Here is a 72,089-nt window from a genome sequence, read left to right on the forward strand (position 1 = left end):
TTTTCTTTTTTACAAAAATGTATATATATACATATATATCAATAATGTAAATCACAAACATTATTGTATATATAGATATATAGATACATATATACATTTGTAGTATATATTAATATATGAGTATTAAATCCAGTCATCAATTACAAATACTTCAGTGACAATACATATAAGCTAATTTAACATAACTTGCAAGGATAAAGCAACTATCAAATGCTTAAGGCCAATTGACCACTTAAGCATTTGATTTCAACGATCAAAATTATCTTACCGAAGCTACACAACATTAACCCTCATACCCTTCAAACTGTGAAGTTTGCTCATGTAGGTCAAATCATGAGGTTTACTCTTGCATGTTGAGCTTGTGAAGTTCAAGAAGTTGAGATTTGCTTGTGTAGGCTTGAAGATGAAGATTGCTCTAGAAGGTGTACTTGCAACTTGTTTCAATCACCTTGCTTATTCATGAAATTCGCTCTAATCTTCTAGGTCATGAAGTTTATCCTTGTAGAAAATTCGGTCCTGTTGTGACCTAATCACACATCACCCCATCCCAGATAGGGACCCCCTAACTTTTAGGCCCTTTTGGTCTTTTGGTTTTGGTTTTTTTGTGTGTTTTGGAGGTAGTCTCGTCAGTCTCTCCGCTTTGCAGATGTTCAGGGGTCATTTGAAGTTGGTCTTCTTTTCGTTTGAGCAAGTTTAGTGAAGTTTAGGGCCTGTTCTGTCTTTTCTAGGGTTTCTGCCTTTTATCCTAGATTTTAGGGGTTTCCGTTAGGGTTTTGGAAAAATTGAACATACAACTAGAATCAGGTACCTTCAAGGAACCTCCCAGTAAAATTTGAGCCAAAATGGAGCAACTTTTTATTTTTAGAAAGTTCCTATTTTTAGGGATTTTTCTGAGTCTCAGAATGTCGCCATTTTGCCAAAAGTCAAACTTACTATTTTTAGTAATTTCTATTTTTAGTAAGTTTGTATTTATAGTAAGTCATTCCTATACCCTGTCTAGGGGTCTAACGCTGACACTTTGAAGGTTTCTATTTTTGGAAAGTCAGCACTGACAGGACCATTCGAGCAAGGTGACAAAGATCAGACATTTGCAGCTGTTTCTAATTTCGGAAAGTCAGAAAGCAGATAGAGAAAGCCAGAAAATGGTTAAGTGTTGGAACCCCATGCCTGAAATAGAAAGCTCAGAAATTCACTCAAGTCAAGGAAGGCACTTCAAAATCACAAGGAGATGAAAATGTTTTAAGTCTGGAAGATGGAATGATGAATACCATCAATCCATGCCGGGGTGAAAATTCCGCCCAGGTATGCAGTTGGGCGCTAAATCCAACTGTCTAGGGATAGCATGGAAATTCCAAGAATCCATGACCAAGGCAAAATCACGCCCAAGGAAGTAATTGGGCACCAAAATGGCATGCTCAAGGAGAAAAGGACAAAACAAGAAATTCCTTCCTCAAGTGAAAAATGTGCCCTAGTGCTAGGGAGGGCGCTAAACTCAACATCCCATGGAGAGCAAGGAGTAACGAGGAAATCCATCACTTATGCAGAATTCCGCCCCAACCTTGTGGAGGGGGCCAAAATGGAGTATGCATGGAAAAATACACAAATTGCCAGAATCCATGTCTAGATGGAAACTCCGCCCTACTCCTTAGGAGGGCGCTAAACAAGAGAAGACATGGAGAGAATGAAAAAGTGGGAATTCCACACCTGGTGAAGAATAGCGCCCAAAGGAGAAGCTGGGTGCCAAAGTTGAGTTGCCAAGGATAACAAGAAAAGACATGAATTCCTTGCCTTGTTGGAAATAGCGCCCAAGGATGAGCTAGGGTGCCAAATGGAGGTAATGGAGGAACGTCCAAACATGATGAAATTCCTCCCTCTTAAAGAAATAACGCCAAAGGTAATGAGAAGCGCCAGAATGCAATGTGCACAAACGGATAAGAAGTCATGAATTCCATCACTTGGTCAAAATTCCGCCCTACTCTCCAGCTGGGTGCCAAAATCAAACATCCATGGAAGATTCATGAATTTGAGAAGGCATGGAAGCCAAGGGGTCAAGGAGGAATCAAATTTCCCTTGGACAAATTTTTGAATTCGCTATTTTTTAGATACCGAATCTCGTCGGAATATGGAAAATTTAATAGATTCGGAATCATGGTGAAATTCTCTACCCAATGAACTTGGCTCCTAAATTTTAGTGGGATCCCTAAAAAATAGGGATGTTGAAAAGAAACGTGAAATTCCTTCAAAAGCGAAAGACAACAAGTTAGAATGGAATCAAGCAAATCCTAAGAAAATCCTTCAATTTCCCTCCAAAATTGGAAAGAGTGGAAATCAATGAGTTGGTGAAGAGAATCTTCCAAGTATGATGCATGACTTAGTGCATTTAAGGAAACTTCTAAATTCAAACTCACTCGCATGGGAAGTTCCTTTTGCATGCCGCAGTAATTGGGGAAAGTATGATGCATCATGAATGCAATTGCTAATTTAAATGCCTCCTAACTTAGGAAGACATTTTGAAGAATTCTATATAAGTTTGGAAAGGTATTTCATTTCTCATGTGTAGGATTCAAGAAAGAAGAGTTGGAGAAGTGAAGGGCGGTCATACTTAGTCTCTATTTTCATCATGGAGCTGCGTTCTTGCAATTTCCTAAATTCACCGCAAGGGTGTCGCTGCAAGTGAACACCTTGGTCCAGAAGTATGGAGCTGCGTTCTTGGAATTTCCTAAATTCACCTACATTAGGACGCAAGGATTTTCATTCCAGTCATACAAGTTGTCAAGATATCCATCAGACAAGCTTGTATTGTTGGAGCTCATGAGACAATTAACCGCCTATGATCAGTTGCAGAAGAAGAAGAAAAAGCAATCAATTGAATTTCCAGTTGTCTTGGGTGACTTCATGGAAATATGCCCAGGCTTGGAAGCTGCTGAAAGTGCAGCAGGGGAATTGGCATTCTATCGTTTGCCATTTTATACATCCAGGGCCCAATATGATCCTTACTGCCAAATCAAAAAGGTCACTGGATACACAAGTTTCACTTAGAAGATTATTGGGCAAGTGCCGAGGACGACCTTGAGGTCCGGAAGATAATGTATTCCAGATTGCCCCTCGACACCATCAGGATAAGTGAAATTTATCAAGTGCCAAATTATGTGAAGGAATATGCAGATTTGTTACAACTTGAATTCGAGAAAGTAAAGGATCAGCCTATTCAGTTGCCAGATTGGTCAGAGCCCGAGATGGATGATTTGAGTATCTGAGCTAGACCGGTGCTGAAATTCGCCAAGCACTGGATTGACAGGCAGATAAGGAAGTTGGTGGAAGGGAATGTTCATCTAACATATCAGCTAATGGGAAGTCTAGATTCCCACAGTGAGGCAATTGAAGGTTCTTCGCAGATTCAGGCAGGAAGGGAAGTTCAGATGGATAAAGAAAAAAATGCCCAAAAGAGACCAAGGACAGTGAAGAAGGATATCCAATAGGAAATCCCACATGAGGTTCAATAGGAAGGACCTCCACAAAAGAAAGCAAGGACGGAAAGAGAGCATTCACCAACAAGTTCCTCGAGTGTGCAGGAGGTAGAGATGTTTCCACATACCACAGGTCCACTTCTAGAGAGCATTCCGGTGCCAGATATACTCAGCATTAACGCTTCACAGGGACGCCATCGACCAAGAGGTCAAAGGCAAGAAATTCCCCCACATCAGGAAGAGGCTCGCCAGGATAGCTTTGTGGAAGCTATCCTTGGTGAAATGGAGGAAGAGTCATAGGAACAGGAGCAATAGAGGATCATAGTCACTCCATCCCCATTCTAGATTGGTTGGTGGGAAGGCTGACAAGGGAATCAGAAAGGGAAACCGATCCTACTCAGGAGTTAGAAGAATTATTGAAAAGGATGGATCAGCCAGCAGAAAGGAAGGCTCCCCAAAAATTTTCCAAGGTTGTTAGGGAATAATCTGGATCCCGAACCTTGCAAATTGCTGAGCCTACAATGGATAAAGATAGAAACAAAATCAAGCAGGAGGATTATGTTATCAGACAGATTGATCTTGGCCATGCTTCCACAGGTCAAGTAATGGGAGACTTTGAAGAATCTTCCTTGGCCATGAAGGAGAAGATACTGAAATCAAAGGTGAAATGTAAGCGGCTGAGGGAAGAAAATAGAGCCCTATGCAAGTATGTCAGGAGTTTCAAAAGACCCTTTAGGGAGGTAGGTCCTTCATTCACTCCTCCCTCCCTTCCTAAGGAAGTGGTGTATGATGCAGAGGTTATTAGAGCGATGGTGCAAAATTCTAGGGAATGGATAGAGGATGTTTATACCGAAGCAGGAAAATTCATTGAAGACCTAGCTCAGCTTCATTCAAAGTTCATGGCCCTCCTGAGCAGATTAGAGACAACAAAAGGATTATGGGAGGATGTGCACATTTACCAGGACTTAACCATTCCGCGACTCAGGGCTCTGTGAAGGTTCCAGGGCAAATTTTGGTTGATGGGAAAGTGATCTAGGAAAATGAAGCTTATGACTTTCCCCGATTGTTCCATGCCATCTGCTCAGGAAAGAACACCTTCGATAAATTCAGTGTAGACTCCTTTACTTTGAAAGAGTGCATCAGAGGGGTGCAGGAGGAAATCATTAGTGCAATTGAGACATTGTTCATGAGGAAACTCAATGACAGTGGAATAACAGTGAACTCCTTGAAATCTCAGTTCCACAATTTCTTCTTCGTAGGTTCATTCCCCAAGGAGCATTTTGCAAATGTTTCTTCATTCTCTGATATAGTGAAGAAGACACAGGAAGTCAAGATGGAGTGGGAGAGCTTCTTTTCCAAGAGCGAGGAAGAAATTGCCTTGATGGAATTTGACATTGAGAATGTGCCAAGTGTCTCCATCGGAGAGCTGGAAGCCATTGTCAGCAAATTCATTGCATATGCCATAAATGAGCGGGATAATGGTCGTCCATTCTTGGACAAGAATCTTTTGGTTGAATAGTAGTGGCGTATTTACTGCTGGGGGTATTTTGACTGAGTGTGGGTCCAGTCAATGCATGTCGCCGTCGGATGGGGAATCTTCTTGCATGCAACCTCCTCATTTATGGTTTTATGACAAATTCTCTGTGCATGTCACCATCATGTGGAGAATGATGGACATTTATTCCTTGCATAAAGGTTTTCCTTATATTTTGGGCATTATCAACATCATGGGGCGTATTTAATGCACTAGTGGGCGCTATTTTAGGCTTTTGAATTAATTGTACATGGGCATGATGGGTTATTTATTGTCGATTCCCACCTTGTTGCATCTTGAGTGGAGAATCTTGTGGGTGAAGCCCTAATTAGGGTTTGTATGGCCTGAGGCCTATATAAAGGGGTGACCCCCCTCATTTGTAACGGAGGAGAGATTATCTGAGATTTTTGCATTAGGATTGTGAAGTAGCCAACTTAATGCATTGTTCGATTTTGATGGTGTATTCTTGTTCTACTTTGGCAATCTGCATGGTCTTGCTCTCTTCAATTAGATTAGATTTGCTTATATGTTGTTAGAAGAACTAGATTTGAGAGGAGTGCTTGTTGCAGAATCCGAGCTCATACATTTGGTGTGCAGTTGATTGTTGTACATCGTGCAAAGTTAGCCTCAGCCCTTTTGATGTCTATGTGCTTAACTTCGATCATCAGTAGGGATTGTTCGATGCAATGGTCCATATTGATGATCTGAAAAACCTCTATGCTCCCTTTGAAGATTGCACCGCCTTCGTGTAGTTGTTCTCTGCTCGCGAAACAAAGTGTGGTTTGATTTTGCATGAGTGATCCCATCTCCTATTTTTAGGGTTAAATTAGCTTTAGCATAGTTTTCTCTACTCTACTCTCATTTACTTTCCGCATATTTCAAAAAATCCAAAAGATCCAAATCTAGAGCTTTCATTGCAGATCATATCTGGTAAAAGTCCTTGAGCTTGCATAGGTTTTCTTCAATTGAACACACGTAAGGCCCCTTGGGTTATCAGCAAACCCATCAAACATCTGAGTCACCTCCACGCACTAAAGGAAAGGAACCTTGGGATTAGCCGTTTTGAAATTTAAGCAATCCTAGCATACGGACTAATCTTGATCAAGACAAGATAAGGTGACCGTTGGTGACTTTATTCTATGTTAGATGCGATCATAAAAACATGTCAATAGGTCCAAACCTTGAACTTATGAAGTTCGCTCCCATCCTACAACTCATGAAGTATAATTTCGCTCTCCTTGCTCAATTAGTGAAGTTAAAACCTCGCTCACTCCCTTCAATTCATGAAGTAAGCACTTCGCTCTTCTCCTTCAATGCACGGAGTTGATATACTTCACTCTCAAGATCACTTCATTTTGCTAGGTCATGAATTTTGCTCCAAAGTGCTTGAACATGAAGTTGTCAATTTTTCTTTAAAATGTAAACTTGTTAAGAAAGTAACTTCACTCCATAGTGGTGAAACATGAAGTTCGCTCATCTCTCCTTCAACATGAAGTTTGCTCACCTCTCCTTCAACATGAAGTTTGTTCACCTCTCCTTCAACATGAAGTTCGCTCACCTCTACTTCGACATGCAGTTCGCTCAGCTCTCCTTCAATGCAAAGGCTAAGACACTAAAACGACCAACAACAAAACTAAAAGAGCTAACCCTAGAAAGCAAAAAGTGGGGGTCCACATTTGCAATGGGGTGATGTGTGAATATCTCACAATAGTACCCTCACACATCAAGGCAAGCTTTTCTAAGTAAGGTGTAGGCACCATAGAAGATAATCAAATATAGTAATAAATGACTTCAAGGGAATAGATTCATCATCAAACATCATCAAGAAGTCAACTAGCAATAAGGCAAGTTGATCAAGTCAGGATAGGCAAGAAAGGGTAAAGGATTGAAGATGATGCCTTCATCATCATCATACCAATCTTGGAGATGTTGAGTATCAAGAGATATTGCTCAACTATTTACACATGATGAGTTATCAAGCCCACAAAGTATATTAAGGTGGCATCCTTGTCATTGCCAACCAACCAAGGACTCCAAGTCAACATGTCCAGATTCAATGTACCTGACTCACCCATGGAGGCACAAATTTTGAGATAACTAACCTCTTGTTCGATTGGTTCACATTCAATGTGTGACATGTGTCAAATCAAATGTAATTTTCTCATTGGCCAAAGGGAGTTGTTGTAGCAAACCCTAATTAGGATTTTCATCTTTTCATCTCGGCCATTGATTGTGAATCGATTTGAGCCATTTATTATAAAGAGCTATCTATATAAGGGTCAGTTTTCTCATTTGTAAGGGTTAACAATAGAGTAATAGAGAATAGATAGCAATTAGATCATTAGGAGTAGAGTAGAGTAGGAGAAAAGGAGATTGTTGCAAGGCTTTGTTGCAAGAAGCATGTTAATTTCATTGAAGATATGGTGAACTTTATGTGTTGGTTCAACATTTGCATGGTCTCCGCTTCTCATTTATTTTCATTTTGTTTAGATGAATGGAAGCACTTTGTGCATGATCAATTGTGAAATTTGTATATCCATACTACTAGCATTTTGTTGATTGTAAAGTGTCATTCGTAGTCAACTAAACCTCTTTTATTCGTGTTTAACTTCAATTGCTATCTCCTCATTGATATGCATCGTCTTGATGGTGTTTATGTTGGTGATGGTGATTTGAACATCTTATGCTTACCTTAGAAGATCACACTAAACTTTGTGGAGTTGTTGCTTTGCATGGCAAAGGAAAGTCTAGTTGAGTTTCACCAAAGATTGGCCATTGCTCTTGCATTCCTAGGATTAGACCAGCTTCCTAAACCCTTTATCCTTTTGCTCTTTTTTTTTCTTTTTTCTTATTTGAAAGTCAAGTGAATTTCACGCTTCCAGAGACATTCAAGCATTCAAGATTCAACATAAGTCCACCTTGTGATTCCAGCAAAATCACATCAACCATTGAGCTATCTACATGTCAAGACTTGATGGTAGAAACCTTGGAATTGTCTCGGTTGATCACATAATTTAGCATCCCAAGAGATTTTGATCAAGAGAGGATAGATTGTCTTTGGTGTTTTATTTTGTGTTGCATAGTGCATAAATACACATCAACAACCTGCAACTAAGTTTGATAATAATGTAGACATAATACATGTAATACATCCATTTCTAGGGTGAAAGGAGAAATACACTTATAGTGCATGGATCTAAATGATCACATGGGCTCAACCATAACGAGGACGGAGATAGGAGAGACATGATGAGGTGCCCAAACTGTCTTTGTCCCTAGGCTCAAGAGTAGAAACATTGCCCCCCTTGGCCACATGTGATCCTTAACAATGCTCATGAGGTGGCATACGTAGCGGATCCTATACACCATTCCCCTCCATCACTTTGTCCTTCTCTCCTCTTATGATTGAGGATTCCTTCAACGATTGATCAATATGGAGATAGTAGGGGAGCACTACAATAGGGTGCCTTTGACACTCAATCCTAGGCCCAAGGCCAGAATCTTATCCTCCTCGACCTCATGTGGTCCTTAACCATCATCATGAGGTGGCCTTGTGGTCTTTTTGTCACTAAGAATTGCACCTAGATGCTAATCTCTAGAGCTCAGCAATGCGGTGCAACATGGGGACATCTTCAGGCTGTGGGTGACCTGAAATGAGGATGAACCTCCAAATTATGGGCTGGTTACCTTAAAATATCTCTTAAAAGTTAAAACTATTGAACGTGATTGGAAAAATGATAAAGGGACTGCTTTTGAATTGAAAACTACTAGCCCTAGGAGGTGATGCACTAAAATTTAAAGATTTACTTGCTGTCCTAAAATCACAGTCAGCTTCAATGGAGATCAAATTTCATTCGCAACTCAAATTAGAAACATGTAGTACATAATTCATTCATAGGAAGGTTATGAATTTAACAATTTCTTGAAGGAAAATGATTGTATTAACAACTTCAACTTGTCAAAAACACTGAAACACAGCCTACAACCTGTACTAACATGAAACTTCTTGCCTTGAGAATTGCATGGATGAGACAAAATTGAAGGGTCATAAACAAATAACAGGAAAAGACAAAACAGTTAATAAGGAACAACTGCTCTTATATTTTAATTGAAAGGATTTTGCTGTTACAAATTGAAAAAAATGCTTCTGAAACTGAAAATAATTGCTGAGTTACAATGCTTTTTCTCTTCTGTATGTTGAGAGTAAAAAGAAAGAACTGAGAAGAAAGAGAAGTACAGAAGAAGTTTTATTGAAGAGTGAAGCTCTTCTCAACTGAAAGATGATACCAATGTCAAACTGCACCTCAGATCCGCATGCTGATGTTAAACTCTTCTTGAATTGATGGTCCTTATGTTTGAAATCTCCTCCAATTTGTACGATTCATTCTTCTTTCGTCGTACCAGACTAAAATTCATGCGAAAGAGGTCTTCAAACTGCCTCAAACTGACTGAAAGTGGGGCCAAATTCCTTCTTGATTGATGTGCCACCCATGTGGGGTCTTGAACTGAACCTAAACTCATGCATTTGCTTCTTAAACTCCTTTTTATGTCTCAACTGACCTTTGCTTGGACTGCTGGTATGATGACTCCAACTGGTCACATGACACTTTTAGGGGTTGCATGATATGAAGGACTTGTGATTACACTTGAGTGACTTAGCCTTTTAGGTGTGAGAGAGCTCTAATCATTTTCTTTCATACTGTCTGTCACTATGATAGTAACTTTGTTTTTACTGGTCTAAAAAAATGATTCTTATGCTATCCCTGCATAAACCGTAGTGTTTGATGTCTCTAAAACCTTCTAATCATTTGACAATGTGCCTTCTTGAAGTAGCCTTGCATTTGAAAAGGACTGTTGCTTCATCTTACCCTGCACACATTGAGGTTATCTGTCATCTCATGCTGCTCTCAGACCTCCCTTTCCCTTTTTTGATTTCGTATTCATTGATATGACATATTTCCCACACGCTCTTATTACTGCGACTTATGATATTGTCAATGATGTTCATCTTCTTAGTTTGCTCCTCTAATTGTTCTATACCTTTTTCAGTGCATTCCCTTTTTATCATACCTTACTGTCTTTGTAATTTGGGCTGTCATAAATGGTTGTCTTCTCCTTCCTAGATTAAGGACTTTGAGGGTCTTACATCACTGTTTATAAACACTGTCCTAATTTTGATCTGGTCTTGAAACTCATACTTGTCTCTATGATCTAAAAGGAAATGCTACCATCTCTGGGAATAGGTATGCATAGTTTTTGTTGCTCTATAATGAACACTGTCAAGGCCTGGCCTATGAACTGTCATACAGTCTGTTCTCTCTTGCTGAATCCTACAAAGATATAACTGTCTTCTTGCATTTATATCACCTTGATAAGGGTTTGTCACAACACTTCTTATTGTTTGGAGAAACAAAAGAACAAAACCATCCTATTCTCTCTGTCACTTATCAAAGCTCTGACTGTAAATTCAAGATACTGTTGACTTTCTTATTGTCAAATGAAAACCTTATCAAATTCAATTCACAATCTGATACACCCCTTATTGTTTCTTCATGTTTGTAGCTACAAGCTTTCATTTTCAAAGACTTTTTTCACATTCTTGGTAACTGTTGATGTGTTTTTTATGCACATGCGAACAGAGAATAAAATACCAAGGTATCTTATCCTCTCTTGAACAAAGTTATCCGAATGCTGAAGATTTGCCTAAGGATCAATCGAAATAACTCCAAGGTTCTGGTATGTAGGGTTTCTACGTGTGGATAAGCTCTGTTGGTGTGATGTGATTTTGTTGGATTTGCAAGGGGACTTACGTTTGTATGCCTGAACATTTAATATGCTGGAACTTGAATCCTATCTACTGGCTGGAAGATAAAGAAATGGCAAAAGCATAGGGTTTAGAGAATCTATTCTAGGTCCTAGAATGCAAGGATATAGATGAACGACTAGGTGGATTCCTACTGGGTTGGGTCTCACCATCAGGTTGAACAATCCGACACCAACTCAGTGCGATCTTCTAAGGGATGCTTCGAATATATTCAAATCGTACACCTTTAGACACTGATCACCATTCAAGTTAATGCATGAACAATACACGCGTAACAACTCGAGATTAAACTCATTTTATGCCAGTTGACCATGTAGGGTGCACTTACAATCAGCAAGAGGCTAGTGGTTTGGACTAGGCGGATTCCATGCGAGTGCATTCAATAACTTCCTTCATTCAATCTAATTATTTACCATCTAAAATGAAGATTCAACAAGAAACCATGCATATTGCAAAAAAACAACACACTTCACCATAACTTCAATGAAAATGGAGTTCATTTACAATCAAGGCAACGATTCCTTGCCTTCTCTTCCTAATCTACTCTAATTGCTATTCTATTCACTATTCTAGCTACTAACTCTTAGCTATTAACTATTTTCTATTAGATAACTATTAACCTTTACAAATGAAGAGCCAAAGCCTTAAATAGGGAGCTCTTTACAATTCAATGGCTCTGATTGATTTACAATCAATGGCTAGGATTACAAAATGAAAACCCTAATTAGGGTTTGTTACAACAAACTCCCTTAGCCAATGAGAAAATTACATTCAAAATTTGAGAACCAATAGGAAGCAAGGGTAGGTGCCTCAAAGTTTGTGCCATCACTGGCGAGTCAGATACATTGAATCTGGACATGCTAATGTGGAACTATCTGATTGGAGGAAAAGTGATTGGGATGCAACCTTGTCTCTCACTTGCCTAGTCAATGAACGTTGAGCAATATTTCATGATACTCAATGTGGTGATGATGAGAAACTAACTTTGATTAAATCTTCTGAAACTATCTGCTTCTTCAACGTACCCTTGCACTGACTTTGATTGATCCTCCTCTGTCCTTGATGTACTTGATGGATGACGTACCTCTCCTTGACTCTCTTGCTCTTGATGAGGGTTCTTCATAGTCAAGTCACTCCTCTTTTGGTAGCTCACCTCGCCTTGAAGTGTTTATAAGATCTTTCTTCTCTGTTATCCTGTGATTTCTTCGTGTGGTAGAATGAAGTCCTTGAGGATGGTTAGCTTTGCTGTTTGCAACTCCTAGAACACTTGAAGTCCTTCAACTTAGAAGCACTTTGAATCCCCTCTCACGCATTTGAAGTGTCCTTGATGGTGATGAAACTTGAAGAGGTCACCCTTGTCCTGGCCTGATCTTCCTCCAACTTGATCTGATGGACCTGCAAAACAAACAAAAATGGTGTCAAGCACTTATGACATATTCATCCTAACACGGTCTTTCTCATTTCAAACCATCAACAAGAAGACATTAAGATCAATTTCGCTTTAGACCCTCTGGAAGGACAGGCCGTATAATGAAATTTGCTTTGGATCCTCTCCAAGGACAGGACCTATAATGAGATTTTCGCTCAGGACCCCTTGAAAGGGTCAGGAGCAAAATTTGTCTTTTGACACCATTCATCTTCCATTCATCATCATTATGCCTTGAACTTAACTTATCAAACCTCCTCCTATCATGATCAAGTCAATTTGCCATCAATTTAGCTTAAAACAAGGTTCTTTTAGTGCATTAGGCAAAATAGAGAGTCTTTCTAGGAATTTCGCTCTGGACCCTTTGGAAGGGTCAGGAGCGAAATTTGCATTTTTAGGCTCAATTCTCATTCAACTTGCCTAGGAATTGTCCATTCCCCCTTATCTTATCATACTCAAGCCAAATTGCTCTCAAAGTGGTGTACAAGAAATTAGGCTATCCTAAGGATTTCGCTCTGGACCCTTTGGAAGGGTCGGGAGCGAAATTTGGTAAATAGGCTTGTCCTTGATAAATTTTTCTCTTAGCTTGCTTGTTTAGCTTCAAACCATAGGAAAATACCTTGAGGGCAATTTGCTTTAAAATAGTGAGGAAAATACATGCTTTTGAGAAATTCGCTCTAGACCCTTTGGAAGGGTCAGGAGCGAATTTGTTCCTCTAGACCCAATTCTTCACCCAATTCTTCCTTCTTTTCACTCATCTTGCTTTAGACTTGTCTTTTTGAATCATTTCCTTGCCATGTATGTCCACCATTTGATGTCCCCAGTGAAGAAATAAGTCTTTTGGGGGATTTCGCTCTGGACCCTTTGGAATGGTCAGGAGCTTAGAAAAATTTCGCTCTGGACCCTTTGGAATGGTCAGGAGCTTAGAAAAATTTCGCTCTGGACCCTTTGGAAGGGTTAGAAGCAAAATTTGCAATTATGCTCAAATCCTTCACTTTCCATCACTTCAGTTTGTTTCACACATCAATACTCTCTCAATCACGCCACAGGGATAAGGTTTATGAGGCAAATTAGGACCAAAAAGGGAGATATAAGGAAATTCGCTCTGGACCCTTTGGAAGGGTCAGGAGCGAATTTGAGGAATTAGTCTTAGACACCATCCAAACACTCAAACTTCACCCTCAATCACATTGTTCTCACCTTAGGACATGCCAACAAATCACCTTAAGGAAGTGCCTAGTCAAAATGTTGAATGAAAAGTGCATCTTAACAATTTCGCTTCGGTACCTTTGGAAGGACAGGACCTATCTAGGAATTTCGCTTTGGAACCTTTGGAAGGGTCAGGAGCGAAATTTGGGTCAGGAGCGAAATTTCTCTTTTTGCACAAATTCCTCACTTTTCCTCATTTCACTTGGTTGCAACTCATTTCCAAAGGCATAGATAGATCATTTTTCATTCACTCATGGCGTGGAATCAAGGATTTTAACCTATGCTAGAAGTAGGAGAGGTTTTTAGAGAAATTCACTCTGGACCCTTTGGAAGGGCCAGGAGCGAAATTCATGTTTTAGGCTCAAATTCCAAATTTTCCCCTCAACTTTGCTCTTAGACTTGGCTTTTGGGTCCTTCCTCCATCTCAATCAAGTCTATTTGCCCTCAAATCTACTTGAAATAGGATTCATTCAACTGTTTGAGTGAGATAAGAGGACCCTTGAAGGATTTCACTCTGGACCCTTTGGAAGGAGCGAAATTCATGTTTTAGGCTCAATTCTTGACCTTTTCTCCAAATCTCCATGTCTAAGTTTGTCCAAGGCGTCTCCAAGGGTGAAATCAAGCTTATTTCCCCCCAATCCATGCCTTAGGATGAAGGTTTTGTCCAAAATAGGAATCAAAAGGGAGCTAAGGAAGATTTCTCTCTAGACCCTTTGAGAGAGTCAGGAGCGAAATTTTCTTTTTGGCTCAAATTCCTCATAGAACTTTATCCCACTCGATTGCAACTCACTCACAAGGCCTTAGCATTCTCACTCAAACCATGGGAAGAAGGTTCATGATCCAAACTGGAGAGCAAAAGAGGATTCTAAAAAATTCGCTCCTATCCCTTTGGAAGGGTCAGGATCGAATTTGGCATTTGTGCTCAAATTCTTCATCACTTCCTTGACTAAATGCCCTAGGTTTTAAAGGTGAGGCCACCTTTGGATTTTCACTTAGACTCATGACAAGGTACAAAGATCCTTCTATTCCCAATCAAGACTTAACAAGCTCTCAGGCCTAACCAAGAGGAAACTTTCAATAGAGATCCTGACCCGGACCACCTACTTACCAATTTGAACCTAAGCAGACCACCCTATCCTAATGAGCCCTCTGGCAACCCCTCAATGCAAAGACTAATAGCCAAGAACCTAAAAGACCAAGAAAACTAACCCTAGAAAGCAAAAAAACAGGGGTCCCCATTTGCAATGGGGTGATGTGTGAATACGTCACAACAGTAACTTCATAAACCTTGCCTACTCATGCAACCTCTTATTTCTTTGTTGTCTCTGAACTGAAACTCTTCACATTTTATCCTTTTCAGACCTTGCTCATGACTGCTAATGGTTGTCTTCTCCAAATCTTGACAGTGACAGATCGAAGACTGCTCAGTTATGATTGATCTTTTCTTGTAGCCTTCTCAAGACAGTCATATCTTCAGTGCCTTCATAGGACTGTTATCCTTTCCATTCTTTTCCTTTAACTGCACTTTCTTCTTATATGACCTCTGTGATTGCACTTTTTCTCTTCTGCTGCAACTTATTACCTTCTGTCCTTTTGCTCCTCAAGACAATCATATGGTCCTTTATCACTAGGATTATCCTATATCTCTGCATCCTCATGTCTTTTGGACTGTCATAATATATGTTTAGGGACTGTCTTGTTGTTCTATAATTATCACAAAAACCCTTTTCTTTGATTTTTCTCATGCTCTCCAAATGACCATAAACAAGGCATTTTCCACTTTGAACATTGTCATTTCTTGTATCCTATCATAGATGGTGCTCTGATCACACTCGCAACAGTATCATTGATTTTGACATCTTCAAACACTTTTGATTTGCAACCTATCTAACCTTTGCATGTTACAATCGAAAAGCTCAAGGACTGCTGCTCAAATTGTCTGTATTTGTTATCATATCCTCTTCCTTTTGGTTTACAAACCCTTGTTCTCTGTCTTTGTGGCAGTATCATCCTTGTTCACCGTATATTTTTTGATGAATGGGCCGACATTTAGTGAGATATCAATGCATTAATGGATTTTGACTGAGGGTTTCCTTGCACTGTCATAGCCCTTTGTGCTTTTGAACAGTGGCTAAATCAACATGTTCTTGTTGATGGTGAAGATTGACATTTTGTCAACATGTTATGTCTGTATATTAGTCTTTCTGATCACTGCTCGGAATAGTTGCTCATGATCTGTATATTAGCCTTTTTACATGTCTGCAACCAAAATTTCATGTGCTTGAATATTCTTGACGTCTTCATGCCTTTAAGTCGGTCATTCCTTTTATGGTGCCTGGCTTCTCATTACAGAGCAAAGGCTCTTTGTTGCAGCATTCAAAGAAATCTGATAGTGGAAAAAGTCTTCATGACAAGGTAGTACATGACAAAGGCAAATTTAGACCCATGACTTCACATGCAACATGGGGAAACTTTATTATTTTAAATTTTAATTCCCTCCAACACCGTGCATGAGTATTTTGACTTAACCAATATGTGGAGTATGTTTTTGACCTTTTTGGAGCTTTTAATGAAAAACAAGGACATTATTCATTTTTTACTCATTTGGCAAAACAAATCAAAGGAACTAGAAGTGGCTTTTCCTCTTTTAGCATTATTACTCTTTTAAAACCTCTATATGAGACCTAAGACCCAATGGCAGGCTATTTTTGACCTGAAAGCGGAAAAATAGGTAATAGGTCCTTAACCATCTTTATGAGGCACCATACCTAGTGAGGAATCTTTCACCGGTCCTCCTCCTTGCACTTCGTCTACTTCCCCAATAGTATCGAATATTGCAGGTATAATATGTTATTAAGTGTATAGATTTAATTGTATATATTCACTCTCAATTAATCTTTTAAACACATAGAGATATTGATAAATGAATTCTGCATAGTCAGGTATAAACATATATGCGTTTGCACCTCTATGAATAATCTATCTTTGCCTTTATACCACAATGGTATAGATGCTATTGCACAATCATGAACATCATATTACTAAACATTAATCATTGGTTAGCAGAAGTGAATAATATTTATTATGCCAAGTATAGGGAGTGTGATCAAATTGTTTGTGCATTCAACTTATTATCCATCTGATCTCCTCTGCATTTTGTCATCTTCTGATGATCAATGGTTCTTCCTTTGATGTGGATGAAGCCCTATGATATCTTTTCACTGGTTTGTGGAGTGGTGCCTTTCCTTTAGGGACGTGTCCCATGGGAGAGATCTTATCCTATCTATTGCTCATCTCACCCTTTCAGCATTTAATCATCTTCTCTAGCTCATGTTTGTTAATCCTTTAATCCTTGCATTGGTTAATGCTGGGTTATCTATTGATTAGCATTTGATCATTCAGATTGCTGTTCACAAACAAGAGAGAAGGTGATCCTTAAGGCAGCTTCCTTGCTATGGTTATGATTGTTCATGGTGGTGATTGGGGTCTGCTGTAGTCAGTCCAGCAATTAGGAAATTGTTAAGTCTCATCACCGTGAGATTAGACAATTTCCTATCAGATCTTGCTAAATCGGGTTGGGGCCATGACACTTTGTATTATAGATCTGTGGAGAAAAGACTTCAGATTTGGACAGCCATTTTTCTCTTAATCTTTCAGTTTTCACGTGTTTCAATTTTCTTAGGATGAATGTTTGGGTTTGTCTTCACTGATGTTTATTTTAGTGTTCTTGCTGCAAAATGTTTGGAAGATAAATTTAGGCTTGTTTTCTTTTTTCTTTTTAATCCTTTTGACTTGAGTAAAGGACTTGATCAAGTGAGAATCTAATGCAGGCATGAGACATAGGACCCAGCAAGAATTCATATAACCGATGCAGAGAAGAAGAGATGAGATGTTCCTTATGACCTGCTTCCTAGATCACAAGTAGCTGCTCTAGAAGCAAGGCATATTTCCAAAACAGCTAACGGACTGTTTGAATTCTGTGTTCTCAGGCAATGAGTTGATCTTCTCCTGCACAGCTAATCTATTTTGATTTTGCCATGGAGAGGTAATCAGTACAATTCTTCCCACATCAGCTTGTCTTTTACTTCTGATGAATTGATTAATAATGGGAACGGTGATTATTGTTGGGTGAGCAGATAAGAAATTGAGGGAATGGCTGTGCTATCTGCACCTTTTATACATTTTGTCTTTTTGTCTTCCTATTTTGGGATCAAATACTTCTTATAAATGATGGTTTTTTTAATATCGATAAAATATTTGTAGGTTAAAAACATAAATCACAAAATACCGTTCCAAAAATTGTTACTTAAAATTATTGTGTGATTAAAAAACATTAATTTGATATTATGGATTTAGAAAGCCTAAATGTTTATTATCATATATATTTTAACTAAATGTTTATTATCGAGTTCTATAGATGAACAACTATGGGATGGATGTTTTTATACACTGGCAGTAAGCTGACATACAAGGTTATTGGGGGTTTACTGGACTTCTACTTCTTTGCAGGTTCGTCTCCTTTAGATGCAGTTCAACAGTTCATTGACTCCGTAGGCCACAGCTGCAATGTCCTATTGAGCTTCTGGTATGTCTGTAGATGCCCTGCTCTGCAGTTTGTTGCTGTAGCATTGTATTGTTCACTGTATTTATACTTCTTTGCAGATTTGTCTCCATTAAATGCTGTTCAACAGTTCACTGACCTCGTAGGACACACAGCTGCAACGCCCTATTGGGCTTCTGGTATGTCAGTAATGCGCTGCTCTATAGTTTGTTACTGTAGCATGGTATTGTTTATTGTCTTCCAAACATTTTACAGCACATGCAAATCATCTACAATAGTAAGCTAAGTATGAGCTAATTGAGCTTTGTTGGTTATGTATTTTACTGACTATTGGAATTTAGTAATTTTGGTTCACGGTTTAATATTTTTTTTGGATTCCTTGTTTTGGTTCGCTGTATTTGTTTTATTTAATATTTCAAATGAGATACAAGGATACCAATTTCCTTGGCTTCGGAATAGAGAATGAAATCCATATTTTTTTGTTTTGAGATTTTGAAAATTTTATTTGGTGGGTGCTATTGTTTTACTCAGGAAAAAAACAGCCAGGATTATTGAAGTTGAAGTTGAAGTGCTTGGTGTGGTTGACATGAATGATTAAAAACAGGATCCCGTATGTGCTTAATATAACGTTTTAGATTGTTTTCATCATCATTTTGTGTGACTAACTGCTTTTGTTTTTTGTGTTTCTTGTGTACACTATTTTTTTTTCTATGATGATATTTTAAGAGTTATTTTTATAGATTTGGGGTCTTTAGCGTCGGTATGCATTTCATTCCATTTTTGCTTTGAATATAAATGAAATTTTGCTTGAGTCATTTGTGTGATTATATTCTCTCTCTTGTCTCTAAATGATGTTTTCCAGACATTTATTTTGTCTAACAAATAGATTACATTTGGTAGCATGTTGCACACAAAAACATTGTAGCTTTGCTTGGCTGGTTTATGCTCTTGGAACAGGTGGGCTGAAGGCCACTCTCTCAAATGGTTGTCTAACAGTTTGATAAAAAGGAGATCCCAAAGAGAGTTGAACAGCTTTTTGAAGTAGTTAATTTTGACAATTATGGTGGGAGAAAGCTTAAGGTGACATTTTTGGTGTGTATTCAAAGCAGCAAGTGATGGACCGTTTCTTTAATAATATTTTGGTCAAGCGCATTTATCTAATACCATTTGTAAACATGTACAAAAATAATGTTTAATAATAATATTTTTTAATTAGAAGGGGCTAAAGGCCCCTACTAAAGACCAAAGGAATAGCCGATGGCCATGGTTTTTCGTTAAGGTCATGTGTTTGTCTCACATCTTAAAGAATGGTCAATAGGCCTAGGCCATTCTTTAAGATATGTATCTCATTTTCTTTGCCTTTTTTAATATTTTTGGGTTAATTTTTAATTTTTATTTAAGAGTTTAATAATTTGATCTCAACATTAATGTTAGAAATCATGAATTTTAAAACAAATTTATCAATTATGAATCACAACAAAAATCCACATTTTATAAAGGATAACCATAAATAATTACCATTAACAAAACAAAATTTATTCATTTTATGAATATAATTCATTTCATAACTATGCACATAAGCATGCGACCATAATCATAAATTGCTTATTTTGACTTGTCACATATTAACATTATTGCAAATGACTTGAATCTTCAATTTGAATAATTTGTAATATTTATCAATGCATCGCGACAAATCATAAAAGTATGACGACTTACTAGATGAAAATGGTTTCCCTTGAATAGCTAACCCATGTGGGACTCTTCATGTCCAAGCTATCTGTTGATGTGTTTTTTACGGACATGCGAACACAGAATAAAATACCTAAAGTATCTTATCCTCTCTTGAACAAAATCTCTCAAATGCTGAAGATTAGCTTAAGGATCACTTGAGAAGACTCCAAGGTTCATGAATGTAGGGTCACTACATGTGGATAAGCTCTGTTGGTTGATGTGATTATGTTGGAATCACAAGGGGACTTACATTTGAATGTCTGAATGCTTGAGTCGTTGGAACTTAGATCATCCAATGTTACAATATGGTGATGCTTTTGATCGTAAAGTAACTAGAGTTTTAAAAAAATGGCAAAAGATGAAGGGTTGAGAGAGTCTTCTCTAAGACCTAGAATGTAAGAAGATAGTTGAATGATTAGATGGAATACTACCAAGCGAGGTCTCACCATCAAACTGAACAATTTGACACAAGCTTTGTGCAATCTTCTAAGGATGTTTCAAAGATGTTCTAATCAATACCATCAAACATTGATCACCATTCAAGTTAATGCATAAGCAATGAATGTAAAATGATTCGAAGTTAAGCTCATATCATTCTAGTTGGCCACACAAGGCATACTTACAGTCAACAAGAGGCTAGTGGTATGGACTAACAAATTCCACACAAATGCATTCAACAAATTCCTCCATTCAATCTAATTATTTACCATCTAATATGAAGATCCAACAAGAAACCATGCACGTTGTAAAGAAACAATACACTTCACCATAACTTCAATGAAAATGTAGTTCATTTACAACTTAGGCAACAATTTCTGCCTTCTCTTACTCTACTCTAATTGTTATTCTATTCTTGTATTCTCTTTCTATTTTCTATTCTAGCACTGTTATTTGTTAACCTTTACAAATGAGAGAGTTGAGCATTTTATAGTGCTCTCAATACAATTCAATGGTTTAGATCTATTTGAAAACAATGGTCGAGATTTTACAATGAAAACCCTAATTAGGGTTTGTTACAACAAACTCAGTTCAACCAATGAAATGATTACAACACTTTGGCATGACCAATAGACAACAAGGTAGGTGCCTCTGAGTTTTCTATCACTATGGAGTGATGTACATTGCATCTAGACATGCTGATGTGGAACTCCTCTGATTGGCGAGGTAGCAACTAGGATGCCACCTCAATCTTGCACTTTGTAGACTTGATTTGATTCATCATCATGAAAGAGTGTTGAGTAATATCTTGATACTCAACATTATTCAGTTTCAGTAGTGATGATGATGATGGGAAGCAAACTTTGATTAACTCTTCTGAAACTATCTGCTTCTTCAATCATGTTCGATGTAGGTCTTGTGATGACTTTGGTTGACTTTCTCTTGCTCATGATGTACTTTGAGTGAATGATGCACTTGGTTGAATGTAGCTCTTCAATGTACTGACTTCGATTCTTGGATTCCCAAAGGGAATTCAAGATTGTAAAACATTCTTCCATCATGTAGGTTATCCTTCGTTCATGCTCTAGTGCCTTGAGGTAGTTGAGTGGATTCTTCCTTGCATTCCTTTTATTTCTTCATGTTGTCATGATGTGGTGGGAATCTTTTGAGATCTTCCCTCCCTTGATGTTCTTGTGTTTGCTGATGAAGCTTTTTGAAGAGGTCTTCCTTGTATAGTGGTGATTGGAAGTATGTGTCATGGTCAAGTCATTCCTTCATCTTTTGATTGCTCATCTTGCCTCGAAGTAGTATCATCTTCCTTACATACAAAGCAAGTATAGTATCAAATACATAACATATGATCTTCACACACCTTGTTTTAAATTGACCTCACTCTGATTTTATGTGGTTTTTCACTAAATCTGGTCAAGAGGAGGCTAATAATAATCAATGAATTCACTATGTGGAAGACAAATTTAATGTCTAAGGATAAATCTGGGTTGTCTAATGATGAAGTCCACTAGTTGATATGTCTCCCAGCTGGGTACATTCGCTCCCTCTTGCTATATGATGAATTTGCCTTAAAACATCAGATCTGTATCTTTAATGTTTTATTTCACCCTTGTGCTGCAACAACTTAGCTATGTTTTGATGAAATTTGCTCATGTATTGATAAAATTCGCTGCCTTGCTGAAGAAATTCACTAAGTCTGCTCTCAAATTCAGACTTGGAGAGAGGAATATGTTTGAATTGGTGGCTAAAATGAATGTTTTAACCCTTCCTTTATAGACACTTTAGGGTAAAAGAGGTGTCTCTTCCCATAAGGGTGACTTGATTTAAAATAACAAATCACCTTTCACATGTTGGCCGACTTCACCTCTTGCCAAAATGCTTGAATTTGAGGAATTCACTCAAAACAAGGGGCAAGGTACATGATTTCAAAAATTCGCTCCATATCCTTAGCAAGGTACATGCCTTTATGAAAAATTTCGCTCCATGTCCTTAGCAAGGTATATGCCTTCATGAAAAAGTTCGCTCCATGTCCTTAGCAAGGTACAGGGTCAAGGTGAGAAATTCGCTCCATGTCCTTAGCAAGGTATAGGGTCAAGTTGAGAAATTCACTCCATTTCCTTAGTAAGGTACAAGGTCAAGGTGATAAATTCTCTCCATGTCCTCTCCAAGGTACATCAATTCATAATTCGCTCTAGGACCTTTGGGAGGTACACGACGTTGGTGAAATTTTCGCTCTAGGACCTTAGCAAGGACATAATCTTGATAAAAAACTTCGCTCTAAGACCTCTCCAAGGACATAATCTTGATAAAAAATTCACTCTAGGATCTTTCCAAGGACATAATCTTGATAAAATAAATTTCTCTAGGACCTCTCTAAGGACATAATTTTGATAAAAAATGATCGCTCTATGTCCTTCGGAAGGTACAAGACTTACTAGGAAAGTTTGATCTCAAATCTCAACAAGCTACACGCTTGAACAAATTCGCCCTAAAACCTCTCCAAGACTTCAAAAAATTCACTCTCGATCTTCACTTGGATAAATTCTCTCTTGATCCCTTGGAAGGTACATGCCCTTGGTGAAATTTTCGCTCTAGGACCTCAACAAGGACATGACTTGGAGATGAAACTCACTCTAGGACCTTTGGAAGGTACAGGGTCAAGGTACTTAGGCAAATTTCGCTCTAGTAAGGGAGCAAGGTACATGATCTCTCCAAATTCGCTCGACCCTTGGCAAGGTATGAGAGCTAAATGCAAAAATTCACTTTGGAACCTCTCCAAGGTACATCACTTCAAAATTCGCTCTAAATCTTGAGTAAGGCACATGACCTGATGAAAATTTCATTCTAGGACCTTTCGAAGGTACAAGTGTCTATGTTCTTAGTAAGGTATGAGGTCTCATGTGAAATTCAAGGAGGATACAATTCATTCAACCAAGGTTTACTCTTGCCACTAGAAATATGATCAGATAACACAAGAAACCTAGGCATGATCCAAGGGGTTCTAGATCTACTTTCATGCTCACAACCGACTGTCTTCACTCTACCATAAGGAGACCAACTTGACTTGATGACCCTCTAGCTATTTGAGAAACTCTATCCCTTCAATGCAAAGATTAATAGCAAAGACTCTAAGACAACCAAGAAAGCAAAAAGTGGGGGGTCCTCATTTTCAATGGGGCGATGTGTGAATACTTCATAACACTATCCAAGGGTGAAAAGCTTTTTGCTAAGGAAATGAATCCTAGGTGACACTCAAGGACTAAATTATCTTTTTTAAAACTTACAAATGATATTTAAATATCACTACTTTAGTTGGGTAAACACATCCAAGATCTTAAAAAGGGATTACAGATGCTTGGGCCATACTATCCAATATGACAAATAACTGACTACTTATGAGAAAGGTTGCAACCTTGAGTAGTACCAACCATTACTTTCATTCGTGGTCAATTCCTAGATGGCCTTAGCCATTTCAATGAGAACTATATAAAGAAACATCTCGATCAAGATAGAAGGATGATAAATAGGGAACTATGAAGTTGTATGGTAAATATTCGAGGGGTTCACTCATAGTTTTGACCAAGATGATAAAAAACTGGTGTTGGTGCCCAAATTAGAAATGCCTAAACTTGCATTCTATTGGCCCACGCACATTTAACCTCATTCTCATTACTAATAATTGATGTAAGATAATCCCCTAATGGATGTCATGTGGACAAATTTACCATTTTTGTCCTCTAACATTCCCCATGTACCATTTGCCAATTTTGTCTCTCTTTGAGTTTGTTGAAGATGTATTTGGGTGGTTTAGAGGAGGTAGCCCGAGTGACTCAAATGCAAGTTGGGGTTTTGTAGGTTGGGGACATCAGAAAGGTGGTAGAGGATGTGGCCATCATACAATGGCTTTCGTTCCTCTACATTTTGAACCATCTTATTGATGCAACACATAGCCAAAGCAACAAGGGGCTAAGACTTCTTGAAGAAACTTGAGCTTATGTTTGATTTGGAGTGGATGTGTGAATTTGATTAGCTGGGCCAAGAATCTTGATTGGAGGGTCAAACAATTCTAAGATCAATGACTTTGCCCCTCTTTAATGTGGCATTGTGAAATAACATTAGGTCAAAGACAAAGGTATGTCCTGATGAGGGAATACGAAGGGTGATGCCCCCTTAAGAAATTGATCAAAAAAATAAAAATTTCAAGGCCAGTTCTCAAAAAAGAAAAAGAAAAGTTGCCAGAAGGGAGAAAATGAGGTCAATTGGCAAAATAACAGAAGAAAAGGGTGAAAGGATTTGCAAATTGTGGAGGTGGAAAGGGTGTGAAGAACAAGTTCAAATAATAAATAGGCTATGGGTGCTCTAACGGGGGTCATTTTCACTCTCATATTTGAAAAATTTAGGAGCTCTTTGAGGAGAAGGAGAAAATGGTGAACATTTTGTGCCATTTACATCACGGGGAGTGCACTTGATGACACCAACGACCAACAGGGGGAGGGGCACCAATAAATGATTGAACCCAACTTGTAATTTGATAGGTAGGGCACATTTATTGCTAGTATAGGAGGGTGGAAAACACAAGGCACAAATGCCAATAGTTGTTTTGACGTTTGTGCTTGGTATTCAATGCATGCACCTAGTCATTGGTGCATGCATCTAAAGAAATACGTCTATGTAGGCATCAAAAAACAATTTGATGTCTAGGATTAAAAACTCGACTATGTGTGGGGAGGAAAAGAGAGGGAGAGAAAAAAAAACATCACATGTGCTATTTGGCCCATGCAACTATGGATTGACACATGCACTCTTGAATAGGTACATGCAGTGTTTGACGTTTATGAGGGTAAAAATCAATGCATGAGTCGAAAGAGGAAAATGGATAAATGTAATAAGCATGAATAAAAATACAAGAGTGACCACCCTTGATTAAGTTGAGGGAGCACTTTCTTGTGATGATGCGATTATGACTAGAGTTCAACGACATGGATTGAGTGTTCATCATGGCCATTGGAATGGAGTGGGTACACAGATGGCCATGTGTGCATGGACACAATGCCATGATGAAAACATTGGTAGAGGTGTGGTAGAGTGAGATGACTAATTTCCATATGTTGGCAAGGGAGTCCGCGATTACATTGGGGGATATCTTGAGGATTCTTCTAACCTCGATTCAAGGGATGATTCCAAAGTACAACCTGGATGGGGTCAACTACTATATGAGAATGATATTCCACGGGGTGAGATAGCCCATGTATTGGACCTAAATGATATTGGGGACCATGATGTAGAGTGGGAGAGTGTTGAAAATTCCCTTGTACTTAGTAGGACTTTTCAGTAGGTGCCTATGTCTTGACTTGGGAGGACACAAGATCTTGATTGGATGGACAAGCATACTATACAATATGATAGAGGAATTGATGAAAAATTTTGGGGGGTAATACATGCTTGGACAACTATATAGAGACTTGCATATTGTGCGTGGTCATGAGGGAATCCTATGTGTGTTTTTGTAGCATAGTAAATTGTACACACTATATTAGTGTGTCCAATTTCACACTTTCCTAGGACCTATTTTTAGTATTTCCCTGTCCTCTATGCATTATGGGACCTTTATTGTACCTAATTAATATTTAATTCAATATTATGGGTCTTATTCCACTTTATTCCATCATCACACTCTTATTTGGGCCCTTAATTCTAGGTGTGCCCTGCATCCTTTTATCTTGATTTATCCTTGATCGTACCCTAATTTCAACTCTCAAATTAACACATATCTACACATCTTGGGTTGAGACACTGAGTTGGATTTAGCATTAGAATCACGATAGCTTGCATCCCGAGAAATTTGGAAAAAGGTGGTTAGGACCAGGGTGCTTGACACACTGATCCCATGCCTTTTTCCCTTAATTTCATTAGGATGATTGGGCAGTCTTATCCTATTCAAATCTAGCTCCACGTGAAAATATATTGATTCTAAGTCGGCCTAAAGGCAATTTAAATTATGAAATCCCTATATAAGGCATCCTTCTCAATTCATTTTCATCAGATGCAATCTAAGCAATCTATCTCTCCAAGCAATCAAGCATTCTTGCATCCATAAAGCATTAACAAGCGTTTTCAGAGATCTTCAAGGTTGCATATTCTTCAGTCAATCATTGTGGAGCAAAATTACATCATTCATATGCAAGCATGTGTGTGTGATTAGGGTTTTGTCATGTTCATGCGATTTCATACAACACATGTGGATTACATTCAAGAAAAAAAACAACATCATCAATAATTGTAGATTTTAGGTATATTTCCTAAAGTAATTATTTCAGCATTTGCATTATTTCATTCAAGGTTGATTCCAAATTAGGGTTTGACTTAGCCAAACCCCTATTCCCAACAATTTCCCCTTTCTTTTTGTGTAGGAAATAGGTGCGAAGCTGCAATTCTTAGGATTGGGTTTATTCACAAAGACAAATAGGTTTCCCTTTGAATGACGAAAAGTGTGGAGGACCAGAGTGATAGGCATGTTGGTCTCGACAAATTGGTAGATCCTTCTAGGTATAGGTTTGAATACTCTTATATTACTTAGATCCAGGTTTATGGCTCCGTTTGACGACTGAAGGCCAATGTTCATGCATAATTAATTCAATTCCAACATATTTACCCTAATTTCAACATTTTCACAATTCAACTTAAAAAGGGGGCATCAAATCCAAACCCAACAAATCTAATAAAAATTGTTAGCCCTATCCTTGCTGATTTGTGGTTAGATCTATTAGGTTTGCCCCTCTTCAATGTAGTGGTTCCTAAGCCCAAAATTATTGTTTTTCATATATCTAATTGTGAAAATCCTAATTTTATAGCATTACAACTGCTATGGAGGGTTTTTACGTTACACAATGGTGGTGCCAATAGTTTATTGGAGGAGTATACTAGATGATATGGTTGAATTTTCATGTAGGACATGGAGGACATGCAAGGAGTGGGAGGAGGACAGGTACTACCTTGCTTTCAGTCAGAGGTCCTGTTGGTTGATTGGGCACACTGTACATGTGACTAAGCATTATTTACCTCACAGGATATAGAGGTAGCTCATGTTGCATTATGATGTTGTGGAATTAGACATGGTACATACTAGAGTTAAACAAGGGAGGTAGGGCTATGGGCTATGTCTATAGATCCCCTATGGAAAAGATCTAATTGATTGATTATGAAGCCCATACTATGGGATCCAAGGGATAATATAAAGGATGTAGGGGTTACTCCAATATATACTAAAAACTGGGTACTATGCTGACCAACATGTCTCATTGTACTTAGCATTATAGGCGATGATGAGGATGGTGAGGACTAGGTAGTAGGGGGATATGAAGGAGATGACAATGGAGATGAGGGGGATGGAGGAGCGATTTGAACATCATAGGAGGTGGAAAATGTTCAAGGCACAAATAGAGGGTGAGAGTTCAAAGGAGGGAGGTGCATAGGCACATGCAGAGGGTGATAGGAAAGAGGAGGGAGGGGCATGTAAAAGTAGTGCCTAAACAAGCGCAGTCTCTGACATAGAGGCGAGTATAGGGATAGAGGCGAACACCTCTATGAAGACAGGTACAAGAGCCACAAGTACTAGCATTGGGACATAGGGGTGGACATAGGGTGGGGTTGATACAATAGTTAGGACTGGGAGATGTTACACAAGAGATATATGATGCTATGTGATGGGAGAGGGGCCTATTTGCATGATCAAGGGATGAGGAAATGGCTCAAGTAGTACGATTAGAGGTTGAGTGAGATACAAAAAGGGATCAGACATATAGTTTATAGATTGTCCATGATTTAGTAGTGATGGAGAGGGATTCATAGAGGGTACTGGCAAATAGTTTATAGACAACTCTAATAATAGCCATAGCCGACATGGATGCCTATAGAGCTAAGAGAGACATAATTAAGGAGTAGCTGGAAGAAGTGACAAGAATGGATTTGGTTGAGGAGATGGAGGGGGCAAAGAGAGAGGTAGAGGCAACTTGGGCTTTACAAGCTCAAGCGAAGATAGAGGCGACTCATTGAGAGGTGAGTGGGATCTAGCTCAACAAGTATTGACAAGATAGTGTTGGCAATATGTGTTTTTATTGATGTCAACATGATATCTATTAAAGTATGTTGTCCTAAATTGTTGTGGTCATTGATGAGATGATTGGTTGAGTAAAGTATTGTTGCAATTGGTGAGGAAGTGTTTGATGGTAGTAGTGTTGTGAATAACATGAGTATCCATATGTATGGGATTAGATCATTGAGGATGAAATGATGAGACTGCATTAGCTACTATTTTATGACGTTGTCATAATTTTTTAATTGGTATGAAGAGATATATGACAAGTAAAGATGGACATTGGTTGTTGATGATCAGTGGATTTCCACCTCCTTGGTATTTGATGTCTGCATTGAGTTGGGTGTATTTATACTATTGACAATGTTGATGGCAATGATGATATGTTGAGCATTAGATAGGTTGAGATATTAAGATGAGTATTAGGTGCATGCAATATAATGAAGATAACATACAAAATGAGAAGGTGATGTTTTTGGGACAATTTGGTTCCTTGAAGCCTAATGAAGCAAATTTGTATAAGTATGTATTGATGCGTGCTTAAAAGAATGCTCTGCATTTCTCCGCTTGTGTAGATATGGTCTTGTAAACTTGGATATAATGTTTATAATTTTTGGACATTGTACTCCTATCTTTTCAAGTCCCTGGTGTTGCAACTAGTTTGGTTAGTAATTTTTGTTGGTTGAGAGTCTAGTTCTTTATCAGAAGAGGTTCAAGAAATGCTTTGCATTTATCTACATCAATGTTTCCAGTGCTATATCTTGGAGGATATGTTTAAAACATATGTGGTGTGTCTTAGATTAATTATTAGTTGGTGTTGTAGTCTGCAAGTGATGATATTGTGTTTTGTGTTTGACTGGCTCTTCGGAATGAAGTGTTGAAAATTAGTTATGTTGTGCTAGTATGATTTTGATATGAAGAAGCGAAGGAAAGATTTGAGAGTGTTGTTGTATGTTCATGGAGCATCCTAGTGTGCTCTACATAATGTTAGAAGGTTTCTTTGATGATGCATGTCGATTGGATTTTGTGTTTCAGGGTAACTATTTGGGTTTGATCGACTAGTATTGCTCAACATTTGGTGAATCCTTAGATGTCTCTTCTTGCTTAGAAGTTTGTGTTGCATTTATTTTGAGCCCCACCTTGACGTGTGAGGATCCACATTGAACTTGTTCATCTAAAAGATACATTTTGGACCAACTTGTGGTGTGTTGTTTAGTGTATCTACATGTTACCTTGTTGTTGACCTTTGGAGGATGATTGATAGCGAGTGAATTGTTCCTATCTACTTGGAAAAATGTGTTAAGATGTTTTAGGTCCTCTCTATCTTTTGGATTGGAGCTCTTTCACCACAATTACGTTTTAGTGCCCAATTTGATAGGACCTATGCTTGTCCTTTATTCGGGCGAACCTAATTGACAATTGTAATGAATATGGTATATATAGAATGTAAAATTGATGTCAGAGTTGTGAGTGTGGATGTGTGAGGGTGTGTGTGGAAAAGGAGTGTGTTGTACCTACATGATTATATCATTTGCAGAAATCAATTGTGACAAAGTCAATGTGTGGTGATTGTTGTGGACTTGGTCACTTGAGACAGATATTTAAGGACAACTTCATGTTTGGAGATTGCCAGAGGTAGTGTTGTTGAAGGCGTACTTGTTGTTCATTCATGTTCATTGTATTTTTCTCTTGAGAATTGATCATTAGATTGTAATCTTTGTATCTTGCTCTAGAGCTATGTGCTTTGGCCTGCAAGTCCTTTAGGGAGTATTGCGTTTCCTTGGCAGTGAGCCTAAAAATATATTGTAATCATTTCATATATTGTGAGTTGACTCTCACTGTGGTTTTTCCTTGTTTGTGTTTTCCACATAAATCTGGTGTTCTCTTGTGCATGGTGTTTCATCATTATATCTTGTGTTGTTGCTGATAAGAATAAGGTTAAAGAGTTTTTGGGTTAAGTAATAAACTTTAAAATATTAGGCCTACACTGATTCACCCCCCTCTTGGTCCTAAGGTGTGTTCAACAAATAGGTCTTAGCATAGGTTTTTATAGATGCTATAACAATGCAAAGGTATGTAGAGTGGGCGGGTCAATAGGCTCAGTACTATAGGGATCTCTATTATTAGATTATACCAGTAGGACAAAGGGCTCTTATTTTTATAGGGAGTATATGCTTAAGGATGAGCAGGTCTAGGACATCAAGGGCATTAGCAGGGATGAGGGTGCCATGGCCACTACAACCACTAGGTTCAAGGGGAGGAGAACCCTCATAGTCGGAGGGTAGGAATACCAATTAGGTCTAGATAATTTATGGACAACCATTTTTGACCCTACAAGGTATTGTGATGACACTAATGTACTATGACTTCACATTTTTTGACATATGAGATGGAAATGTTTTGGTAGTGATTATCTATTGTGTATATGTGTAAGGATATTTATTATGGAATTTATTATGAACATTATGATTGATGATGATTATGGACATTATTATGATTATGCATTATGGTTTTATGGATGATTATGATATGCATGTTTATGATGCACCTAACATGGTTTGATACAAGTGGTATGCAGATGACAGATGTGTGTATATGTATGCATCTATTGCATGTGTATTTGATGCAGGTCATATTATGTTGATAGATGCATCTAAAGTATGAATATGATTTATGTGAATCTAACAATGTGTGATGCAGGAAGGATATATTTATATACATGATATGTGTGGATATTATATGATATCTAATGTTGTGATGTAGGTTGAGGCATTATGATAAATATGTATGGTTTATGATGTACATGATGGTTTTTATGGCTTATGTATGAGATGCATATGGATGTTTATGTGACATGCAATTTAATGGTTATGTACATAAATGAATCTAAAGGATTATTGATAATAAATACATGGTGTACTAATAAAGGAATATAAATGAGTAATGGATATTGAATGGTGCTAGGGTATATGCACATGAGATATTTATGCTTGAAAAATAATGTATGGACCTATGTAAGGATAACTAAGGGGTGGGGAGATACTAATTTTTGAAAGGAATTTAATTATGAATGTATGTACGGGGGATGGGAGATACACATGCTTGAAAGAGATTTAATTTATATAATGTATGACCCTAGGAGACGGTAATGCTGGAAAGGAATTTAAGTTAACAAAATATGTAACTAAGGATAATGAATGCAAATGACAATTAATTTAAATGTACGCAAACTAATGAGAGATGTAATGAAAATGTGATAAGCTAATGGCATGTTTAATGTTCATGTATGTATATGTAGGGAATGAAATTATTTTTTAGTGTAAGTCATAGTACATAGTTAGAGGAAGAAGGAGAAAGAAGGGGTAAATAAATTGGATCCTTATTTGTAGGGAGATGATGTGATAGGTTGGATGGAATGATTGTGTGTGAATATGGGATAGGATATTGTTATGCTTTTATGTAGAGAGCAATCCTAGTTTTGATATTGCAAAGGAGATTATGCACCTTTGGTTACACGAGCCAAGATGATAGAGTTTCCTTTGCATGGACTAGACTCTCAAACAATAGGTTATCTTGACACATGGAAGTTTAGACATAACCAAGATGGGACATATGACCTGTATGAAAATATGAGGATATCCTTGTACACACAAGCCTTTGATGGAGACTTGGTGGGTATATGAAAAGGATGATTCCTCATTATCATACCATCATACTCAAGGTTATAATTAAATTTGTTGGACCAGGTATAAGATAACCAACAAAATTCCACACAACAAAAAACTATGCGCCAATATATATCAATTAGGGCACACATATATAGAAACATATAGGTAACTCCAAGTAGATGTAGTCATAGGATAAAAGATAAAAATCAATGCAAAAGACCAAGCAACAAATAAGTCATGTGGTCAACACATCTCTTGCCAAGAGGTAGGATAGCGAATTGGATAGTATGGCTGGTCATGGGAAGGATACATCCTTACAGGCATGAATTGACTAGTATGTAGTGAAGGAATGAAACATGGTGGCTAAGAATCGTTTGTGGCAAGGTCTCAAGTTTGATTTTATGAAAGCACTATTAGTGTGTGTTTTTGATGCATGTAAGTCAAGAAAGCTCATTTTTAAAGGAAGATTAGTGTGATGGGATTAAGCTTAGTGTACATGGCTGATCCTTATTCATGGCATTTAGATTACTCATCATCTCATTGAGAGGGAGTGAAGCAATGGGATAAAAGAACTTTGAAATGATGTATGAATAAAGAGGATGAAAGGAGGTGAAGAAATCCTACACAAAGATGTAATGACAAGGGGATGGATGGTGAAACAGTGGTTGGGTGAGGTGTTGGTAGAAAAATCTCTCTATCCAAAAGTACGATTCCTAGGGGATGGCAGAACAAGCAACCTGAATAAGTTTCCAAATAGATGTTGGATTTAGCTTATATACCATGGCACATGTAAATAGTTTTTCACCAAGATACTTGCCTATATCACCATATACATGGTTTTCACTAATGGACGAATGGTTTTTCTTTACTATTTTTTTTTGTTTTTTTAGATTTTTAAATATATTTAGATTTTCAGAAATTGGGATACCTTGAGGATTATGCATAAAATCTTTAGAGGTGCATGATGTTCACAGGCTCATCTAAGGGTTCTTGTTCTAGTGAAGCAACTTGATAGGCCCCTAATCCATACTTGGTAGTGACAATAAAGGGCCCTAACCAATTAAGCTCAAAATTTTCTTTCTTTTCTTGATCTTTGGAGATTCCTCTGATTTTCCTTAAGCACAAGATCACCAAATTCAAACCCATGGGATTTGACCTTCTTACTATGATTGAGGTGAAGGTAATTTTGATTGCATGAAGATGAGTAAAGGCATTGAGACACCTCTCATATAACAACTACAACTCTTGTAGTTGTGCAACCCGATATTCTTCCTCAAGGAGGATGCGTTCAAGTGAAACCCTTAATGGGAGGAGTTTGATCTTAATTAATAGGACGAGTTTGAAACCAAAGACTAGTGAGTATGATGCGGCTCCAATAGGTGTGTAGATGTTGGTGGTGAGACCAAAGGACATGATTGAGTTGTAGGTGCCAATCATGGGCAACTTCATTGATTGTCTTTTTAAGGATTTTAAAAGGTATTTTATTTGAAGCCTCGACTTAACTATTACCTTGTGTATGGGGTAGAAAAGCAGTTTTGGATGTTTAATTTTCGGTAAATGTCACAAAAATACTGATTTTTAAAAGGTTTTCTATTATCGATGATGATAGCCAAGGGAATGCCGTAGCGACATATGAGATAGTTAAGGATAAACTTTTCAATTTGTTTGCCAATAGTATAGGTGAGGGGGATGGGTTTGACCCATTTTGTGAGATATTCAATCATGGTATTTTATAATTTATAACTATTGGAAGAGGTGGGATGAATTTTATGAATAATATCAAGCTCGTATTGAGAGTTGGGCCATAGGGTGATAATCAATTGGAATGCTTGAGATGGTGCATATATTAAATTGTCATCCTTTTGGCATGGTAGGCACTTCTTCAAAAAGTGATACACATCTTGTTCCATTATAGACAAATGATAACCCATTCTAAGGAGCTCCTTTGCAAGAGTTAGACTGCTAGAGTGTGCCTCACAAATACCTTTGTGCACCTTGTGTAGTAGTGTTTGGGATTTAACCTTGTATAGATACTGTATGAGGGTGGTTCCATCAAAGCTATTTTGATAAAGGGTATGACCAAGGACAGTGTAGCAAGAGGAGCAATGAATGAAGTTTTTTTGTTATTTTTTGGTAAGGTTGAATGGAATGGTGTTGTCACAAAGGTAGGTGTAATTGTCTCGATACCAGGAGGAGTTGGAACCAACAATTTCACATACAATTTCAGATTTGGGGAGATCATATGTGAAAATTAAGAGATGCTCAACTAGGAATTCCCACTTACAACTATTCTTAGACATCTCTAATAAAGACCCAATTATTTCTATGACATCAACTAGTTTATTGTTTTCTTAGGGGATTTGTTTAAATTGGATTGAAGTGAAATATTGCTTGAGATCCTTAGCCATTCTTTGATAAGGGAGAAAAACTTGTCATCATTAGTTTGATATTCATCATTAACTTGATTAATGACCAACTATGAATCACCATGGACATGAAGATCTATAATTTTCTATTTGATAGCTATACGAAGTCTTGTGATGAAGGCCTTATATTTTTCAATGGTGTTGGTGCAATGGAATGTGATCTCATAGGAATTTGGAATGTAATCCCCTTGTCATGTGACAAACAAGATACTTTCCCCTGAGCCTTGCCGAGTATAAGATCCATCAAAGTATAAATTCCATTGAGGGGATTGTGCAATAGATAGGATGACATCATCAAACAACTTGGTGATTAGGGGGTGATCTACATGGATTGGAGATTTGGATAATTGATCATAAATTATTTTTCCTATTATTACTTTTCTATCCATATATTTAATGTCAAACTCACTCATGATCATGAACCATTTAGTTGCTCTATGTATAAAAGATGCTTTGAAGAGTAAGTACTTAACTGAATCAATTTTAGCAATGAGATTTGTCTTATGATTTAGTATGTAGTGTCAAACTTTTTGAGTGGTAAAGACAACAAAAAGGCATTCCCATTCTATAAGTGTGTAGTTTAACTCATAGCCCATTAAAGTATGATTGATGTAATAAATAACTCTTTCTTCACCAATCTCATTTGTTTTAGCTAAGAGTGCCCTCAGTATGACTATAGTTGCTGAGATGTACAAGAGGAGGGGATGACTTTCAATAGGAGGCATAAGCATAGCTGGTGATGTAATAAATTCCAAGAGTTTATTAAAATATTTTTGACATAAGAAATCCCATTGAAACTTGGTATCTTTATGGAGAAAGTGAGCAAATAGTTGACATTTATCAACGAGTTTGATGATGAAATGATGGATGGCCTAAAGATTTCTTGGTAGACTGCATAATTACATAATAATTTTAGGAGGTGGCATTTTGAGTATAACTTTGACTTTTGCAGGATCAACCTCAATGCCTCGTCTTGACACAATGAATTTTAGAAATTTTCCAAAAGTGACCCTAAAGACATATTTCTTAGGATTAATTCATACATTGTATTGTTCAAGCCTCTCAAAAATTTTAGTGAGTACAATGATATGTCCTTCTCTTGCCTTTGATTTTCCCAAAAGGTCATCCACGTTGTCTTTCATGATGTTGTAAAGGAGATTGTGGAATATGAGAGTCATTGCTCTCAAATATAAAGCCCCTTCATCTTTCAATCTCAAAGGCATGACTTGATAAAAAAATATTCCCCAAGGTGTTGTGAAGGTAGTTTTATGATGATCTTTATGTGTAGTTTTAATTTGATTATATCTAGAGAAACCGTACATAAGTGAGAGTATCTCATGTTTGGTAGTGAGATTAACAATGATGTCAATATCTAGCAATAGGAAGTCATCTATAGGGCATACTTTATTAAGATCTCTAAAGTTTTTACAAATGCGGATGCCCCAGATGGTTTGCCAATTGGTACAATATTAGAGATCCACTTTAGATAGTTGATAGGGCATATGAATCCTACATCCAATTATCTCCAAAGTTTTACTTTGACTAAGAGAGCTATTTGTGGATACATTTTCCTTAGCTTCTGCTTAACTAGTTTTACATTTGGATAGATTGCAAGATGGTATACCATTAGGTCAAGGTCCAACCCTGACATATCAGCATAAAACCATACAAAATTTTGTTGTACACTTTTAAGAAAAGAAATTGTCTTTGTCTTTTCTTGGTCACTAAGTGATTTGGCAATGAAATAAATTTTAGGATTCTCAAAGATGCCTAAGTTAACTTCTGTGGATTCTTCAATGAAAATTGATAATATTTCTTATTGTGTTGATACTATGAGGTAAGTCAACTTTGCCATCTTCTAGCACCCGATCCAAGTTTTCACTAGAAGATACATCTTTTATTTTTACTTTTACTATGTCCGATAGTGACTCAAGGAGGTTTTCACTAGAAGATACATCTTTTATTTTTACTTTTTATATGTCTGATAGCGCTTCAAGGAGGTTTTCACTAGGGGACTTATTTTTATTCTTATTTGTTTTGTGACTGAGGGAGTTTTCTTGACTACCAAAGTATGCATGCTTATTAATTTGAATTTCATATACATTGTCACGATCTCTTGAATATTGGAATTCTAGCAATGTAGGCATAACTTCATCATTGTCACATATGTCCAAGGCAAGTAGTCCTTGTTGGTCCCAATCAATTATCTCAGGTTGGACAAGTGGAAGTTCGAAGTGTAGGGAGGTTTTGATGGTGCAAATGTAAGTAGAGGAGATTTTTTTGGCAAAGTATTCAAAGGGTTGTTTGTAGAACTCCTTGTTAGAATCATCAACATCGAAGGAAGCTTGTGGAGAACTAGCAAGGGCCAACTTAGGTTGTGGGGTGTAACCAAAGCCTCTATTCTTTGAATATGATTTAGGTGCAACTGTTTCTTTTATACCATGTTCTTTAGCTCTGAGTCCTTGTCCTTGATATCCCAATTGTTCAACTATAGAGTATGCTTTAGGATACTTTTCTTTAGGGATATTGATAGGTTATTTTTCTTCTCTATATAACCATGAGGTGACATCTTCAATACTTTCTTCATCGAGAGGACCCCATTAGTGAAAGGTAGTACATTTACATTGTACCACTAGTTTGTTGCAAATGTGAAAACAATTGATGTGTCACTATGGTTGTCATTGATGTCAACGTACTGATTCTATGTTTTTGTATTTGTTTTTTCTTTGCATTTTTGATTTGTTGCAGATAATTCATGATGCATTAATATGGTGTTGGATATTGCCTTAAGAGATTACTCTCATGTTTTGGTGGTCTAGAAGTTGTGCTCCAAAAGTATATGTAGTGATGATGTTATTGCCTAGCAGAGTTTGCAAAGTTTGACATTACTTTGCATTTTTAGTTTTGTTGATGCGATTTTGGATTTATGCTATTAATGTGTTTATCTTTGCTATTTTTAATTGGCACATGTGGTGTGCTCCAAAGATGTGGTTTCGACTATGTTCTTTCCTTGTCTGGTTGCCTTGGATGCTCTATCTTTTCCTCTGGTGATTGCGGCGTTTGGATAACGTGTTGTTGCATTGTGGTGAGGTCCACTTCTCATTCCTTTCCATTGTGGGAATTCTTAGTGAAGAACTATTTTGAATTGATATTTCTTTATCTCCTTGGTCAACTTGGAAATTCTATTTTTGGAGATCAGTATATATAAAGAATTATTGTAATGAAATATGTGAGAAGAGAGATATAGAAGGAAGTTGATTGTGAAGTGGTTGATCAGTTTGGTTGTATGTTGATGTTGTTTGGTACTGGTGGTAGTGAGCCTAAGGTTTCTTCCGACATTACAGTTGTACCTTTATGGTGGATTCTTTCTTTCTTCTTTTGGGCAGTGAGTCCTTTTTTTGGTTGTTTTAGCTAGGCACACTAGTACATTTGGGCCTAATTTTTGAAGGCTAATTGTCGGATTTGCGATGACCAAACGTCAATCTTTCGACCAACTTTATCATCAAAAACCCATCGTCGGGCTTCCCGACGATGCCATTTGCATCGGTCATCCGACGATGGTATGAACTCCTCCGACAACGACTATATTTGCACCCCTCACCACAAATATCGATGGATTTCCATCGGATTTCCGATGGATGCTGTGATTGCTCCTCGATGACCGTCTGACATGGAAGTGACATCGTATATACAACATCCTTGTCAGACGTTTCATTAGTTGTCGTCGGAATTCCAACAATGAGAGATGATGTGGGTCAAACGGCTTTGCCGTCGGTGAATGAAAGAATTGAACGAGTTCTATTTTTAAAAATTGCATTAAACATTTATTATTGATTTGATTCAGTGTTATTTGCAAAAAATGATTATCAATGATGTTTCCTTTCTCCAAGAATTGTCTAGGATCTTTCCGTCAGATAATATGTAACATTGAATGACTAAATCTTTTCTTTACAAATACTTATTTTATTTAATTATTATCTGAGCATGAATTAAAATTTATATATGTACGGAAGCAGAACATACAAGCTGAAGAGTAATGTGCAAGCAAATTTTGTAAAAGAAAGCAAACATGCATTATCTTGAATGACATGGAAAAAAGCTCATCAATTGCCTAGAAGAGAGCAATTGGAGAAAATTAGAGGAAAGTGTTTAAGGGTGATAAATAGATAGAGAGTATGAAATACAAACAAACAATGTTTGGAGTGTGTGATGTGACGTCTCTAATTTATGTCCAGAGGGACTAACTAGTTTTGGAGTTCCTGTGAAACCTATTGGGCCACGCTTTGGAGGAAATCAATGTGTTCATGCAAGGAGCACCTTTTTTTCTATTATGAGAATGATGCTTTTGCATCGAAGGATATTTGGAAGTCAATATCCAAAAATTTCTATAGTGTGGAACCAGAGTTGGCCGACTCGAAGTAATTTTCAGCTTTCAGAAGATCAAGAGGTAATGTACACAATCTCCCAATAGAAGGGTGATTTCAAGCATTACCTCTCCCCCCCATGACTATTCAGGAAGCACTTCCTCAGACAAAGGACTATTGGCCTCCATGGGATCAAAGAAAAAAATTAAAGCATAGACTCTAGATGATGTGGTGGTGTCCTTCGTGAAGAACTATGCATTATAATTGAAAATTCACGAGGGAAATTGCAAGATAGTGAAGAGAAATACAATCTTGAAAAGTGGGAAGAATGGATCTTGGCTTGGGTGGGGCCAAGTAAGGTGGATCCTCTAGATTTTGACGAGATAGAAATCATATTAGGATTTGAAAAAGATCACACTTGTGGAACTTCGTGTGCGAGTGATCGATTGCGGTGTTTGGGTAATGCATTCCAAATAGATACAGTTGCATACCATTTATCTGTCTTGATTAAAGCCTTTTATCCTACTAGCATTAAATTAAAGTACTTTCTCTTCTATCTGGTATTGGTGGAGAAAAGGTTGCTTTGCATCGACCTGACCTGCCACCTATCGACCTGACCTGCAGTTTGGCAGGTCAGGTCGATGCAAAGCAACCTCTTCTCCACCAATACCAGATAGAAGAGAAAGTACTTTAATTTAATGCCAGCAGGATAAAAGGCTTTAATCAAGACAAATAAATGGTATGCAACTGTATCTATTTGGAATGCATTACCCAAACACCGCAATCGATCACTTGCACACAAAGTTCCACGAGTGTGATCTTTTTCAAATCCTAATATGATTTCTATCTCATCAACCTCTAGAGGAGCCACCTGAATTGGACCCACCCAAACCAAGATCCATTCTTCTCACTTTTCAAGATTGTATTTCTCTTCACTATCTTGCAGTTTCCCTCGTGAATTTTCAATTATAGTGCAGAGTTCTTCATGAAGGACACCACCACATTGTCTAGAGTCTATGCTTTAATTTTTTTCTTTGATCCCATGGAGCCCAATAGTCCTTTGTCTGAGGAAGTGCTTCCTGAATAGTCATGGGGGGGGAGAGGTAATGCTTGAAATCGCCCTTCTATTGGGAGATTGTGTACATAACCTCTTGGTCTTCTAAAAGCTGAAAATTACTTTGAGTCTGCCAAATTTCTTCCTTGATCATCCGGTAAGTGGCATTTACCACTGTAGCAGATACAGAGTTAATTCTGCTAGCATGGAACGTCCGGTTTTAACCGTCATTCCTCGTGAGTCGCTCACTGAACCGGTGAGCTTGGTCATTTCAGTTTTGATGATCTTCCTTAGGGCTGGCACTTCACCGATGTTGCAGAAACTGGTGACGACATGAACAGCTTGTGGTGTAATATTATGCGTTCTCTCTAGGTACATCTTGTCGCCATGAACTCTGCTCAGAATGATCCTAATATGGTCATCTGTGAAATCATCTAGGAAGTAAACTGCATTATGAAGTTTCTTCTTCTCCAAGATGTTGTACTCTGGTTTGATCTTCTTATCTTTCCCACATAATAGACCTAGTTGTGAGTGGATTGCTAGAGACCCTAGGTCTTCAATTTTACAATCTATATAATCAGAGATTCCCTCTTCTACTATTACTCCAGTAGGAACTTGTGACAGGGCATTGTATTTAGACTTGCATTGAATGAAGCTTACTGAATTGACAGATGCACTAGAGCTAGTATGAGATGGGGAAGCCATGATAAAAACTAAAAACTCGAGAAATACCTTTCGAAAATCATGAATTTAGGGCTTTCAGATTCTACTTCACCTTACACTCCATCGGTTGCAAAATCACCGCTTTGCGTTCTTCTCTTGACTGTTTGCAATTTGCTTTTGAATCTCCTTCAAGGTTTCTAAATTTCTCTGAATCGTAGCACAAATCACTTTTTCATCGCTCTGCACTTGAAAAACTTCTTCGCTCGAAAAAATGATAGTGAGAAATGATTTGAAAAATCCTTTTAAGCATATTCCTCACCTACCGTCATTAATGCTCCATCATTAGGGTGTAAACCCTAATTTGCCTTTTACCGTTTTCAGTCTTCCGCCAAATGACAGGTATCACATAACAGTTAAGGTCTTTTACCGATGTAAACCGGGGGTTCGAAGCATTTCTCCGTTTGCCCCCCTAATCTTTTCTAAAGCTTAGTTTGTCGATTTTGTGATTTCCACACTAGGTGCAGAAACTGGTTCCTCTTGCAACATTACTGGTTTCTTCTTCCAAGTTTTGTTCATATCCGCCTGAATAGTTTCAACATCAATTTTTCCTTCCAGAGTGACCGGTATATCATCTGATACACTCTTTCTACTTCTGCAGAACCTTGCTGAATGACCCAGTTTGTTGCAATGATAGCAAATAATTCTAGGTGCTCTCCAAGGTCCATTATTCATGTTTCCAGTCTTCCTTCTGCATGTTGCCATAGTGTAACCATTACCATGTCAAATCCAATAGTTTTCTCTCCATCCGGTTGCCGATTGATAGCCACTGCTACCCGACTGATGATTATAGGTATTAAACCGGTTGGGGTTCCGGTTCACAAAAGATTCCAGACCAACTCCTTGAGTCCTCTGAGGGTATCTTCCAGTGTTGTTCATAACAGACTTGCATTCAGATGCTCTATGCCCAAACTTGTTGCATGCATAACAATTACCATTGAACTTATTGGATCTAGGTACATTGTTTATAAAGTAAGGAAAATTATTATAGGCTTTGCTCCTACATACATTGGCAGTATGTCCTTCTTTAAGACAGTTAAAGCAAACAGGTTTGAATTTTTGCTTACCTTTACCTTTGAATGTCGGTTGCTTCTTTGATGCTTTAGCATTTGTTCCTGAGGTCTCTCCTTCCTCATGACCAGAGAAACCAAGTCCATTGGTATTCTTTACCGGTTTGGCTGATTCAAGCTTTTGCTCTAGCTTAACAGTACTCTTGTTGAACTTAGCAAGTATTTCCTTTGACTCAGAGAGTTCTTTGGAAATAACATCATTTGTCTCCATTAGGTTTGCACTTTTAGAGATGGCTATGTTCAGTTCACCTTGTACTTCTTCTTTTTCCATTCTACTCTCATGAAGGTGAGCAGTAAGTGCACTGATCTCTTGCTTCAACTTGGAGATCTCATGATCTTTGTCTTTCACCAGATCTTCAACTTTCCTCCAGTTCTCAAGCTCTTGACACATACGGATAGTCAATCCTTCCAACTCCTTTCTCAGGTTGGAGTTTGGTTCATTCAACTTTTCTACTTCTTGAATTAGGGCTTCCATGTCCACTTCATTAGAAGAACTATTTTCAGATAGCTCCATTAGTTTTTCAGCATGTTCTCTCCTTATTGCCTGAGAGGCCTTATATTTTACCATGAGTTCATCATAGGCTTGCTCAGACTGAGTGAGCTGGTGAGTAAGTTCCCTCACAATGTATTCCCAATATAGGCTCTGATACCAATTGATGAAGACTAAGAGGAGGGGGGGTGAATTAGTATACCAAAAAACACTGTATTCAAACACTTAACAGTCTAGTGATAGACCGGTAGAACAGTTTAATAGACAAACCGGTTAACACACATGCAAACCAAAATGCAAATAACACATTCACCCATAGGAGCAATAACACCATAACACAAGATATTTGACGTGGAAACCCAAATGGGAAAAACCATGGTGAGATGAAACTCACAAGTAACTATCTGCAGAATAGGAACTAGATCGGTTAAGGTCATACAATGTTCTTTACCAGAATAGATCCTGTTAGGAATCTCAATCTCTGTTAGGAAATAAGTCCGATCAAAGACTACCTTGCTAGAGGATTTTAGATCCATAGAGGTGAACCACCTTGTTAGAGGATTTTACAAAGGCTACTCTGAGCCTACCTGGTTAAGGGCTTCAGACTTGTCAAAGATATGAGTAATCAACAAGTGAATGATCTAGCAAATAGCACAGATTGCTTGGTTAAATCCATTATGGCTCATAGCTAATGCATCTCAGCATTACTTCAGTCTTCAAAAACTCACACTCTATTACACTTCACAAAACTTGATCTTCACTGTTAAGATCGTTCTTTCAAAAACTCATCAACCACCTTAAACCCTAGCAACAACTTAAAACCCTAGACATGATGTCCTTATAAAGGAATCTGATTTCATGTCAGTCCAATAGATTTACAATCCAATTTCCTAGGTTCAATGAATCTGGACATACTTGGTAACATGACACAAAAAGCACCGCTAGAGTGTCGGCACCGTCAAACAATCGGTGGATGGTAACTCATCACAAAATGCCAGTTGATAACTCATCACAGAATGCCAGTTGGTAACTCATCAGAGTATTACTGGTTTACGCAAAATACCGGTTGCCAGTTTGATAAAAGTGAAGATTGGGAAATATGTGTTTTGCCGCTTTGATCCCTCATACCGCTTGAGGTCCATGAACCGCTTGAAGTCAACATACCGCTTCAGACTGGTAAACACATTCTGCAAAATACCAATAGTCTAAAGACTATAATACAACATACACGTTGCAATAAATTCCGGTTGAGCTTTAACTCATACATATAAAAGTGATCTCAATGCAAGTGTGTGTCCATCAATGACAATCACAGCATAATCATAAAAAATGCCAACAATCTCCCCCTTTGGCATTGATGGCAACACTTTATATGTAGGATGGTGTATTTCAGATTTAGGTATTATGACTATGATAATAATATTGTTGTCTTTCTTTTGCTGTAGGTATGGAGGATGAACATGTATCGATTTCAATGTAATCCCCTTTCTTTTGAATGATGCATATATAGTATGGTAGTCACGATCAAGTGACACCTTGATTGGACATGTCTTTTAGACATGTCCGACCAAGATGTCACTTGGTCGTGACTCTTCTATATGGCAACCAATCCATTCGGTGTCTATGATAACTAATCGGTGCCATTGTAAGCACACCCGATAATGAATTGGTATTAAAGCAAACAAGCCCGATAACTAATTCGGGTCAATTCTAATATAACCCGATTATATATCAATAATGTTTTGGACATGTATTAATTGCAATTCAATAGTGAAGAGGTTTGATATATAAATCATTCATATGAAATATATATCTGCATTACCGTCTTTCTTCATTTGATATAAACAGATAGGTATATGGTTTTATCTGATCGATGCTACTTGAATCAACACTCCCTCTTAGCTAGGGAAGATAAAGTTACCATATCTATCATCTCATTTCTTATGATGGTCAGGATTCCTTATGAGGTTTCATAATCTTACTGTACATAGGATTATACCATTCAATTATGAAGTATCACCTAAACATGTGATACAAGGGGTTAGTCAATTTGTAATGAAATGATATCACCTAAGCACGTGATATCGGTATTGCCTACACACGCAATACTAAGGATAATCATATGAAAATAATTAAATTTTCAACATATCCAAGTTGTGATAAGTGCACTAGCATTCTATTTCAAATGTAATATCACAACACAATCATGGCACATCCATGACATACCAGAGATCCTATCACGATAACTGGTTTGAACATCATAAGATCGTCACCTTATGATGTTCCCATACAAGTGTACAATATTTTAGAAGTCATCACTTCTTGAATATGAACATAGGGGGTTACACCCATAGAAGTCCTAACACGACAAAGAAGTTTACACATTAAACATCTTATTGATATGCAAGTATAGGTTACAAAACAGATTACCTTTCTATCATACCCAAACCTTTTCTGAAGTGATCAACCTTCACTCTGGAAAGGGGTTTGGTCAGAATATCTGCAGTCTGGTCTCCTATATTCACATACTCCAATTGGATCACATTTTTGTCTCCCATATCTCACACGTAATGGTATGGAATTTCAATATGCTTGGATCTATCATGGAACACTGGATTCACTGAAAGTTTTATGCAGCTTTGATTGTCGCAATGGATAATAGTAGGCTTCAGAGGATCACCAAACAATCCCACAAGTAACTTTCTAAGCCACACTGCTTCTCGAGCAGCCATGGAGGCCGCAATGTATTCAGCCTCGGTGGAACTTTGCGCTACAGAAGACTGCTTTCTGCTGATCCAGGATATCATGGATGATCCTAAACTGAAGTAGCACCCAGAGGTGTTTTTCCTGTTAGTCATGCTTCTAGCCCAATCTGAATCTGTGAATCCGTGTAGATTAAGATCAACTTTCTCATACTTGAGACCAAGATTCAAGGTGCCTTGTAAATATCTCATAATGTGTTTTACTACAACCAGGTGTATCTCCTTTGGCTCACACATAAACTGACTCAAAGCATTCACTGCATAGTAGATATCTAGCCTTGTATTTACCAGGTACATAAGAGACACAATCATTTGCCTGTATAGAGCGGGGTCAGTAGAAGGTGATTCTGTTGCTGCTTCTTTAAGTTTATGAAGATTGGTTTCCATTGGAGCGGTCATGGGTCTGCAGTTTAGCATTCCAAATCTCTCCAGGATGTCCAAGGTATACTTGCCTTGGTTTAGAATAAAGTTATCAAAATTCTACCATACTTCCAACCCTAGGAAATAATGAAGGAATCCCAAATTCTTCATATCAAATTCTTTGGATAGATCTTTCTTGCATTGATCTATAAGGTGATCTTCTCTGGTGATTAATAAGTCATCAACATATAAAATCAATATTAGCATATCACCTTTGTTCTATTTGTAGTAGAGATTAGGATCTGCATCATTTTTAGAGAAGCCTAGTTTTGATAGATATGTGTCAATTCTTTCATACCAGGCCCTGGGAGCCTGTTTAAGCCCATATAGAGCTTTCTTGAGTCTACACACATGAGACTGTACATGATGAATCTCAAACCCTTTAGGTTGCTCTAGGTATACTTCTTCAGAGATCTCTCCATTAAGAAAAGCTGTCTTTACATCCATTTGGTGTACCTTCCATCCCTTTTCTGCTGCAATGGCTAGCACAGTCCTTACTGAGCTATATCTGGCTATGGGAGCAAATGTCTCTTCATAGTCTATTCCTTCCTTTTGAGAGAATGCTTTGGCTACAAATTTTTCCTTATATTTTTTAATACTGCCATCTACTGCATGTTTGATCTTAAAAAGTCATTTAGAAGAAACAACATATTTCTTAGTTGGCTTAGGAACAATCTCCCATACATCATTTTTCATTATGGATTGATACTCTTCAGACATAGCATCCTTCCATACTTGATGTTTAAGGGCATCAGTTACATTGTCAGGTTCATTTTTAGATAGATCATTCATAAGAGCAACATAGCTAGTAAATTTATTAGGCTTTTTGCTTTCTCTGAAGGTTCCTAAAGGAGCAACAAACCTCTGAGCTTCTTCTACTGTTTTGGTGGCCCATAGTGATCTTTTCTTGAGATTTCTAAGTGAGTGTTCATTTTCATTTTCAGTTTCATCTAGATTATCCCTTTGAAACTCAGGAGTAGGATCTTCATCTAAGTTAGAAATAGGGACATAGATTTCAGGTTCTATGGAGCTCTAAGCTCTTTTGAAGGCTAAGTCTTCCTCAAAGATTACATCCCTACTTAGATCAATATTTCTTTGACCAGGTACATATTTCCTGTAGGCTTTAGAGGTTTCACTTATCCTACAAGCATTCCTCTTTTTCCAGAAGGGTCTAGTTTTAGTCTTTTTTCTTTAGGTACATGGATATAGACAGGACACCCAAATATCCTAAGGTGGCTGATATCTGGCTTAATTTTAGTGAATACTTCCTCAGGAGTTTTATCTTCAAGATGGGAGTGTAAGCATCTGTTTTGTATATATACAATGGTGCTGGATGCTTCTACCTAGAGATTTGTGTTAAGGTTTTGATCTAGAATCATGGCCTTGGCAGCTTCAACTATAGTCCTATTTTTTCTTTCAGCTACCCCATTTTGTTGGGGGTTATAAGGTATAGTAAGCTCCCTCTTAATCCCATTATCTCTACAAAATTCTCTAAATGAATCTGATGTGTATTCTCCCGCATTGTCAGTTCTTAGGGTTTTAACTTTGTTCTTGAGTAGTTTTGAGTTAGTGATTTAAATTCTTTAAACCTAGAGAGGATCTCTTCTGATTCTTTACATTTCAGAAAGTAGATCCAAGTCTTCCTAGAGTAGTCATCAACAAATATTACATAATACAAGAATCCCCCTAGAGAGGGTACGGAAATAGGTTCGCATACATCAGAATGAACTAACTCTAGAACTTTACTAGTTTTCCTAGTACTATTTGGGAATGTACCCTTGGTATTTTTACCTAGGGCACATCCTTTGCATGCCCCTGAATGATCTTGTTTTAACTTAGGTAGACCCGTGACAAGGTTTTCCATTGAAGATAAAGCCCTAAAATTCAGATGGCCTAATCTTCTATGCCAAACTTCATTTGCATTAGTGGCTTCATGGATTAGGGCTAGGTTGGGTTCTATGCACAACTCATACAAATAGCCCTGTCTTTGTCCAATGGTCTTTGCCTTCTTGATGGAAGAGTTCTTTGGTCAAGCCAATACTTTGTTGTCCATGAATGTCACTCTATATCCGTTATCTTCTAGTGCCGATATAGAGACTAGATTCCTTTTGCTACTAGAGACATATAGTACTCCTTTGAGTCATAAGGATATGCCTATCTTCAATTTGATGGTGCAGGTTCCCATTCCTCTGACTGGATGTGTGGAGTCATCTCCGATGGTTACTTCCTCATTACTCTCCTTTGTCATGGAGTCAAGTACTTCTCTAAACCATGTGATGTGCCTGGATGAACTACTGTCAATCACCCATGAGTTGATCTTGTTAGAAGCTTGGCTTGTGAGTGCTGAGTAGAATACATACTTTCGGGAGTCATCTTCCCCTTTAGTCTTTCCTGCTTTGGCAAATGTAGCATGTTGCTTGGTTCTTTCAGGGCACTTTGTAACATAGTGTTCGAACTGATCACATCTGTAGCATTGGATGTGAGATAAGTCCTTCTTTGAAGTGTTCTTGCCTTGACGACCTTTTCTCTTCCTAAACTGCCTTTTCTTGTTTTTCTTGGAGTTAGTGTTTAGGACTTGTAGGTCTTCATCTATATTCTTATGTTTTATTCCTTTCTTATTCAATCTAGATTCCTCTTGAAGACAGTCATCTCTTAGTCTTTCAAACTCAGGATATTTGTCCCTTGCACTGATGCCCTGGAGAAATGTTTCCCATGCACTAGGTAACCCATCTAGAGCAATGAGTGTTAACTCTTTGCTCTGGATCTCATATCCTAGAGTAGCTAGTTCATCTCTTAGAGTTGAGATCCTCATGAAGTAGGCGTTTACTATCTCTCCTTTGTTCATGGTTATATGTTTGATTTCTCGCTTCAAGGCCAGAGTTTGACATGCATTTGATATCTCAAATGTGTTCACAAGTGCTTTGAATATCTCAAAAGTTGTTTCATGTTTCTTTTTAATGGGCATTATGTTATTTCTCACCCCATCAACAATAATCTTGATTTCTTTTTCATTTCCTTCTAACCATGATGTTTTGTCAGGTTCGGTCTCTGGTTCCATAGATTCAGTCTTGATAAAAGTTTCGACTTTGCTCTCCCTTAGAATCATCTTGATTCTAAACTTCCATGTGGAGAAATCATCACCCACACCAAGTCTATCTTTGAATCTCATAGCATTGGCCATTAGAGAAATAGAATGCTTGATATAAACTAGTTCTTAAATTTTCCACAAAATTGAATAGCCTCGGGTTCGATAACTTGGCTCTAATACCATGTAAATGTTATTGCAATTTCCAATTTAATGAACAATTTATATGCAAGATGGTGTATTTCAGATTTAGGTATTATGACTATGACAATAATATTGTTGTCTTTCTTTTGCTGCAGGTATGGAGGATGAAGATGTATCGATTTCAATGTAATCCCCTTTCTTTTGAATGATGCATATATAGTAAGGTAGTCATGATCAAGTGGCACCTTGATCGGACATGTCTTTTAGACATGTCCGACCAAGATGTCATGGTCGTGACTCTTCTATATGGCAACCGATCCATTCGGTGTCTATGATAACTAATCGATGCCATTGTAAACACACTCGATAATGAATCGGTATTAAAGCAAACAAGCCCAATAACTAATTTAGGTCAATTCTAATATAACCCAATTATATATCAATAATGTATTAATTGCAATTTGATAGTGAAGAGGTTTGATATATAAGTCATTCATATGAAATATATATATGCATTACCTTCTTTCTCCATTTGATATAAATAGATAGGTATATGGTTTTATCTGATCGATGCTACTTGAATCAACATATTTGTCTTAAATAGGGTTACACATTATTGAAACCAGAGCAAACAAACTCTTATACGAGATGTTCCTGAAAATAGACTCACCCTTTGGAATTTGCATTTTCATTACATGTCTTAAAGAGATTGAAGTATGCTCAAAACCAAAGAAAACAAACTCCTATATGAGATGCTATATGCTTGAAATGAGAGATCGCTTGCACACACGTACGTGGATGAGTGGAACTACCAAAACACAACTAGACTATTTATACTCTCCTCCCCAACATGGATCGCCTAGAAAAAAACATCTAGAATGTGTATCCATGTCCTCTCTCATTCATTCTTCTCATGGACCACCTAAAAAAACACATCTAGAATGTGTATCCATATCTCCTCTTTCTTTTCATGAGCTCATAGCTTTGATATTTGTAGTTCATGGATGATGTATGCTCTTTCTCTTTTATGTGATCACTTGTGTTCTTGAGATGGCATTTTTTAAGAATGATATTTGTTTTTGAGACATTTTGATATCGAGGTCTCTTTGGCTAGTTGACTTAAGGTCTTGTTTTTGGTCTTCAACTTTTGTGTTGTGTCTTTTTCCTTGAGTCTTTGTTTGTCTTTTTGCCTTGTTTTGTGTTCCCTTGCATATGTTTGAGTGAGTTAAGATCCTAATATTGGGGGCTTAGTTTATAAAAACTAGTGATGTCTTATACTAATTGTGATTATGCTCCTCATTGCTCCTCTCTTTCATCTCTTTCATCTACTTTACCATGAGTATTTGCATAGGCTTATATTCCCATTAAAGTGAATGCTAAATTTAGTATCGTAAATTTTCACCAAGCTAATTTACACCTCATGTTTGTGCCCCTACTTTAGTGTGTCTCCCTCTCATCACTTATCCAGGTTCGTTCAGTGCCTTAATTCCAATTTTGATGTTATGAACTCCTTCCAATTGATCCTCTAGAGGTGTTTCCTTCCTTCAATCTGTCTCCAAGTGATCAACCTAGCAATTTGGAATCTGTGAAGCATTCATCATCAAGCATTTTTAAAGATCTTCAAGGCTACATATTCTTCATTCAACCATTATGGAGCAAAATTACATCATTCATATGCAAGCATGTGTGTGTGATTAGGGTTTTTTCATGTTCATGCCATTTCATACAACATATGTGATTATATTCAAGAAGCAAAGCATCATCATCAACAATTGTAGATTTGAGGTGCATCTTTCCATTATTTATTTTAGTATTTGACTTAGGAAAACCCCTATTCCCAGCGATTTTCCCCTTCTTTGTGCGTGTAGGAAACAAGTGTGAAGCTACGATTCCTAGGATCAACATTATTCGCAAAGACAAATAGGTTCCCCTTCAGATGATGAAAAGTGCAAAGGAACAAAGTGACATGCATTCTGGTCTCCACAAATTAGGAGCTCCTTTTTGGAATAGGTCTGAACACTCTTACATTGCTTAGATCCATGTTTGTGGCTCCATTTTACTATCGTAGCTCACTATTTGCACATAATTACTTCAATTCCAACATATCTACCCTGATTTCAACATTTTTAGAATTAAACTGAAAAGAGGGCAATCATTCTCTCCCCAATGAATCTAATGAGAATTCTCAGTCCTATCCTTGTTGATTTGCAGCTAGATCTATTATATTTGACCCTCTTTAATGTAGTGCCTAAGCCTACAATTAGTGGTTTCTACTACATCTAGTGGTGGGAACCCTAATTTTTCATCATTACAGTTTTAAGGTAGGATGCATCCAAAAGACAACCAACCACAATGAGGAATTATAATTGTAGTCTCACTACCAATTTCTGCAATTCCTAGAAGAAAGTTGAACTTATGATTGGTAGTATAAGTTCCAAGTTACTCTTGAGTTATTTTCAAAGCCGACGAGCCTTAAATACGAAGGTGTGAAAGTGGTCAAAAGAAGAAGTGGAGACTATAATATTTTCATGAATAAATTCTTCTAAGAAGGTGAGAATATGGTTGTTCTTCAAAATTGATTTGACTTGAGTTGGTTCTCCTCTCCCCTTATGCCATTGTCAGCTATCATATTATGCAAACTTGAACTTTATAGGGTCCTTACAAAACCATTCATGGGTATCACTTTCCCATTCTTAACCACATTAGACACAAAGAGTTTATAACATTCCATTCTTCTTGTTAACCTCATTGTGTGATATTATTGAAGTTAAAGAACCTAGTCCCCTATTACACTAGGGCCTAACTTTTGCATTGTATATATATGTATCCAACCTCACCCCTAAGAGAAATAGGCTCTTTACTCAAAATGATAAACCTAACTTGACTCCTATCTCTACAAAAAGTGATCTGATAAGGTACATACTCCTAAAAAGCCTAGCTCCTCTAGAAAAAAAGTAAAGAAAGTTGATAATCATTTTATGGTGATGGAGGATGATGAAATCCTCAAGCTAACCCTAGAAAAATGAAAATCTATAGGCCCTAAAACTGGGGGGTCTAAATCTACAAAGATGGATTTGTATTATAAATCTAAAATTTTATTATTAACTTGGATACTATAGAGAAGGAGATGAATGTTGGAGAGGTTCAACAAAAAGACTTAGCCAAATAGGACACTGTGTAGGGGAGTTGAAGGTCTGCAAGACTCAGAGAGAAAGATATATAAACCAAAGAAAAACCTACAGAATAAGAGGATCTTGAGACACCATTTAAAGAATAATTCCTCCTAGAGTATGATTAAAATAGTGAAGAGTCAAAGTACTTTGATGAGGAAACTTATATAGAGGAATTTAAGGATAATATTGTGGTGTAGGATATGGGAACTTTGAAAGAACAAGAGACTCATGAAAATACCCAAGCTCAGGTTAATTCCCCTTTTTCTACTAATGACAAGATGTCTAATCTTTGAGTCCATGTTGTGGATATGCAAGTGAGAATGAAGGACCTTGAAACTATAGTGGAGAACCTAAAAGTTGATAAAAATTACCTATTGAAGGTAGTCAAATCCCTTGATCACTAATAGGATCATCCAGAAGGCAGTGATGGGTCTGGTTTTAGGACAAAGAAAATTTCTCAAACAATAGAAGAAAGGGAGAGATCCTAAAGATTGTGTTCTTGATTCCAAAGACTAGAAGAAGAATCTTTGCATCATACAAATTAATTGGGTTCCTACTAAAAACCAAAAGAAAAAGATTGTTGATTCAGGGTTTTTTAGTTTTTTAGCTGAGCTTAGTTATAGGTATTCTTTAGTTTATGGTGGTTTCTCTAAGACTTGTGTTTATGATCTTATATGGCCCACGTGTCACTTATATACTTTGATGATTAGTTAATTTCTTTAACAGCTATGTTTGGCTTACATACTCAAGCAGTACTTGATCAATTTTTTGTTATATGTACATTCTAATGGTTGTTTTGTGCCACTAGCTAATATGTTCTAGTGGTTATTTTTTGGTTGGTTGTGTTGGGTTGTTAACTGTATTAGATTAGGGCCCTTCTTTTCTTAATAAAAAACAACATTCTCTATGTCTACTACTAGCATAAATTCCCAAGATAAAGGTGTAGCATCCTAAATTGTACCCCCTTACAATTTTTTCCTTATTTGGGTTGTCACCTTGGCATTCATCTCTTGAGGCTTGATTGGGGCCCTGATTTTACTCACACCATGCACCAAACTCAATATTTTCAACATATTCACTTTCTCCCACAAAATTATGAGTCCCTAATTGGTCAAGATCATAGCGACCATGCTCTGGTCCTCCCAATCAAGACTTATTTTAGGGCCTCACAATGGTAACTTGAAATGAGTGAGAACGTAGATCTTGTGTCAGCTCATGTCAAAAAATTAAGTTGTTTTTCAACCAAGCATGTATAAAATGAGGTCTACCCCTCTCATTTTAATCCCAATCCATCTGAAATCGTGTGTTTTCATTAAGCAATCAAGCATTCAAATTCAAGTGAGAAAGCAATCGGTCTTCAATCAAGTATTGGACCAAAAGAGAAGTCAAGATCCAAGCATTGGAGATGAAATTCATGTTCTATGTTTTATGAAGACTATGTACATTAAACCCTAATTCCTTGTGAAGACAAACAAAACTTCATAAAAAGGTATATCATTAATGTTTCAAACATTTTCAACATTTCTCTAAAAAGGAAATCATTCCCATTACAATTTTTCATTTACATTTCAATTCTATTTCATGGTCAATTCCAAAACTGAGGTTTGACCTATGACAAACCCCTATTCCCAACCATTTCTCCTTCTCTACTATGTGTAGGAATATGTACGATGCTACAATTTTCAAGATCAACATTATTCATAGAGATGAACATGTTTCCCTTTGGATTAAGAATTTTTTTTAGGACCAGAGCAATGGGCATTCTAATCCTGACAATTAGAGATGATATTTTGGGAATAGATCTGAACACTCACATATTGCTTAGATCTAGGTTTGTGGCTTTGTGTGATGATTGTAGCTCAATGCTTATGCATAATTGCTTCAATTTCAACACATTTACCCTAATTTCAGCATTATTAATAAAATCAATTCAAATTAAAGGGAAAAAGAGGTAAATCTAAAACCCATGAAATTTGATCAAAATTTAGATCTATCAAGGCTAGATCTATCAAATTCTTCTTTCTCTAATGTAGTGATCCATATGTAAAAAATAGCGATTTTACTACATCTAGTGGCGGAAACCCTAGTTTTTCACCATTACAAAAGGAAATATCATATTTAATATTTCCAATTATTTTTATAGAAATTATTAGACTATGAACAAATATGATCCTTAATACTCTATATTCTGACAATCAAATTACTGTAAAATGATGCAATATTTTGATAATAAAATTTGTATCCAAAATTTCAACTTCTATTCCACCCTTTGAATTTTATCTAAACTTTCTCTATAATAGAGTAGTAAAGAGGATTCTTCATCATTTTTTTACTAGTATAATGTTTCTTTGAGATGACTCATTTGGATGTTCAATTTAATATATTTTACTCATATAACTTGAAAGCCTAAAAAAATTCCACAAATTTACTCATTTCAGCCCTAAAGATTCATACAAGGTCTAACTCATTTTAATTTTTGCCAAGTTTGTCTACATTGTAGGTGAAATTATGTCCCCAATGAAAATTCATTCTCATGAGCATTTCATGCCTACTCAAACTCACCTTTTAATGTTATATCGGAATAAAAGATTTTAGCTTTAACAAAACATACATACACCAATCAGTATACCGGTATAGACAGAATTGAAAGAAGTAATGCAACCAATAAGCCAAAGATATAAATGAGAACCATAACATTTAGATTTATACGTGGAAAACCTCAATGAGGAAAAACCATGGTGGGATTTGTGACCCAAAATATCAATTCACTGGCCATATGAAGAGATATTACAATATATGTCGGGGTCTGCACTTGCAGGAAGGCTTACAGCTTAAAGCACACTACTCATCACAAAAGGAGTCTCATTGACTACATAATAATCCATACTACAATCCAGAGAATAGTGAACTGCTCAGTATAGCATCTCCTATGCCAAAATACAGTTTCAATTTAAGCTATGTCTCTTCCGGTCAAAACCTTAGCATCAGAATAACCCTTACAATGAATTCCTCACATACATAGTCTCTCTGATATATTTCGCATTACATTACATCCATAACCTTATACATTCAATTCATTTTTTTACCTATGCATAACTTATATATACCCTATACAAATTTATGCCTTATGTCAGCTTACAATGATATATATAATTACATAATACATGTTGGCCTCATAACATAAATGAATAAGCATTAAACAAGTTGTCGATGTCAGATCCAAGATGTGTCGGCCTTCAATACTGATATCCTTTATCATACCATGTCGGCCTGCATTGCGGGTGACCAAAGAAATATTCTATCTTGCCGATGTCGATGCCGATGCCAGTGTAGAGTCTGTGAAGTGCCTGTCGGTATACCATATGAAGCCTGAACCCAAAAACATGTTTCCATCAATGACAACATAATGAAACTTAACTAGTAGAGTGTCAATTGCCAACAATCTCCCCTTTGGCATTGATGGCAATACTCGTGTGAAAACTGGTCATGGTTTCAACTGTTGATTTCATCCTACCCTGCTCCCCCTGAGCTGAATATTCAAAATGCTCCAATACTCCAAAATTCCAAGAACTCTGTAACTCCCTCTAATGTATGCAACCCTTCATTCTTTTTCACTATGCAACCTTTCATTATTTTTCACATTTATACTACAAAGATTGTAAAAAGAAATGTCAAAGAATGATAACTGTACACTGAATATCTCCCAAAAAAATGTCTTACCGGAGCTTGACCAATTTCAAGATTTTCGGGTAAGCTTTCTCTAATAACTCCACATAAGTATCCCAACCGGTTTTGAGTGTGCCAGAGATAGATACAAGTCCACTCAATAAATATGAAAGTGATTCTTTCTCATTCACTTCTGTTGGTGTGGGCTTACCAAGTATATCCATGCATTCCCTCTTATGAACACCAAGTGAATCCAATCTTGGACTCACCAAATCTCTGAGACTTCTGGATCTCTGAATGATCTTATCTCTTTCTTTTTCAAAAGCAGAAATTTGGTTCTCCAAAGTTAAAATTTGTCCATCTATAGATGTGGTCAGTGAAATTAGTCCATCAAAAAAGTTAGCAGCATTAGCAATTTTGTCTTGTACCTCTTTTATCTTTTCATCCACTTTTGTTGTAATAATCTCTATATTGCAACATACCCTGTATATATTAGTACATTGTTTCAAATAATTTTCTATCAAAATTAACTTCTCCTCAATCTTTTTCTTCTCTCTGTCAATGATATGATCAAAAGCGGCTTTCTTAGCCAAAGTGAATTTTTCAAGTGCTAGACGGTTAGAGATCTATTGTAACGATTGAAGATCTTTAGAGATGTCTTCTGTTATTATCTTAAGCTTGCCGGAAGGGCTTGATTCATTCTCAATCTTACATTCTGGGACCAATCTGTGCAAAATAGTTATGGATTGATCTATAATACCTCTATCTGTGGTTCCTTCCTTCATCAGTTTCTGAGCAAACATCATCATCAGTTTTGTGGGACTCATCTCTGTGATGTTTTTCTTTTTCACTAGAGAAGTATCAATTGTCAATAATGATGTGTCAGCAATTGGTTCCCTACCAGATTCCCCTGTTTTCTTTGGTGATTTATCCTTTATTACCTCCTCACTTACACCGGTGGCTTCACCACTTGGTGCAGTCTGTGCAATTGTCTGTTCCTCTCTAGGAACGAGATCCTCAACCTGTACATTAGTATATGGAGGACAAGTGTCCTCAATGTTAATATCCTATATAATATTTTGTGCATTAGCTGGTGTCTCTGTATTTGTCTGTGCGTTTGGCTCAATTTCCACTATCTTGATATTCTTCAAAACTGAGGGTGGCATACCCATAATTCCTTTACCTTTCCCTTCAACCGATGTATCTATAGTGTCAGTCTTTATCTTCGGTGAAGTGAAGAATCCTCTATGCTCTCCCAAAAATGTTATCCAATCCTTCTGTGTTTCCTTTATTATCTCATTCATCCTTCCTAACATCAGGTTAGTTATTCTATGTTGTTGTTAAATACTTTCCTATAAGTAGCCTCAATTGTCTTCTCCATCTCATCTGGCGTTATAGTAACACATATAGCTAAGAGTTCTTGTATCTTAATGTGTTTGTCTTCTTGCATTGCAGATAACCTTCTAGCATCTAATATGTTGTATAGCTTTATCGGTATTTGATTTTCTATTTCAATTAATGTTTTCTTATAGATGTCTAAATATATAAGAATTACTTCCTCTACTCTCTTTGTTAATTAATTATAAATGTATCATAATAAGACTTAACATTATTCAGCATCCTATCCTTTGTTATTTCATCTACAATTTCAGCACAAGTCTTAGGCGGAATAATTGTTAATTTACCAATCTCTAGTGCCAATTCAATGTCACTCTCCTTCCTCCTTCTGGCAGTACCAGATGCAGCTGATGGTGTAGCCATGGGTGCCTTCTTCTGTGTCGGTACTTTGATGGTGACTTTCCTAATCAGTTGTCTCCTTGGTTCCACTTTAGATTCTTCTGGTTTCTTTCTTACAACCCTTTTGAAAGCTAAAGGTGTCTCATCACCAGTCTCAAAATTTGCAGCCATAGGTTCAATGTGAACTACCAGATCCTTCCTCTTTCTCCCTTTCTCCGGGACAACATTAATGAGTGCCTTAATGTCCTTAGAAACCTTTTGTACAAACTTGCTTGCCTTACCTTCTTGTTTTTCCCTCTTCTTCTGGTTGAACTCAATTTCAACTTCAAAAGTCTTTTGTTGTGTTGTTCCACAAGGTTTTTCTGCATCTATCAGATTTTTTGCATAAGCATCAAGGATTAATGCATCCACCTAATATCCCATTTCCTCTATCTAAATCTTCCAAGGCTTAACTGCCTCTATGAGAGTCACATCCTTCTTAACCATGAAACAAATATCGATAGAGTATTTCTCTACAATTTTCTTAGGTATCCTTATTCTAGACCTCATAGATTTCTGAAAAGCCTTGAAGTAACCCCATACCTTGTCACTAAGACTTCCCAATGCAACAATTGATTGCTTAAGCTGTCTTTCTACTGGGATATCAAAAGCCCATTGCTTCCTTCTAGAATTAGAGGTATCATTTAGAAAGTATAACATTAAGCACACTAACAGATTTCCATATCGGAAGGTGCCCTTCTTCTCACCTTTAATATTTCCTAAATTGATCAATAAATCCTCAAGCATCCAGTCACAGAGATCTAACTCGATATTTTCTCTCATCATTCTATAAGCGATCAAAATACATGAACTGGAGACTGAATTTAGTCAGTTAGACTAAGTTACCTTGTAACCTATGATCAAGCTACCAAATTTGATGTCGATGTTGGTGATAGTGTTCACCTTCATTGATCTCTTGTTTGATGTAGCATCGATGATCTTCCTTACTAAGTCATTTGATACTTTCTTATTTGGATGTTGCCCTGTTGATGGTAAACCAGTAATTGCCCGAATGGCTTCCTTAGTGATTTTGTAGGGTCGGTCCAAACATATGAACTCCCCATGTACTCTGCTTAGTACATATTTGACAATCTCACCCTCAAATTCTGGAATATCCAGGATATTAGTGAACCCTAGATCTTCGATGTGTTTATATGCCGGTTTGATTTTACCAGATTATCCCATGAGTTCATTCATATACATCCCCTTGATTTTTGAAGTACCTAAGTCCTCTATATGATAATGAATATAAGCCCTAACATCTTCTACATATACCACTCCCTTTGGGATGCGAGAAAACGCTCCAACCGAATCTTCCTTGGTAGCCACATGTGGATACGGTTTGAAAATTGGCCTGGGGGAGTCCTTAATTTCTACTACAGTTGGATTTACAACAAAGATAGGAGTAGAAGATGATCCTGATTCCATGATTCAAGAAAAATACCTTTAGAACTCTGCTGGTGAAAACCTCTTATCAAATCCTTCCAGATGCCGGTGTGATCGTTCAAGATAAAATCTGATCACCTCTGAATACTTTCTGATTGCACTAAGCCACTCTGAATTGCTCTGAAATTATTCTGAATGCTGGGTGATTAATAATGAAGTGTAATCGACCTTTTATCCATCAAGAAAACCCTAATTTTTTGTTGACATAAATGATTGTCGGTGAATGATGTCATATTTCACTCTAAATATATCAATGCTGGATAATCCTTTCCAATAACTGGAACATCTTCCAGAATCTCCTCCAAGGGCATATGCATCATCTTTCATGAGCTCATTGCAGGTGCAGGAGTAGCCTCTCCTGCCGGATAGGTAACCGAGAAATTCCCATATGATGACTGCTCTTCAGTCTTTCTGACCCATCTTTGAGTATGATCTTTCCGGATTTCATTAACCTCCTCTTTGCCTTTATCTTTTATTCCTCCATTGCCAACTGGTTTTTTGCTTCTACATAACTTAGCAATATGTTCGACTTCATTGCATGCATAACATGTAACATTGTTCTTTTGAATTGCCTTGCTAAAAATGGTGAAATTACTTGACCTGCACTGATTAGCCATATGTCCAAATTTTCCACAAGTATAGCATTTTACATTCATTCTGCAATCTTCTGTCTTATGACCAATTTTATTGCATTTAGAACATTTACTAGGAGTAGAATCAGGATTCTGATTTGCTTTGTTTCTACATTACCTAGCCATGCGACAAAATCTATTGCAAATGAAACATCTACCATTGAATTTATAAGCATTGAATTACCTTATCGGTGTCTTATGGTTTTGATCTTCATTAGCAGTATCGAAACTCTGTCCTTGCTCAAATCTGAGTCCACTGAAATCTCCAATCTGCCTTTGTCTCTTCAGTAACTCATCAAGTTGTGCTAAGCTGATCTTGAATTTTTCTTTGTACTCACTTGCAACAATTAAATAATCTCTTAGTACTATCATTTGTCTCTTAATCTCTTGCTCATTGCTCCGGGATTATACCAAATTAGACCTTAATATCTAATTTTCATGAGTCAACCTATCACATTCTTCAAATTTGTTCTTCAGGGATACAACAAGATTTTCTTCCTTTTTCTTTCTATCCTTAATATCCTTGGATAACCTCATAGTCATAGTTTGCATTTCATTCTTCATAACCATGTTCTTCTGACTTAATTTCTGACATTGTTCCTTAAGTGCATCTTCATCATCTTGATTTTGCAAAAGTTCCTTCCTCCTAGCTTGAACAGACGAGAATCTCTCTTGTAGGACAAGAATAAATTCTTTAGCAAAATTTAACTCATCTTGTAACTTTAAGTTCTTCAATCTTTCAACATCATAATCTTCAAGTGCCATCTCAAGCTGTTTCTCTAAAGCCATATTCAATTATTCCGGTTTCAAGATCTTCCTCAAACTGTTAAACTTCCTTTGAGGCACAAGGCTCTGATACCAATTGTTGGAAACTAATAACACTAAGAGGGGGGGGGGGTGAATCAGTGTTATGCCAGAATAAAAGATTTTAGCTTTAACAAAACATACATACACCAATCGGTATACTAGTATAGACAGAATTGAAAGAAGTAATGCAACCAATAAGCCAGACATATAAATGAGAACCATAACACGTAGATTTATACGTGGAAAACCTCAATGTGGAAAAACCACTGTGGGATTTGTGACCCACAATATCAATTCACTGGCCATATGAAGAGATAGTACAATATATGTTGGGGCCTACACTTGCAGAAAGGCTTACAGCCTAGAGCACACTGCTCATCACAAAAGGAGTCTCACTAACTACATAATAATCTAGACTACAATCTGGAGAATAGTGAACTACTCAGTATAGCATCTCCTATGCCAAAATATAGTTCCGATTTAAGCTCTGTCTGTTTCGGTCAAAACCTCAGTACCAGAATAACCCTTACAATGAATTCTTCACATACATAGTCTCTCTGATATATTTTACATTACATTACATCCATAACCTTATACATTCCATTCATTTTTCTATCTATGCATATACTATATATACCCTTGTAGACACCTAAAATTGTCATGTTTAATTAAATAAATATTTTATTTATTTAATTATCTAAGCCTAATTCTTCTATTAATTAAATAAATTTTTATTTATTTAATTAATTCATTTATCCTCTTCTAGCCTTATTTCTCATTTAAATAAATACATTTATTTATTTAAATTATCATTTTCCTAAATTAAATAAATATTTATTTATTTAATTGATCCCTATTTCCTCTATTAATTAAATAAATCTTTATTTATTTAATTAATTCATTAACCTTTTCTACCCATGACACATGGCATTCATCTCTTAATTCCTACACTACCTACCCCTTTCATTATTTTATTATTTCCTCTACCTACCCTCTAATCCTAGCCGACCTCCTTTTTGCACCTCTCAATCTTATCCCTCCATTTCATATTGTGTCTTCTATTTAAGGAGATGCTTTCTTCATTATCAAACCCTAATGATCTTTTATGCATTTGACTACACTACGATCCTACTTGCAACCACATTCCGTTCTTTGTTGAGCTCTTGTGCACATAAAATTTGAGAGCAAATATATCAAACAAGATCAATGGAGATAGGAAGAATGGAGATCAAAACCCTATTGGACATGTGATGGTATGATCTTTGTGATTTTATTTGATTTGTATTGTCTTAGGTAATCTTCATATGTTATGGTGGATCTTTGTTGTTGTTAGGCTAGGGTTTTGGTGGTTGAATCCATTTAGCCTTTCAATTTGGTTATTATTGTTATCCATTTTCACCATATACATTTTGGCACGCCTGGTGGGACTCTTGTCCCTTTTGCATTTAACATCCTTGTTGCAGATTTTGTAATCTGAAGTTGCAAATCCGACGTTTTAGGCAGCATTTTGTTATTTCCGCGTCTGCGCACTTTTGGACCACGTTTTTGATTTTCTGGCACGTCTGCGACATCTGGATCCGTGTCTGTGTTTTGGCAATATTTTATTTTGCAGGTTCCAGGAAGGCACATCTGTGTGGTAAAGTCACGTCTGCATCATTTTAACCACCATCTATGTCACGAAAGCGCGTCTGTGATCTGTAGGCGCGTCTGTGAATCACATAACCGTGTCTGTGTTATCCAGTTGCGTCTGCATTAAGGGTAACTGCGTCTATGCTTGCCCGATTCAAATTTTGGGTTTTCATTGATTCAGTTTTTTTTGGATTTTGCATTTAGGGTTTCAGATCTGGTTTATTTTGAGCTAACATTTTCAGATCTAGCTAACGAAATTGGTGCAGCTTGTCTTGAAGGCAAAATCGTTTATTTGAAGGCCCCTATTTCACAAAGTCTTTTGGGTTTTTAAAATTTACCTAACTTGTGTTCTTGCAGGAAGGGGTGATCATTTGAAACAATTCAAACTACTAACAACTCTTTGTTGCAGGTCCTTGGCAAGGGTTTTTGATTTTTATTGTGTGCCTTGTTTTCATAGACTAGCAAACACTTCCATTGGTGCACTAAAATTGAATCATTGTCTTTTGTGTCTTGAGCAATAGGCTCTTTTTGTTTAATCTTTAGAGGGCTTGTCTTCCCATGTGGTCATTAGGACTACTAGTGAGAAGAGAACGACCCAAGTGGTAGCGAGGAAAACCCACCTCTTCCGAACCACTATAATCAAATGTATTCATGGTGAAAATTATGAATAATGTGTGCTGATTAGTTCATACCGACACTATGTCTCCCCATAAACCCGTTTGATCAAATTTATTTGATCATTTGTAGGGCGTAACCCCTACTGGCTGGGAGCCTTCTGTATTTACAGAGCTAAAAGTGCCACATGTATGGCCACACGAGTGGATGCCCTTACTAGCACCTTTTTGTTTTAGAAGCCCAAATCCTTCTAGTTGTTGGGGCAGGAGGTCGGACCTCTAGTAGCAGCCCACACACATACGGTTCTTAGTAGAGATACAAAGTTCGCCATGGGGAGTTTTCATCGGGACTGATGCTTGGCTGACTTAAGAAGTGAGTGCCGAGGGTGGAGCCAGTGAGGTCAAACATCTAAGTATCCGCTCTGAATAGCGTAGCCTCGGGGGTAAAACCCCATGTAGGATCAACAACTATTGTCTTGGCCAGCCATAAGAATTGTGCTTGACTTATTTTTAGCATTCAAACATTCAAGACCAAACAACAAAACATTGTGTCTTTTGTGTCTTCAAGTGTATGCAAAACAAATTTTACATCAAAAAACACACTTTTTCTTGGAGTCATTTTGAGTCTAGATACTTGAAAACATTGAGTCCTCATCAACATTGTGTTCTCTTGTCACGAAAAACAATCAAACAGTCAGATTTGGTCACAACAAAACGACTTCACAGATTGGAAAAAATTGCACAAATTTTACAGAAATGCGTCTGTGTCTATTTTAATCGCGTTTGTGTTGCCTAAGAGCGTCTGTGAAGAGCATAATCGTGTCTGTGCATATAACAACATTTGTGTTTAATAGAGACATACCTGTGTCAGGGAATTGCGTCTGTGAAGTATACAAGCGCGCCTGTGTTCAAAATTGCAAAAATTTTACAGCCCAGCAAACAAAAGAAATCAGTTTCGGAGTTCTTGAGCTTCCTAGGTTGTTTCTCCAGGTTTCATCTAGCATTCAACTTGTCTTTGGGTCTTACAAAGTCCATCATTGCTTCACATCTTGCATCACATTCACACTTGTCTAAACTTGAGTCAAAAGGTCACTTGCTTGTCCTCATCATACTTTGTCAACACACTACATACAACAACACTTTGCTAAGTGGTCCCTCATAAAGGTCTATCACCTTTGGGTCTCATTTGGTCTTACTTAGAGTCAAGGTCAACTTACCTCATCAAGAGAAACTATCCTCTCTTTGGAAGTCACACCTACTCTACTACATACATACTTGGTCTTACACTTTGGACATTGCAAGTACACCTCAAATTCATTTACATTCCATCCAACTCTTGGTCTTCCATACTTTTTCCATTTTCATCTAGTCTCACACATCTTGGTCAATACCTAGTTCACGGTTGAAACTCGTCTTCAAAAATCTAGGAGAGAAACTAAAGAGGCTCAAGAGTCCGCAAACATGAGTTCTTATGAGTATGACAATGATGTCTTTTTCAATACTGATCATAACACATTACCTGACATGGATGCCTATAGAAACATTCCAAATGTTGAGAACATGGACACTACAAACAACAATGATACACACAATGACAATATGGACAACTTTTCAGTACATTCAACAAATGTGGAAGAATCCATTATGGACCCCCGCTTCAATCGACTGGTTGAGGAAATAATGAGGAGAGATAGACAATACTTCTTACAAATGATGGCACAAAGTGGAGCCAAGATACCTCATGATTTTGACATGTCTCAAATAATGGAAAATCGACCTTTGCAACAAACTCACTCCAACATGGATCAAAGGAGGCCTAATAGTGGAGGAAATAGAGGACCGCATCTTGCGCCTGAATCACCATCATCTTTGTTTCAAAAACCAGAGGTCCCACATACACATGGTCAAGCATATGATACTCACCTTCGCAGACCATCATGGAAGTCTTATGTAGAAAGATATGCTCAATCACATACAAATGCTAAGGATCAACTACCAAAGCAATTGGATATTCAAAGGTATGCTCAAAATTTGGACACAAGGAAACCCCGTGTCAAATTTGGGGGCAACACATTAGAACATGACATGCCTGTAGAGTATGATATACATGGACAAAATAGATATTTCATTCCTCAACATGAATCTATACCAAGTGGTCCATATATGCAGCATCACTATAGACCTCCTCCATATGAACATGTGTATGATCAATATCATCCGTATATGCAACATCCTTCTCCTACAACTGGTGCCTCAAGCATGGGGTATGGTCCAAGAAGTCGATCTCCACCTAAGAGCAATTTGGAGCAACAAATCAGGGACTTACAAAAGAAAATGGAGGACATAAATACACCGAAGCCAACATACACAATGAGAGACATATGTCCTTATCCATTCAACAAGAGCATTCCAATGCCTCCATTTCCTACACACTTTGTGACGCCTAAATTTGATAAGTATAGAGGAAAAGGGGATCCTAAGGCACACATAGGACAGTTTTTCACAGCTTGCATTGAAGTAGCTTCAGAAGAGACATATTTGATGAGATTATTCCCACAAAGCTTAGGTGATCAAGCTATGGAATGGTTCTCCCAACTCCCACCTGGTATTAAGTCATGGGGTGACTTAGCAGAGGCATTTATTCAACATTTCTCTTACAATATAGAGACAGACATATCAGTCACTACTTTATGCAACACCAAGCAAAAAGAGGGAGAGTCTTTTGCATCATTTTTACAAAGATGGAGGAATCTAGCTAGTAGATGCTCTTGTGAAATTCCACAAAAACAAATGGTAGAGATTTTCACACAAAACGTTAACAAAGACATTGGCTATGATCTAAGAAAAGCTTGTTTGTCCACCTTCAAGGATGTCATTGAAAAAGGCTTAGCAATAGAGAAGGTCCTAATTGAACAAGGAGTTATTAAGATATTCAAGGAAAACAAAGATGACTTTAAAGGAAAAGACAAGCCAAGATTTTGGAATAAAAACAAGAACATAGTCAATGATGGTGTTGTTGATGCCAACACAGTGCGACCCAAATTCATCTTTTCTGGATCAAGTTCTACAAACAATCAAGTGAATACTCAAACAACTTCTAGATCATGAAGGAAGTACACTCCATTGGGAGAACCACTTGAGTCAGTCTTCAAAAAGTTAGTGGCAAACAAGGTAATCATAGTTCCAGATTTTCCTCCATATGAACCAAAGGTTAAACCAAATTGGTGGAATAATGATGAGTATTGTGAATTTCATAAGAGCAAGGGTCATAAGACAGGAAATTGTCATCGACTGAAGAACATCGTACAAGATCTCATTGATAGAGGTGACATTGAGATTGAGGGACACTCATCCAATCAAGAACATGAGATGTTTAAGGAGCCATTCCCAAAGCATGAAAAGGGAAAAGCTAAAGCCATAGATGATCAAACCAACTATACTAGAGCACCTTACAACTATGATTCAACCATCAATCACATCTCGATGGATAATTATGTCTCTACTATTATCATCAAGGACAAAAACCATGAGAATTCTACCTGGAGACCCGAGATTGTCCTAAAAGGTGTTGGATCTTCTTCCAAACCTACCTTTGAATGTCATGTTACAACCCGTCGAGGTAAAATCACTTTGCAAGGTGCTCCAGCCAAGAACACCGCTTCTTCATCAACCAAACCTGAGTACGACCTTGTAGAACAGTTAGGGAAGACACCCGTGCTCATCTCCATCCTTGAGCTCTTACGCATATCCCCCGCACATAAAGCTATTCTTGACAAAATCTTGAGAGACACCGCCATTCCTACTGATTTGAACGTGGACTAGTTGCAAGCCATGGTGGGATACCTTTCCGTTCCACATTCCCTTACATTCACAGAAGCTGATGACGCCTCCGTAAGTCAGCCACATAATGCACCACTACATGTTGAAGCCTTCATACACAAACATAGAATAAAGCGAGTCCTGATAGATGGAGGAGCTGGTCTAAACATTTGTACATTGAGCACCATTAAACAATTGGGATATTCTGATAAAGCTGTGAATTCAACAAATCAAATCACCATCAAGGCATATGATGATGAAGAGCGCTCATCCAAAGGCACGGTCACCTTACCTCTAAGAATTGGGCTAGTTACAAAGGATGTGGTTTGTCAAGTCTTGGATCTGGATCTCACTTATAATATATTGCTAGGATGTCCTTGGATTCATGAAATGAGGGTAGTCCCATCGACATATCACCAATGCATTAAGTTTCCTCACAATGGAGTCGAGGTAATAGTTAACGGTGATCCTAATCCATTCATATCTTGCAATAGCCTGAGATCACACACTGAGACCATCATTCCCAGTAATCGTGAAGCTATTCCTTCTTCGGCATACATTGATCCTGAGTCATTGAAACCTTCGACAACAAAACAAGGTGAGCTTAAGGGCAAATTTCAGGACAAAGACATGGGAGAATACACTTTAAATCAGACCATGTACTTACGACAAGTCATGAGTTCTCCAAAAGAATATGGAAGGCCACATCCTAACAAGCAAATAACCATCATGGTACTCGAATGGGACCCTACTACCTTTCAAAGATGGGGCGAACTGGAAGAGGAAGGTTTATACAAAATGCTATACAAAGACATTGAAGATGACACACAAGGTCGCATCAATATACCCTGTGAGAAATATGGCAAAGGCTTCAAGATTCTACAAAAATTCTGGTATGATGGAAAAAGCCCTCTTGGGTTACGAAAGGAAGGTATCATTGAACCTTTACAACCTGAATTGACTTTCAAAAAGGAACACTCGAAGGGACTTGGTTTCCTGACTTCCAAGGTCCACACTAAACAGACAGAGGAAGCCTTACAAATAAAAACTGCCAAAGTTCAACAAGAGGATCGCTATTCCACAGACTCCAACGAATGGGAATGGGGTTCAGACATATCCTCCAGCGACTACGAGCTCACTGAGACATTCAGAGAACCAGATGAACCCACAAAAGAAGAGGAATTTTATAAAAAGTTCAGAGTTGGTCAAGAAACAACCCAGGAGAATTCCACATAGTCTTTGTCTCAAGGTTCTAGGTTGAAATCACACAGGATGAGAACACCTGTCCCGGAATGTGCTACTAGTGATGACAATTTGGATTCACTCGCGATTGAAACTGATGAGGAGAGTGCCATCGATGACCTCGATGATTACCTTGACATACCCGAATATGACCACATCTTCACTCTTAGCCCTGCTAACTCCGAAGACATTAAAGGCCTTCCCCTTGTTCACCACCAGCTCATTGACTGGGATTATGAAGGACCAGCACAATTTGACACCTTCCAAAATGATGAAGCTATTATTGACTATCTTGGCATATGAGACGATCTTCCCCCTTGGGACCATAAAGCAGGATACACTATAGAAATCAACAACATGGCATATTTTGGTGAGGGTGTCGGACCTTCCAGTCGCAAAAATGTGAAAATAAGAACAAATCAAGGGTCTTATGGAGAAAACCACACTGTGGCGCTGTTTGATCCCAAAAAAGTAAAAAGAAAGGACGTATCTGAGGGCGAAAACCTCTCTGAGGCACCCGAAGATGGAAGGCTCAACATTCTCCCAGCATCATATGAGGAAAAGTCATCCGTGTTGGTAGAGGAGACTATCAAGACAAACATTGGTATAGAAGAGGTTCCACACAACATATTTCTGGCTCAATCATTGACAGAGTATGAAAGGTCAAAATTCATAAGTTTCTTCAAAGAACGACAAATCAACTTTGCATGGTCATACGCTGATATGCCTGGACTAGATCCGGATTTGGTAATGCATCATTTGACAGTCAAATCAGGGGCAAAGCCCGTGAAACAGAAATTAAGAAAAATGCATCCACAAGTGGCATTATTAGTCAAAGGAGAACTTGAGAAATTATTGGATGTCGGATTCATATGCCCAATTGATTATCCTGAATGGATATCCAATCTAGTACCTGTCAGTAAATCGGATCGTAGCATCAGAATATGTATAGATTTTAGATACATCAACAAAGCTTGTCCAAAGGATGACTTCCCATTACCAAATATTGACTTGATTGTTGATCTCACAGCAGGTCATGAAATGTTATCATTGATGGATGGATTTTCTGATTATAATCAAATAAGGATCGCACCCGAGGATCAACACAAAACATCATTCACTTGTCCTTGGGGAACTTTCTGCTGGAATGTCATGCCCTTTGGGCTGAAAAATGCAGGTGCTACATATCAAAGAGCCATGACTACTATCTTTCATGATCTCATGCACGTAACGGTGGAAGATTATGTTGATGATCTCTTGGGTAAATCAGTGGACAGAGATACACATTTGGACATACTTTTAGTCATCTTTGATCGGTTGGAAAAATACAAAGTAAGATTAAACCCCAAGAAATGTGTCTTCGGAGTAACCTCCGAGAAGCTCCTAGGATTCATTGTGTCCAAAAGAGGAATCGAAGCCGATCCAGCAAAAGTCAAGGCCATCTTGGACATGCCACCACCTAGAAATATCAGTCAACTTCGATCCTTACAAGGCAGACTTCAGTCCATACGGAGATTCATAGCACAACTTGCAGATAAGTGTAATCCTTTTCAGCACTTGCTACATAAAAACTTCAAATTCAAATGGGATGATAACTGTCAACAGGATTTTCAGACGCTCAAAGATTATCTTTTGAATCCACCAGTTTTAATGCCACCAGTTCCAGATCAGCCTCTGTTACTATACATATTAGCTACGCCAATAGCACTGGGGGCACTCCTAGCACAACAAATTGCTGAGGGCAAGGAAAAGGCAGTATACTATATCAGTCGTACATTGGTGGGATATGAGCTAAACTACACACCGATCGAACGTGCATGTCTCGCCGTGGTCTTTGCCTCACAGAAATTATGACATTACATGCTCACTCATAAGACTAAGTTGATTGCAAGGATAGATCCGTTGAAATACCTGCTCAACAAAGCAACACTTACTGGGCGACTAGCCAAATGCGTAATGATCCTGAGTGAATTTGACATTGAGTATGTGGACAGAAAAGCAATAAAAGGACAAGCAATTGCAGATCAATTAGCAGATGCCCCCATGATTGATGATGTTCCTCTAAATTCAGAATTTTCAGATGAATCCATTCTAACAATATCACATGCAAAGCCATGGCAACTGTACTTTGACGGCTCATACACACAGCAGGGAGCAGGAGCTGGCATCCTCTTTATAACTCCTCAAGGAGATTCTATACCAAAATCATACCACTTATCATTTCCTTGCACTAATAATATAGCGGAATATGAGGCATTAACAACGGGATTACGCATTGCAGTTCAGTGGAAGATCCAGGAACTTCATGTTTTTGGGGATTCTCAACTGGTCATCCGTCAAGCAACTGATGATTACCAAACAAAAGATGAAAAATTAATGCCTTACAAACGAATGGTGGATGACCTGAAACAACACTTCACAAAGATAGATTTTGAGCAGATACCAAGAGAGCAGAATCGTGCCGTAGATGCCATGGCTACAATTGCTTCACTGATCGATCTTCCTCCAAATGAGACCCACTATGAGTTCTTGGTGGACAACCTTTTGGTTCCTTCATATGAGATCACTCCTACTATGATGATATGTGTTGTCGGTCCCGAGTCCCAGTTATATGGTTCCATCTTCACATACCTTCGTGACAATACCCTACCTCCTAATCTATCAAATAACCAACGTCGCACCTTCATTCGCCAATCATCTCGTTATGTCATTTTAGCTGATATCCTATACCGGTGAGGTCTAGATGGCACTCTTCTTAGATGTTTAGAAAGCCACGAAGCTCAGATTGCATTACGTGAAGTACATGAAGGGATATGTGGTCCACATGCTAGTGGTCCTACCTTGGCCAAGAAACTCATCAGGACTAGATATTACTAGCCCAATATGGAAAAAGACTCATATCAGTTTGCCAAGAAATGTAAGCAATGTCAAATTCATGGAGACCTCATACATGCGCCAGCACAAGAACTACAACCACTTGCGTCTCCTTGGCCCTTTTGTCAGTGGGGACTCGATCTCATAGGCAAGATTCACCCTCCTTCTTCCAGTGGTCATAAATTCATTATCACTGCCACAGAGTATTTCACAAAATGGATTGAAGATGTGCCTCTCACACAAGTCACTGGAAAACAGATTGCTACATTTATCCTTAACTATATCATTTGCCGATACGGTATTCTTGTTTCCATTATCACTGACAACGGGCGTCCCTTCAAAAATCAGGATGTTCGTGAACTCTGTGACCGCTTCCATATTTCGCATCGTTTCTCCACACCATATTACCCCCAAGGTAATGGCCAAGCTGAGGCATCTAATAAAACAATCCTTAAAATCCTCAAGAAGAAAGCCGACGACGCTAGCCATAACTGGCATATCCCACTTAATCCTGCACTTTGGGCCTATCGCACAAGTGTTTGCACACCTACAGGAGCTACACCTTATTCACTTGTCTATGGCACCGAAGCCATCTTATCTATTGAGGTCGAGTTACCCTCTTTACGGGTCTCTTTGCATAACATCATCAATGATGAAGACTATAGGGTCTCTCGCTTACAAGAACTTGAACTATTGGATGAACGGAGACAAACTGCTTTTAATCATCTCAAGGCTTACCAACAACGAATGAGTCGCAGCTACAATCACAAAGTCAAGCCTCGCACATTTGAGGTAGGTGACTTGGTTCTCAGAGAAAACCCCAAAAATCAGCAAGACAGAGAGAAGAAGGGCAAGTTCGAACCAAATTGGCTTGGTCCTTACATCATTACAGCAGTATATGGATCCGGGGCATATCAGCTCTCAACTACAGAAGGTGAACCTTTGGAGGATCCTATCAACAGCATGCACCTTCGCAAGTTCTACACATAGCTCTTCGGAATATCCTAATTTCAGAAATACAAAAAAATTCAAAAATTTCAAAAATACAAAAAAAAAATTATAAAAACAAAAAAAAAATCGTTACTTGGTGAAAACCTAGCAAACAGGTGCCTTGTGACACAAAAAAAACATTGAAAAATCGAAAAAAGTAAAGAGAAATAATTTCGTCCAATGGTGAAAACCACTTTGGTGGCACTCTGGGCAAGTACCATGGTGAAAACTGGTCACCAACGCCATGCGTAGAGACATTGCTCCTCCCTCCTTCAGGATCCACTTTCATCCTTTCACTTTGCACAAACTCACAACCTATTCGTTCATAATAAACTTACCCATTCCCATCATGGCTTGTTATTGATCTACCCAAGATTGGTTAGCCATTCATAATAAACCTCCCTTTTCACCTCCCTTTCCATCCATAATAAATCAGATCCTATATGTGGCTAAGACAAATCCTATGTCTAGTGATGGGTGTGGAACTAAGAACATCACATGTTTCGAGGAGTATAGTTTCTTCCAACTTCCTTCAGTCTATCCGCGCACAATCCGCAATAAAACATCATTTGCATCGCCAGTCCGCAATAAAGTTTCATCTTCTCCGCAATAAAGTATCAGTTTCATGGATTCAGTTAGTTTCAAATGAGACACAGCAGCAACAATGGGCTTCAACAAAATCAAATCTTTCAACAGACTTAGACAACATATGGTTCAGTGTTATCTATCCTTTTTGTGAAAGTAAACATTGTGACCACAATCAAATAAGACTTATATAAGTGACAAGAGACACTAAACTTGAGGACTACAGTGGATGTTGGTGTCGAGTCTTGGTTTTCTTTTGATTTTATCTTTTGGCGACATGTCTTTTAGCTTTTCCAGGATGTCTCTGACTAGAAATTATATCTCCAGGATGTCTTT

The 72,089-nt window shown here is 37.6% G+C and overlaps 1 protein-coding gene across 7 annotated transcripts; it reads left to right on the forward strand.

Moving 5' to 3' along the window:
• The first annotated feature begins 14,818 nt into the window (after positions 1–14,818).
• Positions 14,819–48,735, forward strand: LOC131876386 (alpha-glucosidase-like). 7 transcript variants are annotated; one of them, XR_009372695.1, is made up of 4 exons: positions 14,843–17,505; positions 17,970–18,045; positions 18,123–18,200; positions 48,656–48,735. XR_009372695.1 is itself a non-coding variant. In XM_059221609.1 (3 exons), the coding sequence occupies exons 1-3, from the start codon at positions 17,498–17,500 to the stop codon at positions 19,020–19,022; spliced, it is 336 nt and encodes a 111-aa protein (XP_059077592.1). In that variant the 5' UTR covers positions 14,819–17,497; the 3' UTR covers positions 19,023–19,307. The 7 variants fall into 7 exon arrangements, 2 of the variants coding, with proteins under 2 accessions (XP_059077592.1, XP_059077593.1); XR_009372694.1 differs by lacking the exon at positions 48,656–48,735 and adding an exon at positions 18,979–19,307; XR_009372693.1 differs by lacking the exon at positions 48,656–48,735 and adding an exon at positions 19,018–19,307 and having other exon boundaries at positions 14,857–17,505.
• The last annotated feature ends 23,354 nt before the right edge of the window (positions 48,736–72,089 follow it).

The sequence above is a fragment of the Cryptomeria japonica genome, chromosome 5, assembly GCF_030272615.1.
Source record: "Cryptomeria japonica chromosome 5, Sugi_1.0, whole genome shotgun sequence".
Classification (NCBI taxonomy): Eukaryota; Viridiplantae; Streptophyta; class Pinopsida; order Cupressales; family Cupressaceae; genus Cryptomeria; species Cryptomeria japonica.

Bases quoted from the DNA above. Each gene is read 5' to 3' on its own strand.
- LOC131876386 (XM_059221609.1), top strand. The intron at 18,201-18,978 runs GTATGTCAGTAA...CTCTTGGAACAG, and splicing joins AACGCCCTATTGGGCTTCTG to GTGGGCTGAAGGCCACTCTC.